The 67,831-nt window shown below is 41.4% G+C and overlaps 10 protein-coding genes and 1 non-coding gene across 17 annotated transcripts in view; 4 read left to right on the forward strand and 7 right to left on the reverse strand.

The window, feature by feature from the left end:
* LOC109470678 overlaps nucleotides 1-1,154 on the reverse strand; it is an 8,393-nt gene extending 7,239 nt beyond the window's left edge. Inside the window, exon 1 of the mRNA XM_019769708.1 lies at nucleotides 953-1,154. Within this exon, the coding sequence (XP_019625267.1) occupies nucleotides 953-1,040 (88 nt within the window). The 5' untranslated portion in view covers nucleotides 1,041-1,154. The remainder of the gene's footprint in view (nucleotides 1-952) is intronic.
* Nucleotides 1,155-4,025: 2,871 nt separating this feature from the next.
* Nucleotides 4,026-11,605, reverse strand: LOC109470674 (neuropilin-1-like). 3 transcript variants are annotated; one of them, XM_019769701.1, is made up of 5 exons: nucleotides 11,330-11,605; nucleotides 10,325-10,513; nucleotides 9,754-9,878; nucleotides 8,952-9,105; nucleotides 7,244-7,407 (listed from the first exon to the last, which is right to left on the reverse strand). In XM_019769701.1, exons 1-5 carry the CDS (start codon nucleotides 11,406-11,408, stop codon nucleotides 7,259-7,261), a joined length of 696 nt encoding a protein of 231 aa, XP_019625260.1. In that variant the 5' UTR covers nucleotides 11,409-11,605; the 3' UTR covers nucleotides 7,244-7,258. The 3 variants fall into 3 exon arrangements, with proteins under 3 accessions (XP_019625261.1, XP_019625260.1, XP_019625259.1); XM_019769700.1 differs by having other exon boundaries at nucleotides 10,325-10,519; XM_019769702.1 differs by lacking the exons at nucleotides 7,244-7,407; nucleotides 8,952-9,105; nucleotides 9,754-9,878; nucleotides 10,325-10,513 and adding exons at nucleotides 4,026-4,771; nucleotides 5,391-5,543; nucleotides 5,764-5,866.
* A 2,893-nt stretch (nucleotides 11,606-14,498) lies between these two features.
* LOC109470547 (discoidin, CUB and LCCL domain-containing protein 2-like) lies at nucleotides 14,499-20,716 on the reverse strand. The gene is made up of 9 exons (XM_019769512.1): nucleotides 20,537-20,716; nucleotides 18,623-18,942; nucleotides 18,125-18,269; nucleotides 17,397-17,585; nucleotides 16,853-16,942; nucleotides 16,440-16,530; nucleotides 15,865-16,008; nucleotides 15,369-15,452; nucleotides 14,499-15,023 (listed from the first exon to the last, which is right to left on the reverse strand). Exons 1-9 carry the CDS (start codon nucleotides 20,634-20,636, stop codon nucleotides 14,888-14,890), a joined length of 1,299 nt encoding a protein of 432 aa, XP_019625071.1. The 5' UTR covers nucleotides 20,637-20,716; the 3' UTR covers nucleotides 14,499-14,887.
* Nucleotides 20,717-21,152: 436 nt separating this feature from the next.
* On the forward strand, nucleotides 21,153-21,226 carry Trnai-gau. Its single transcript has one exon. It is a non-coding gene; the product is annotated as a tRNA-Ile (tRNA).
* Nucleotides 21,227-24,096: 2,870 nt separating this feature from the next.
* On the forward strand, nucleotides 24,097-28,922 carry LOC109470677 (fibroblast growth factor 1-like). Its single transcript, XM_019769707.1, has 3 exons — nucleotides 24,097-24,501; nucleotides 27,145-27,248; nucleotides 28,645-28,922. Exons 1-3 carry the CDS (start codon nucleotides 24,300-24,302, stop codon nucleotides 28,834-28,836), a joined length of 498 nt encoding a protein of 165 aa, XP_019625266.1. The 5' UTR covers nucleotides 24,097-24,299; the 3' UTR covers nucleotides 28,837-28,922.
* A 1,384-nt stretch (nucleotides 28,923-30,306) lies between these two features.
* On the reverse strand, nucleotides 30,307-34,150 carry LOC109470548 (sterol-4-alpha-carboxylate 3-dehydrogenase, decarboxylating-like). Its single transcript, XM_019769513.1, has 7 exons — nucleotides 34,130-34,150; nucleotides 33,578-33,736; nucleotides 33,128-33,274; nucleotides 32,668-32,796; nucleotides 31,625-31,767; nucleotides 31,115-31,217; nucleotides 30,307-30,654 (listed from the first exon to the last, which is right to left on the reverse strand). The coding sequence occupies exons 1-7, from the start codon at nucleotides 34,148-34,150 to the stop codon at nucleotides 30,322-30,324; spliced, it is 1,035 nt and encodes a 344-aa protein (XP_019625072.1). The 3' UTR covers nucleotides 30,307-30,321.
* Nucleotides 34,151-34,268: 118 nt separating this feature from the next.
* On the forward strand, nucleotides 34,269-38,252 carry LOC109470735 (caltractin). The gene is made up of 6 exons (XM_019769799.1): nucleotides 34,269-34,344; nucleotides 35,850-36,005; nucleotides 36,511-36,592; nucleotides 36,758-36,804; nucleotides 36,990-37,127; nucleotides 37,755-38,252. The coding sequence occupies exons 1-6, from the start codon at nucleotides 34,342-34,344 to the stop codon at nucleotides 37,842-37,844; spliced, it is 516 nt and encodes a 171-aa protein (XP_019625358.1). The 5' UTR covers nucleotides 34,269-34,341; the 3' UTR covers nucleotides 37,845-38,252.
* A 2,086-nt stretch (nucleotides 38,253-40,338) lies between these two features.
* LOC109470744 (metalloreductase STEAP3-like) lies at nucleotides 40,339-45,426 on the reverse strand. Of its 4 annotated transcripts, XM_019769811.1 has the most exons (7): nucleotides 45,253-45,426; nucleotides 45,057-45,140; nucleotides 44,753-44,807; nucleotides 43,022-43,202; nucleotides 42,303-42,512; nucleotides 41,738-41,857; nucleotides 40,339-41,286 (listed from the first exon to the last, which is right to left on the reverse strand). In XM_019769811.1, the coding sequence occupies exons 4-7, from the start codon at nucleotides 43,175-43,177 to the stop codon at nucleotides 40,366-40,368; spliced, it is 1,407 nt and encodes a 468-aa protein (XP_019625370.1). In that variant the 5' UTR covers nucleotides 43,178-43,202; nucleotides 44,753-44,807; nucleotides 45,057-45,140; nucleotides 45,253-45,426; the 3' UTR covers nucleotides 40,339-40,365. The 4 variants fall into 4 exon arrangements, with proteins under 4 accessions (XP_019625370.1, XP_019625372.1, XP_019625371.1 ...); XM_019769813.1 differs by lacking the exon at nucleotides 45,057-45,140; XM_019769812.1 differs by lacking the exon at nucleotides 44,753-44,807.
* Nucleotides 45,427-46,643: 1,217 nt separating this feature from the next.
* LOC109470733 (phosphoglycerate kinase 1-like) lies at nucleotides 46,644-56,502 on the reverse strand. Of its 2 annotated transcripts, XM_019769797.1 has the most exons (13): nucleotides 56,393-56,502; nucleotides 54,120-54,170; nucleotides 53,556-53,708; nucleotides 53,072-53,216; nucleotides 52,342-52,445; nucleotides 51,686-51,805; nucleotides 51,084-51,134; nucleotides 50,201-50,315; nucleotides 49,269-49,448; nucleotides 48,655-48,731; nucleotides 48,156-48,256; nucleotides 47,138-47,236; nucleotides 46,644-46,799 (listed from the first exon to the last, which is right to left on the reverse strand). In XM_019769797.1, the coding sequence occupies exons 1-13, from the start codon at nucleotides 56,452-56,454 to the stop codon at nucleotides 46,759-46,761; spliced, it is 1,299 nt and encodes a 432-aa protein (XP_019625356.1). In that variant the 5' UTR covers nucleotides 56,455-56,502; the 3' UTR covers nucleotides 46,644-46,758. The 2 variants fall into 2 exon arrangements, with proteins under 2 accessions (XP_019625356.1, XP_019625357.1); XM_019769798.1 differs by lacking the exon at nucleotides 51,084-51,134 and having other exon boundaries at nucleotides 46,648-46,799; nucleotides 56,393-56,501.
* A 1,881-nt stretch (nucleotides 56,503-58,383) lies between these two features.
* LOC109470549 lies at nucleotides 58,384-60,668 on the reverse strand. The gene is made up of 4 exons (XM_019769514.1): nucleotides 60,128-60,668; nucleotides 59,494-59,771; nucleotides 58,980-59,101; nucleotides 58,384-58,571 (listed from the first exon to the last, which is right to left on the reverse strand). The coding sequence occupies exons 1-4, from the start codon at nucleotides 60,563-60,565 to the stop codon at nucleotides 58,384-58,386; spliced, it is 1,026 nt and encodes a 341-aa protein (XP_019625073.1). The 5' UTR covers nucleotides 60,566-60,668.
* Nucleotides 60,669-64,759: 4,091 nt separating this feature from the next.
* The window catches only part of LOC109470746 (neuronal acetylcholine receptor subunit alpha-10-like), a 27,067-nt gene continuing 23,995 nt past the window's right edge, over nucleotides 64,760-67,831 (forward strand). The window contains exon 1 of the mRNA XM_019769816.1: nucleotides 64,760-64,841. Within this exon, the coding sequence (XP_019625375.1) occupies nucleotides 64,760-64,841 (82 nt within the window). The remainder of the gene's footprint in view (nucleotides 64,842-67,831) is intronic.

Genomic DNA, 67,831 nt, shown 5'->3' on the forward strand with positions numbered 1-67,831 from the left:
TTTTACAAAATACACACGATTTATTACAAGGAAACATACGAATTTTACAAAATACACACGATTTATTACAAGGAAACATACGAATTTTACAAAATACACACGATTTATTACAAGGAAACATACGAATTTTACAAAATACACACGATCCATTACTCGGAAATGTACGATCCTTACTAATTTGGGTACCTGCACCTGTATCACCAAATCAGTAAGGATCGTATGTTTCCGAGTAATGGATAGTATGCATCATCATCATCATCATGTCTCCGGGGAGGTACACTTCATAAAGTTACTCCAGTATAGTATACATTTCGTAAAATTAGTATGTTTCCTTGTAATAAATAGTGTGCATTTCGTAACATTCGTATGAATTCCGTGAATTTAAAATTCGTATGACTTCTTTGCCCCCCCCCCCTGGATATGTTGTACCTATCTCGCATGTATCCGTGCGGTTCAATGGCCTTCACTACTTTCACAGAATGTCAAGCATAGCCCAAGCTAGTCAAATAAGATTGCAGATATATGGTCTGCATGGAAAATAACTGTAACCTTGCGTTAATGCTTTCTATTGCCTACTTTCAACAAAATGTTTTAAGAATTGCTGCGATGCAATCACATTGGCGGAATATGCAACGCGTGACAACTATATTGATATACCAACGTCAAGAGACGTTAAACCCTTTGGAGGTTGTGTGGCAAATAATCTAATTAGTCTGCTCAAATAAAATCCATCGTCTACTCCTCAGCCTTCAAGCGTTTAAGATAAGATGACATCATCGTCACTTCTTCAAACTGCCATCGGCTGTTCCAATTTTGAGGCAGCCAAAATCTGCTCAAAGGCACTCTCAGGAGCAACAGAGAAACTGGTGAAATAGTGCTGTGTAATATACAGACGGTAGATAGCAAGGATTTCAAAGCTTTCTCGCAAGCGAAATTCAATAAAACGACTTACCATTTTCGACTGCAAAGCCACCCTTGTCCAATATCATCAGGAGGGAGACAACAGTGGCCGTCCAAAAACCAATGACGTTCTTAGTCATGGTCTGGGCTAATCAAGGAACTAATTCCAGCGATAGACTGTGTTATGGGTGGCGCCAGGGATATATTGAAGAACGTTTCAAACAATGAATAGTCCAGACATGTTGGCAGATGTATATTCCACAGTGGTACTGAGTTATGAGGGTGTTGTGTGGGTGCCAAGTCCTGTGTGAACGCATTGTGTAACATGCAAACTTTTTCATATAGAAAACCTATACACCCAAAGAAGTTTATCACCCCAGCTCCCAATAAGAATGGAATGAAAAAGTTATTAAAGTAATGATTTGAAAGGGAGAGAATTTAAGTTTCGTGTGAGATTTACAGATCCTTTCACAGACCTCATACATAGCCTCTTAGCTAACCACGCGCCAGGGGCTATTTTCACTCACGTTGCACAAAAGGAAACGGCATGGTTCCGGTAAACCTCACTTCGCCCTGCCGGCTGGGAAGGGTTGATAAGGTTCGTGCGAGTTCCTGTTATGAAGACCCTGGCTAGAGTGGGGGATATATTCGGCAAGTAACGCCAGCTGGGTGGCCTGGTCCTAACCCCAAACCAACTGCCAAACCAATTGCGTAAAAGTTTAAAGAAATCATAGTAAAATTTTCAACTTTATTACAACACAAGGATTACACAGAGATCAAATTTTCAACGACCACTGTCGCCTTCATAACAAAAGCTGGGTGGCCTGGTCCTAACCCCAAACCAACTGTGTAAAAGTAGTAAAATGTTGACCTTTACTTCAACACAGGAATTACACAGAGATCAAGTTTCCAACCCCCACTGTCGCCTTCATCAGGATAATGAATGACGTCATCAAACGTGCCAGTGAGTTTATATCGTCCACCGTCTCTGTTAAGTGATGGCTGGAGTGCCCTGATATGTATGGCCTCATCAATGTCTCCTTAATTTAAAGAAATCATTATGTGTAGCCTGGTGTGGTTTGTATTAATAACTTTTCCATTTTCTATATCGGAGAGTAGCATTTGTTATGGCTTGGTCACAACCGTCGTGGAGATTTGTGCGAATTTTTATCAGGCTACGACAGAACAAAATGTCGTACTCCTACTCCGTGGTAGTCCTATGTACTCATCAGTTGTCAACTCCAACATATTATCACTTACCCAGAACTTCATTACTTCAACAGAACGTTTTTAAAGGTCGTTTTTAAAGGTCAATCATTGCGTGGTGAACCGGACTTGCGCTTAATTTAATTTTGTACATATTTTATATTGTATAAGTGTATGTTAATTTTCTTTATTGTATGTATTTATTTAGTGGTGATGTCAAAATAAGTTCCTAACTTTAGTGCGCCACCACTACGCCCTGTATTTTGTTTGTGTGTACGATTAATAAAAAGATGTCGATAAGTATCTAAGACAGTATTTTCTGTTGAGTTCGTAAGACGACCCAAGAATGATCTCATGGATCATGTGAAGATCACACGACGAATGTTGCCAGGCCCTATATCTTATACAACCATACTTTAGGGAATTTATTATGAAAGTGACCACATATGAGACTAGAGAAGGGTGTAACTCAACTGCTTTCCTGTCTGAGTCACGTAGAGGAGCGGAAATGAGCGTTTTTGCCTCGGTATAGCATATTTCAATATCGGATGATGCATATCCTATGGGCCACCCACAGAAAAATAATTTCATTCATCGGTTATGAATCCAACCGACTGAAGAGTTAATTAACTACAGGGATGATTGATGAAGGGATTATTGTTGTTTCTGATCAGCCTGAGGACAAAATAATGAAGACATGAATCGATTGGTTTATTACGTGTCTATTATATTTTACTTCGGACATTGACCTATGACGAGGGGATGTCCATGAATGTCAAGAATCGGCCGGTGGCCAAGGGTTACTCTCCAAGCAGAGGTTTGGTTTTGGCTTAACTTAGGTGTGTTTTTAGGCTTTTTTTTATCAGGGTTTCTCTTTTTTTGACCGCAGTTCGCACTTACTTGAAGAACGACCGTAATGTGTTGAAGTGAGTAGGTTTATAGCGCATTTGACTGCCGGCAGAGGTTGCGTTGGGTGAAAAAGAAACCCCGATAAAAAAAAACTAAAAACACGCCAAAATAACCCAAACCTCTGCTTGGAGAGTACCAAGGGTGGGATGTAGATAAACTCCAATAAAAATAAGGAAACGTACAAATATTACAAACAAACAGCGACAAATTAAAAGATATGTCACTGCAGTATGATTGATGTAATAACAACTTTGTTGAAAGATAAATAAATGACAATTTGTGAAATCTCAAGGGAAGGTGGATTTTGTTCATAGATCAAGATCCCATATTGCTCGTAGTTACTTCCTTCCATCCTCACTTTACTTGCGAAAGTGCAAATATTACAAACAAACAGAGACAGATTCAAAGATATGTCACTGAAAAGTGATTAATGAAATAACAACTTTATTGAAAGATAAACAGATGACAAGGTGTGAAATCGCAAGGGAAGTTCAATTTTGTTTATAGATCAAGATCCCATATTGCTCGTACTTACTTCATTCCATCCTCACTTTACTTGTGAACGTGCAGATATTACAAACAAACATGAAACAGAGACCGATTCAAAGATACGTCACTGCAGTGTGATTGATGAAATTACAACTTTGTTGAAAGATAAACAAATGACAAGTTGGGAAATCTCAAGGGAAGGTGGATTTTGTTCATAGATCAAGATCCCATATCGCTCGTAATTACTTCATTCCACCCTCATTTTATTTACTTGTGAACGTGCAGATATCACAAACAAACATGAAACAGAGATAATTTCAAAGATATGTCACTGAAGAGTGATTAATGAAATAACAACTTTATTGAAAGATAAACAGATGACAAGGTGTGAAATCGCAAGGGAAAATGAATTTTGTTCATAGATCAAGATCCCATATTGCTCGTAATTACTTCATTCCACCGTCATTTTACTTGTGAACATGCACATATTACAAACAAACATGAGACACAGACAGATTCAAAGATATGTCACTGGAAAGTGATTGATGTAATAACAACTTTGTTAAAAGATAAACAAATGACAAGTTGTGAAATCTCAAAGGAAGGTGGATTTTGTTCATAGATCAAGATCCAATATTGCTCGTAATTACTTCATTCCACCCTCATTTTATTTACTTGTGAACGTACAGATATCACAAACAAGCATGAAACAGAGACAGATTCAAAGTTATGTCACTGCAGTGTGATTGATGAAATAACAACTTTGTTGAAAGATAAACAAATGACAAGTTGTGAAATCGCAATTTTGTTCATAGATCAAGATCCCATCTCGCTCGTATATGTAATTACTTCGCGCCACCCTCATTTTACTTTGATAACGCGATAGAGCGATGATGACTCTGTAGGCTTAGACTGATGATGTTTAATTAGTGTGGTTCTCTTCAGGACTGCCGGCACACGTGGAGCAGTCTGAGTTCAATTAACACCATGCGCTGTCAATCACTGTTGATAACAAGCGTCATGTAAGCAAGCAATATACATCCGAAAGTAGTTTCATCAGGTTGGTAAAGTATAGGATACAGGACTTTTCCGCAGCGGACGAAAGCTACCAAGGCTGACACTCAGGCTAGTAGTTTCGAGGATATTTGGACTTTGGACGAAATGTTTTTATATTCCGTGAGACTGATAAAGATCATTTTCCACCTCCGTCTTCTCGTTGTCCTCTGCGATGTTCTGTATATCGACACAGGCGTACTCCGCCCCGCCACTGTAACACGCACAAAAGTACGAATTGTGACAAATGTTAAGCTTTTTTTTTATATTCGTTTTTGGCAAGAACACGTGTGATCGACCATCTGACAAATATAGCTGAAGGGACATGGATGGTTCTTGGCCATCTCCAATAATTGACACAAGCTTGTTTCTCCAATATCTGGCATATTTAGTCTTGGCAACTCATCAATATTATCCCTTACACATGCATGCTACCAGAATGACATAGACCCCAACACTATCACTAGTACTTGTAAAACGCAAAGATATCTATGAGTGTAGAGTGACAGCTAGCTGCATTATTGTCGTGTCCAACTACCATATCTGCTTATGTAGGCCAATTTCTGTACACTTTCTTTCATAAGCGAGACCATATCATCAATACATGAACATTGTAACCCATATACTGTATAGACAGTAGTTTGTAGTAAGAAATGTAATAAGATAGTGTAGTTTGTAGTATTGTTGTATTACTGCCACACATTGTACTATGTACGATTGTCGATCAATAAAGTTCATTCATTCATTATCACACCAAAAACGTTAAAATATCGCCAAAAAGTGGCACGATACCTTACATGTATAGTTAGTGATGTACAAAACGTAAAACTCACCCCCTCTGGTCAGCGGACTCGTAGAAGTCGTTCCACACCAGATTGTCCTGTTCTGGTTGGTCCAAAGTCGACTCTTCCAGAACTCGGCTGTAACTGATGACGTTGTCGTACCGGGGGTCCGCCTCTGTCTCTGGTGAACCAATCATTTTCCTCCTACGTACACAGGGTAGAAGGCATATTCATCAAACTACATGTAGAAAGGTAACATTTTCAAAGCAAATATAGCATGCATAATGTTTACCTTCCCATATGGTCTGCTCTGTTCATTCTTACTCAAACACATTCTTATATATGGTCAGACAGGAGTCTAAATCCCTCTTCCTATAAAATTACAACATGATGTAACCCAACTAAAGAATGAAGTAGTGGCTACCTTCTATACAGAAGCACGCAGACAAGAATAGCGATCAGCAGGGCCACACATCCCAGAATAGCTCCAGCCACGATTGAGATGACATCGTCTTCTTCTGTCGCCCCTATCCAACAAACAGAAACAGGGGTAATGTTGTAATTTGAATAGAGTAGAGGACGAATGTCACTTTGTTATTGAATGTAGATAAGATGTATAGTAAAGGGAGAAATGATCTGTATAGGTTTGTGCAAAACCTATGTCCTTACTTCATACACTTGAGCACTGTAGAAAAGTTCATATTCCTAATGCAACTAGACAAACCTTCCATCGAAAAACATATCTGTTCTTTTATCTCTACTATAACTGAAAAGCGAGCACAAGTTTATCTAATGATAGCTAGTTTTATTTTGTATGTATCTGTTAATCGTGTTTTGTTGTGACCTGTATTTAGCCCAGTGTGGCAAAAATGTGCAATAAAGTTCGTCAGTTGTAATCTCCAAGCAGATCCAAGGGTGGCAAAAGACAGTATCCATTGGCCAGAGAGGGGGTATCGGACCTGGACTCTACCAGGCGGGATGGAAAGACTAGAAATTGGCCAAATATGCCGAGAGAGAGTTGGTCCGCTAGAGAGTATATTTTGCGGCAAAATGTACTCTCTAGCGGACCAACTCCCTCGGCATCTTATCTCTCTACATTTAGGCAATTTCTCGGCTTTCCAGCCGTCTCCCGAAGCCTGGTAGATGCTGTACTGGGCCCTCTCTGACCTATGGATACTGTCTTTTGCCACCCTACTACCTGGATCTGTTTGGAGATTAGTATTGCTGATTGTTTCGCAGGAGCTGAAGCGTTAAATGGCTGTCTTCTTTTATACAGAGAATCGATTAGACTGGACCTTTCGCTGACACATGGTCTGGCGCCTAGCTTACGATCAATTAGTCTGGAATGACGTGTTGAAGGGCCTTGAAGGAAAATGCGCTGTAAATAGGCTTCAAAATGATGGTTATGGAACGCCAACTAGCGACAGTATATTGATGTGCAGTTAGGACCATTACGCTCCAAACTGGTGCGTTTTGGCTCCAAGCAGATCTTTTGGTGGGGGTAAGACAGTATCAAATTGGCCAGTCTGTAACCATTTCCCCACCGAATTCGAAGTTAGTGCGTTTGAGTAATGACTTAATTTGTATGAATGTAGTGACATCATATATTTGTATAGCCAGCCTACAATTCATATTGTTGCCAGTATGCAAGTTCTTTGGGGCCAGGGCCAACATACGGCCCAAGGAAGTTCTGCCTCAAGCCCAACCTTATACCTCTCCCTCTCCAACCTCTACCAGACTTCGGGAGGTGGCTGGAAAGTGTAGAAATTGACCAAATAGAGAGATAACATGCCGGGGGAGTTGGTCCGTTTGCCGCTCCCGAACTGTACTTTTCTAGCGGACCAACTCCCCTGACATGTTTTCCCCCTATTCGGTCAAGTTCTACTCTTTCCAGTCGCCTTCCCGAAGCGTGGTCGAGGCTACTCCCTCTCACCCTGGAAGCCCATGGTCCATGCTGATGAGTCATGTACAGTTGTTCCTTCCGCCCTACCAGCAGCGTGAGTTGTTTTGGCGGGAAATGGCGGTACAGTTGTTGTGGCTATAGGACTGGGCGGCTCTGACGACGGCACTTCTAGCAAGTAGATATGGTGTACTATCATGAAAGCTCATCTGTGTTGGTAGTTCCATGTTTAGAGTTAAAACGTTTGGTCCAACACAAAGAAGTTCTCTCACCTAGAGCTTTCGATCAGTCACTCTGGTCTTCCTCAGTCAACTGACCCAGTGATGCTTGTCACGTGGCTTCAAAGAACTTTTTGTGAACTTTTTGTGTTGGTAAAAGTTTTAACTATAAACATAGATCTCGATATGGTGTAATCTCCAAGCAGATGTTTCGGTGGCAGCAAAATACAGTATCAAATTGGCCAGGCAGTGTGCATTGGTCAGACTGTGTACATGTGGGGGGCATCAGGGCACTTCAACCTTTCCTCAACCGGGACGGGGGGCGATATCGACTTCAGACAACCTTTGACCCTTTGCTGACGTAACACGTGGGAAAATCACGTGTCCACAGCATTTGGGTCAGATAGCTGAGGAAGACTGAGTGATTCAGTCGAAAATTCCGTTGAGTGAAATTTATGAGTTGGAGAACAGTTTAAAATTTTCATTATGTAATTTACCAACTCAGATGAACTTTCTTGCTGACGTGGGTGGCAGTCTGGCTAATGGATACTGCCTGGCCAATGTGATACTGTATTTTGAGGCCACTGAAACATCTGTTTGGAGACTGATATGGTGGAAGGATTATAAATATTTACAATTTAACATTGTAGTTTGTTGACATGTATTGCTGACTAGGAACTACATGTAAGCACTGTGGCAAGGTATGCACCATTACTATGAATGGAGCAGGGGACAATTCATGTATGTATGCTATTATGGACTGAGGTAATAACTGCATAACGTACATACATACACACATGCACACATACATACAAACTTGAGTCCCAATCTCAGGTATGTTGAGTCCCAATCTAAGTTGTGACTAGACAAACCCTGTATCACAAACATGATCTGTTCCCACATTTTCCATTGTACAAAAAAGCGAGAAGTTGACCACACTCTAATTTACTAGCTCAGTAGCTAGAACACTTTGTATTAGCCTTGTATAGTACCCTTGTATATTCCTTATGTATGTATGTCTAAGTCAAGTAGTGTATCTTTAATCTCCATTTTTCTATATACATTTGTTATGTGTCTGTTAGGCCTTGACCTGTACCTAGCCCGTCGTGGCATGAATGTACAATAAAGGTTTTCATCATCATCATCATTTTGTAGTAGAATGTAGTTTGTGTAACAGTGCGAGAATTGAACTTTATAGACGGATAACATCGATGTTTCTCCACTTTACACACCTCAGTAATACAGATGAATTCACATTTTTAATGAACTTAGACAAACCCCCGATCCTTAAACTTGTATGTTCTTATCTTTTCAACATCACAGAGAAGCGAAGAGAAGTCGAAATTATGTAACAGACTGTAGTGCTAGTACTAGGTTGATCTTGTTATATATATATTTGTGTATTCAAGTTAACCTTTGTACCTAACCCAGTGGGTATGTTTGTACAATAAAGGTCTTCATTCTGACATTCATTCATCATTAAACGACACATACCTGATAAACTGCATCCAAGTATCTCCACCCGAAGCGCAAACCCGTTACTGTGCCACCCAGCGGGATGAAACCGAAGTGCAGTGGCTAAAACAGGCTCTGGAAGGATGTTGGTCACCACTGTCCCTGTGTCGTTATTTCCATCGAATGTGATGTCCTTGGAAAGAAGGACAATTCAGGCATTTCATTCAAGAAAATATACAATACACTAGAAGGGTAACTTTTGCAAAGCAAATGCATAATGTTTGCCTTCGCATGTGGTCTGCTCTGTTAATACTTACTCAAACACATTTTATATATGGTGACAGTGAGATGTAACCCGACACCAGTTACCATGGTGAGAGACAGTCTGGTTAACCAGGTCAGAGGTCACTGTTTGGAAAGGAAGAAGAAGAAACGTAGCAAAAACAATATGTTTTCCTTCAGTAAACATGATAAGTTCAATTCAGTCTTGGCATGACATTAGATGGTTTGGATGATCTAAATAACACCGTAGACATTTATGAGGTGCAAAATGTAACCTCGCTACCATCCTCTTGAGGTTACGCGAGGCACTACAGATTGACTGAACACGTGGTGTGTTACCCCACGAGGCTTATACCGAGGCTAGTACGAATGTACAAACCAAGCAGATATAGGGTAGGTGTTTACTAGTACTTCCTTCTAGTGGTCCTCATTTTTCACTTTACTCTATATAGTATACATGTATGCTTCCATAGAAAAGCACACCATGCCAACAATACTGAGCCGAAACATGCATCTGCTAGGAAATGTAATATTACTATAGTGTGTAATGTGTTCTTACTTTGCCATCTATCTTGTAGCTAGTCCATTCCTCGTCATATTGCGTCTTGAAGTCCAACTCAAAACGTTTCAGATAATACGGTCTTCTGGGACTCTCGTAGGAGAGGTGTCCCTGTGTCATCACACCTAAAGGAATGAATGAATGAATGAATGAATGAATGAATGAATGAATGAATGAATGAATGAATGAATGAGTGAATGAGTGAGTGAGTGAGTGAGTGAGTGAGAATGAATGAATGAGTCAATGAATGAATGAATGAATGAACGAACGAGTGAGTTAGTGAATGAATGAATGAATGAATGAATGAATGAATGAATGAATGAATGAATGAATGAATGAATGAATGAATGAATGAATGAATGAATGAATGAATGAATGAATGAATGAATGAATGAATGAATGAATGAATGAATGAATGAATGAATGAATGAATGAAGCAATGAATAAATGAATAAATGAATGAAGCAATGAATGAAGCAATCTTTACCATCAAGCACAGTTGGGGCATCATCACTAGAAAGCTTTAAAAAACTCCTGCAATTAAAAATTTCCAAAGATTATAAAGTATAACCTGTGATGTTGACGGTTCTCCCCAGGTCCACGGCGAGCCACTCGTGCCTGTGCCGCTGTGCCGGGCGCCAGGCGTACCGACCGTCTACCCGCGCGTGTCGGGCCTCCCACCCGGGCCCGTAGAAGGACGAGGCCGAGATCTGCTGGTCGTGGATCGCGCCAGATCTCATCCCCAACTCTACACGGCAGTCTGAAACTATAGAAAGCTTATTGCAACAAATACATGCGCAAGGGCTAATGGAAAATACATGTACAAACAACATGTATGAAAAAAGAAGATACAATGATATGATAGACTATGTGCAAAGTTGTACTACATTCTACATACGTACGTGGTACTAGTTTTGTTGTGTTTGGCTTTTTTTTTAAGATTGATGACTGAAGATTGTGTAGGAAGATTTCTTACTGTTAAACACTCGTAACAAAGTAGTTCACTCTGTGCTTGAGTCAGACTGTACAGGAATACAAAATACAGGTCTGGAATACCTTTGTAATGATTATGTATTTAGTCTTTATGTACACGTATGTTAGTTTCAGATTTCATTTGCCAAGCGTTCGACAGACCGAAATAAAGAAATAGATAAACACTTGAAAACTTATCCTTTGATTGCAACGTTGTATATTTCCGTGATAGAAGAATATACGAGTATTTAAAAAAGGTGAAAATAGCTATAGTGACGCCGTTGTGTTAAGCTATCAAACTATTTTTGTAAGCACTTCTAAAATTACGAGTACCAGTGCAACTGCTTCTTCATATAGCAGACGTTTCGTATCACTACACAGGTAAGCCAAATAATCAGTCATATCAAAACAAATAGAAGTCGAGTACATTTGTACTACACTTGACTGGTCTTACTACAATGCATTCAGAAGAGACCATTCAGAACATTTTGTCTTGAGTGAGTCAATGTCTTTAAATGAACGAAATGTTTGTGTGAACTTCAAGTTCAGGATGCTATTCAAACTTCTGACAGTGTAAAATATACGTCTTTTTAAAAAAACTCACCCTCTTCCGCTGTAGACGGAACCGTTAAGGTCGCCACTATAGACGCCATCAGTACTCCAAACACGATCTGTAGTTCCATCTCGCTTACAAAATGCCGACTGAGCGGTAAAGTTCCTCCAAGTTCTGTTTTCAAACTTGAGAGTGATTTCGCCGGTTGTCCTCAGGAAATGATTGAGCGGAATCAGTCCTTTCTTTATAAGTGCCAGAACGGAAGATCAACATGGAATCACATGACCCTGTGTTTTTCGGCACATCCTGCAGCTGGTGTGGTGTTGGGCCAAACCTTTGGAGCTGCCACATACGTGAGGGGTCAGGTGTGTAGGGCTGGGGTTAGGGTTAGGTAGCACGTCGGCAGAACGCACTGCACCTGCGTTAAACCCGTAATGTATTGTACATAGCATTTCGGCAGAATGTCTCATATAAGGTCGTATTCGCTCATATAAGGTTAGTATTTCGACAGTAGTTTCCAAATGTTATGTCGGAAAGAATATCCTCTGCAACAGGCAAAATTCTGATGCAACGTTGACCAAAAATCCACCGAAAATCGTGAAAATACAGGGCTCTGCGCAGGCGCAGTACGTTCTGCCGACGTGCTGGGTTAGGTTTGGTATTAGGGTTTGGGTTAGGATTTGGGTTTCAGTAATCTCCAAGCAGATCTCTTTCGGTGGCAAGGCAGTATCCGTTAGCCAGAGGAGTTTTGCCAGCCACAGACTAATGGGCACTCCTCTGGCCAATGGATACTGCCTTGCCACCATATGATCTGCTTGGAGATTAGGTTAGAGTTGGGATCATTGTTCAGGGTTAGGGTTAGACTTACAATTGGAGTTGGGTTAGGTTAGTCTCCCACATCACGACCAAACCCCTCCTACCCTGTGTCTCAGGTATATTGGAAACTCCCAAGTAGTATTGTCGGAGTCATGTATTTTAGCAGGATCATGTATCTGGCTTGATGGTGGGTAGAGAATGACTTAACTGTTTATGGATAAACACACCGGCTCCTACAAGTACGGCATTCGATACAGTCATAACATTGGCCGAGACATAGAAATACACTGTCCAGTCTAGTATATTTCTGTGGAAAACGATTGGATTATTTATTGATATTGTCCAGTGACAATCTTAATAAGCTGGGTGTTTCTTTTTTTGTTATCTTGATCAACGAATTCGAAATGTATCATAAAAAGTGATAATTGCTAAGTTTTCTAAGTGAAATACGATACGTAGAACTCTATATTGTTCAGTCTATATTGAATGGTGGCACCCCCTAATAAAGCCTGAAGCTACCAAAATACTTATGACACCTTCTTTTACGATACGGAATTACAGAACTGCAAATTGTTCATTCCAGGGGTCAATGAACTGCATCCCCCTCAAAAAACTTAACCTACTGGCAATACTTGTGAAACATTCGTTCTGTACTACAAATAAATTGGTATTATTTGTGCAGTATGTATATTACTGCTGAAAACAGCAAATGCAAAATACTACTTTTAGAGAACCAATTGGTCCGATTTCTTACGGTAATACTGTACTAAAATTAAGGAGGAAAAATACCAACGTTCGTGGGCCAATCTTTCCGGTCAGAAATCCCTTTTGCCAACTTTAGGGCTTTTAAAGCTGAGGAATATATCTCAAGGGTACAGGCAACAGAATAACCACTCAACACCTCTAACATTAGTGACCGTGTAGCAATGTACACATCAACAGAGAGACTTTACAGAAATGTCAAATGAGTAACACAATCGGCTGGAGAGGTTCCATTTAGGTAGCCTCTACCAGGCCTCGGGAGGCGGCTGGAAAGAGTAGAAATTGGCTAAATAGAGAGATAATATGCTACGGGAGTTGGTCCGCTAGAGAGTACAGTTTGGGTGCGGCAAAGTGTACTCTCTAGCGGACCATCGGCATGCTATCTTATGTTTGGACGATTTCTACTTTTTCCAACCGCCTCCCGAAGCCTGGTAGGCTACCTAAACGGGACCTCTCCAGCTAGCCGCTTGTGTTAGTAACTTACTCACCTGACATTTCTGTAAAGCCTCTCTGTTGATTCGTACACTACTACACGGTCACTAATGTTAGAGGTGTTGAGTGGTGATGTTGTTGCCTGTTCTCTTGCGATATATTCCTGATGAGCTTTATAAGAGGCTACCATTTCGGCACTAGATCCTAACTAATTACTCTTTGTTATGGGGTTGTGGGGGAATATTCGTTACCTTTTATATATTGCCGTTTTTTTGTCGCTACCTCCATGCCACCACCCGTCGGTGGCTGCCAACCTTCTCTGACTAATGGATACTGCCTGGCCAATTTGATACTGTCTTTTTGCCACCGAAAGGGATCTGCTTGGAGATTGCTAACTAATCACCCCATATCCGCCTTGACCTCCGCACCTCACCACTTACCGTGTTTAGGGTTATATCAACACTCTTCAGACACGGGAGAAGGTTTTGAGTTTCGTGTTTATCGTTAGGGTACAGCTGGTGCGGTTTGCCGTCTGAGGGGCTTCCTGCAGGGACTCGAGGAACGTGTGCGAGTGTTTATTTACCGTAAGGCATATTAGTTGGTTGGTATTTGAGACGAAGGATTAAACTTAACCGTCATTTGTTTTTACTCAGTTTCTTCCTCCTCCTCTTCTGTTCCAAACACTAACCTCTGACCTGGCCAATGACATGATTTGTTGACGTCTGTCACCATGGTGACTAGTGTTAGGTTACATAATGTTGCAATTTCATGGTCTGCTCTACTCCTGTCACCATATACTCGAAGTACATGTATGTGAATGTGTTTGAGTAAAAATTAACAGGGCAGACCATGTCCGAAGGTATATACATTATGCGTTTGCTTTGCAAATGTTACTTCTCTAGTTCTATATTATATTGAACGCAACGAGTATTAAAGATGCACCAAGCTTAAGGTTTCGGCAAGTTCTCTGGTCAAGACACTAGTACTGGCTGAGGGCCTAATGACCCTGAAAACACGTCACCTGCCGGAAGTGCACGTGACGTAAGCAAAAGGTCAAAGGTGATAGGAAGTGGATACCGCCCCCCGTCCTGTTTGTTGATAGTGTTGACGCGGTGACTCACGTGTGTTGAATGCATTACACACAGACCACATACTGTAAAGCTTGGTTTATATCAAAGTCGTATTGACTAGCTTCCAAAATATAGTCCATGTTGATATCAATGTAAAATTGCACAAAATGTCATAATAATATACATACAAAATACTTCATAATTTTCACTGACAAACTACAAAAAGATTTCACTGACATAGTAATTAGTCCAAACTAACTTAATCCAAATCTTTTCCACTGAAATGATAATTTTCAAAATTTATATTAGCTATTGTGGTGCATATTTCTTTCACAGTAAAATTATACACAAAACCATTCACGTTATTATCATCCACTAGCCAAGTAAACAATGCCGCAAGTCATTTCCACAATATATGGTGTATATGGCAGCGCCTATCTCCTTTTCTCTGCCCCTTGGGCCACATAGCAGTGCAAGCGTCACAGCATATATAGCAGGGTTAAAAGACTTCAGTTATTAAACTATGATCTCAGTTACGTGTTTCGTAAATGATGTTTTCCACCATGCCCGTGTCGTCAGCACCCTGACGATTCTTATTGACAGCTGTATAAAGAGCTGCAGTTCCCTCGTGGGCCGGTAGGAGCGTGACGTTCGATGACTCGTCCCTGTAGACAAAAGTCCATCAATTTACTAACGTAGCTATGCTCCGCTATCAAGGCTAGAACTGACAAGACAAGAAAGTGGCAAGTGTACAGCCAGCGACAATAACACCAGATACCCGATAAAAAGAAAAAGATATCCTAAATCATCACCTTGGAACTCAACACCAATAACAAATGATTATTTTTAAACCTTGCACTAACCTTAAAAAGAAATGGTAGTCAGTGCTGCTTCCGATATCTTTACTGGTTTACTATTTATATTTACTATCATGGTACCGTACGTATAAGTAATATGTAACTGTCCACACAGTATATATCATATATAGCAGATCTAGAGACACTACCTACCCCGTCCTGTTGACCGACTCGTACACGTCGTTGCGCACAAAGCCGACTTCCTCTGGGTGCTCCCCCTGGCGACTTCCTGTGGATCTACAGTAAGAAGAACCCATTTCAGCTGTGATTTTTCATAGACAAACATTTATGTAATGTAATAATTCCAAGTGTTGTTTTTAATCTTGCACAAATTTAGCAAAATCCCATTTATGATTGCATAGCTGTATTGTAGACAATGAATGAAGACCTTTATTGTACATTTTTGCCCCACTGGGCTAAGCACAGGTTACAAGATTACAATCATATACATATACAAGTACATATACATATGCACATTACTAATGCAAATGCGGTTTAGTAATTGTATGAGGCTGTATGAGAAGTTAGATTTGGTTTATCAAAGGCTAACAGGAACATAAATTTCTCCTTACTTGTCAAGTATCTGAAGTGGGGAAATTTACTTAAAGCATGACCGAAAAGTATATGTATTTTGTGGTAGCACACCTACCCTGTGCCGTCTTCCCACTCGTACAAGTCGTTGCGCACCATGCTGACTTCCTCTGGACGTTCCTCCGCGCCAGTTGACGTGGGAGCTCGAGGGCCCGACAGGTCCTCTAACTTCACGGTATCCGATCTGCCTTGGCGTTTCCTTCTGAGTGACAGAAACAAATTAGTTTGACCACACTTCTAGCAAACCCTTCTACTAGCCAGGCTCTTTTAAGTGCTTGACAGCGAGAGATTATGTAACACAGGCTAGATACAGCATAGCATGCCAAAAACTGGGGGTTTTGGGGGTCTTCGGGCTCTTTTATGTGCTATTTTCTGATTGCATATAGCCAACATAGCCGGCCTGGTTGAATTACCCCCGTTTTTAGAACTGGGCTTATCAGAAAACAGCCGAAGACCACCAAGCCCCCAATTCTATAAGCCTGCTACGGAGGCTAGGCTAGATATAGCCAGTTTAAACTACTAGTAACTGCCTGATAACACAATGGCCTGTGCGCCAAACCAAGGCAAATGTGTTAATTACATGAAGGAAAAGTCAGGAAAACTTAGAGTAGACCGAGTACATGCACTCCTTACCTACACACAACGACTATTATGATGATGACCACCAGAAGGACCAGACCCCCACCGACGCCTGCAGCAATGGGAATTATATTGCTGGATAAACCTGGTCAGGAAAATGACATGATTAGAAACACAAAGCAGCATTTGTTCTGAATCTTAACATCCCAGAGGAACGGAACAGTTTCACCAACTCATCATTTCAAATTAGTTATAGTGAAAATAGAAGAAACACAAGCAGAGAGAGAGAGAGATTGAGATAGAGTAAACAGGAGAATCAGACTGTACATTAGCAAACTACTGGAGTTAATACCAGGTTCCTATTCTTTTCTTTGGTACATTAGTATGTTACAACAATCATTATATTGTAGATATATGATTATAGACTTCTATAGAATCAGTTGACATGTTAACGTATACGTCCATACCTGCTGCTATGCCAGCCGTCGACTCTGTAGTGATCTTTACCAAAGGCACCGTACTTATTGGTAGTTGGGTAGATCTTGTAGTCGGGATTCCTACAAAGTAACAGAACAAAACAATAAGAGAACGAAAGTAAATAATCCTTCATAAGGTAAGCATAGGAGAAGCAGATATAGAGCAGATATACGAGCTGGATATACAAATGACTCGGCCTGTACACCATAATATCTTCTAAAAGGGATAGAAGTACGTACAATCATGATAGAAAATATCTATAGTTAATATTAAATTTGACAATGAAATTCTTAATACAGTAATACTACATGTATGCCACGTGAGGTTGAACCGGAAAATTGAAATATTTTTTTTATATTCCAACAAGTAATCACAAGACGTGGTGACGACACTTTACACGACTTTCCTCACTTCGCTCAGGTGAAAATGAGTATTGTATTGTCCCCTGTGTTGGTGGTGGCTTTAATATAAGTTGAAAAATTGAAATGTTAATATTGAAATACACTATTTTTTATTATTATTTACTTCACTTACTTGTACAGTCAGGTGCTCCATTGGTCCAGTACCAGGCACCGTTAATACCACAGATCAAATCGTAGTCTGGGGCGGGTGAAGTAAAGCCAGCAGCACATTCGTATTTTCTCCATGCTCCGAATGAATCACTAGAGCTGCTCGTCGTGATCAAAGTGTTGGTGATTGTAGGGGGTTCTCTGCAGGTAATGTCTAAGATAAGAAAAGACGGGATCAGAGATGACTGTCTTTACCCTTGTGCCCTTGGGAAAGGCACTTTACACGACTTTCCTCACTTCGCTCAGGTGAAAATGAGTATTGTATTGTCCCCTGTGTTGGTGGCGGCATTAACATAAGTTGAAAAAACTTGAGTGCGTGTGCCGTCACCACGTCTTGTGATTACATGTTGGAATATTACCCTAGTATTAGCCCTAACCCGTACAGCTTTGCAACATTTTCCAGTCTAACTACAAAGACAGCAGAACTATGGTATATTGTGTACATGTACATTAGGAATTGAACATACACAAATACACAACAGGGACAGACGAACAGACAAGCGAAAACCAATACCTCACCTCTGCAACTGGAATACATTTAAACAAAAAATGTACAGCCATATAATGAAGTTCTGATGACTTGTGAATGTTGTTCATAAATAATATATAAAGAACATAGAATTCGAAGCTATATAGTGCCTCCAAAAATTAATCTAGTAGATAGAGAACTCTATAAAGTACAACTGTCCGTACCTGACAAGTCGCATCCAAGAATCTCCACTCTCAAAGCGATTCCTTCATGCCACGTGAGTGGTAGAAATCTGATGGCTGATGCGACAACGGGCGTCGTAAAGTTGTTGTGTTTTATTCTGTTCGCACCGTTGTTTCCTTCAAATTCCTATAACGAAAGAAAAACGTTTAACGAAAAACGTTACTGAGAAGGAAACGTCGGGAGACCACAAAAAACTTAGTCTAGCTTAGTCTCCCACCTGATATTTGATTGGATATTACTTTTACATACCCGCCTTCATGATCACTACTAGGGAAATTAGCAATGTGGACTGCATGTAAACTACATGACATGTTCTTCTTTTTGCCATACACACACACATACACATACACACACACACACACACACACACACACACACACACACACACACACACACACACACACACACACACACACACACACCACAGACACACACACAGACACACGCGCACACACGCACGAACACTGGTGTACACTCACCTTCCCATCAAAAGCGTCCAGCCAGCTACTAGAAGTTTCATCAGTTTTGAATTGCAGCTTGAATGTTTCCACATAATAGGAACCAAATGCCCTCGTATAGTGCCCCTGTGTTTGTACTCCGGTGATCACCATCTGCTTCCTGAGGTCGACTTGAAGCCATTGATTCTTATTGTCTACAGAAGGATACCAGGCGTATCTATTCCCTATTCTTGCATAAAATGCGCTCCATGGGTCCTGGCCAGCCAACTGGTACGTTGATGAAGCAGTTATCTGGTCGTTTCTTATGTCATTATTTTTCATTCCAAGTTCTCTTCCGCACGCTGAAACAAAACACATGCATGAGATAATGGTGTCTATCGAATACGTTACAAGTATAAAATCAGGCCGATGGTAGTACTCTTAAGTCATGATCACAAGATCATGAGTGTATGTGAGGTCATGTGAGGTCATGTGAATGTGCTACCAGGCGACCAAACTGAAAGTTTCAAGCACGGTCTATAATGTTAAATAAGGACATCGGAGAGTGAGATCCGTTTTTAATTCATCAAACTGATATTCGGTCTCAGGTCTACGGAGGTACGGCTAACAAAGATTTCCATCATATCTTAGACTGTCAAACATGTACATTAATATTGTACCACGATGGTCAAATTTGGGCCCAAATATTCCAGCCTTTTCATCGAACAGAATCATGTTCGATATGACGTCATTCGAATCGAATCATGTTCGATATGACGTCAATCGAACCGAACGTTCGTTCGATCCGGGGTTACCCGCGGTCATGTACAGTAAACCCGCGGCTTCAAGCCCGTTTTTACACGGTACCGCCTAACAGTAAAAAAATCACCTTTTCACAAATATAAACCAATTTCGGTACCGTATATCTATGCCCTGTTTTATGGTGGATATGTAACATTTAACGAAGCTACTGCCGTTATCGTGTGTGATCTTGAAGATCGTAATTGTTGTTTACGGGGATATAAGTTACCCCCTGTACTTACTCACACGACCTGACATGAGTGCAAACATGGTATTTAAACCGCAAGAAAAACAAATTCAATTTACCTCAAAAACGTTTTAAATTGTAGGTAAGACAAAAATCTCGATCTGTGTCGGACGGATTTTTTAAAGATGGCGGCGTTCTGGAATTATCCGTCTTGAAAGTTGAAAAAGTGCATTTTTGGGCGAATTTTTCTATCTTACCAACACTTTAACTTTGAAATGAAGAAAACTGTCCGACTCAAATCTTAATTTTGTTATACTGTTCTCTAAAATGCAAAAATATGGAATTTTCGGAGAGATTTGGGGTCGGTTTAAATCAGTTGTTTGGTTATTGACGTCGATTGTTCTAGAATAAGCATTCGACGCGTCGAGAGTGATTTCACGCACATTTAAGCATTGTAATAAAAACACCAACATTTGAGCTATATGCAGTGCGGATTTTATCACATTTGAACAAGAGAGTCCCCGTGAAACTGTTTATAACTGATGAAAATAATGTTTACCGTTGAGACTGGCACCACGGAACCCGCGCGTGGAACCCCGGTAACCTGATACCCCTCCGTAGAATTGGAAACTTTACCCTAGAAATTGACCGCCGTGTACATTTGCGTTGCTTTGAAAGAAATCGGCGGAAACAATTGTGACAATTCAACACGGTAACGTTACACTGTGACCTCTGTGTCGATATCGACACTCAATTTCAAGCACGGTATAGTGTTAAATAAGGAGATAGGAGAGAGCTTTTGAATTTACCAAACTGATATTGGATCTGGAATACGGCAGCACGACTGAAATAGATGTAAATCATATCTTAGAGTCTCAAACATTCGATTTACTTTCGAAAACGGGTGGAAACTTAGGGACAATTCAACATGTAACGTTACACATCTCTGTGTAGATATCGATACTCACTCGCCGGAATGCTTGCTGTGGCCACATCCATAGCCACGGCGAAAATCACCAGGTAGCCTAGAAGGTCTGTGTAAGCTCGTGAGTGACTTGTAGACGCCATTGATAGTGTTGTGTCTTGCCCAACATGCGACAATGTGAGCCCTCGCACTAGAGAAACAAACCCGGAAGTAACTAGCGGTGGTTTCGAGAAGGGAAAAGAAGGAAGTGGCTCGCCCACGCTTTCTGAGTAACCTGTTACCACGTGAGGAATGACGGGTAAACTATACAAATCCACTATCTCCTACAACAAAGAAGCCCTTTCCTTTCAGGTAAGACTATTCTGAATCGCACTTTGAACAGTAGAAAATTACTCAAATCGGCAATTTTTTTATCCCAAACTGCAGTTTGTATTAAATTCGTAAGGTGGCGTACTTAGTAATATAGTACTAGTAGTATTGTGTAGCGCTTAGAATTCTCACATAGAATCCTTTCTGAAGTAAATCTATTTCTATATAGGCAAATATGTCGAAGTAACAAAACTTACTGTCAGATTTTCACAATATTCGGTCAAATCATTGTTATACAATTGTTCGAATTACTGTATAACTATGTAAGATTACGCCGTCTGGCATCCACTGGCCGGTTAGCTCAGTTGGTTAGAGCGTCGTGCTGATAACGCGAAGGTCGCGGGTTCGACCCCCGTGCTGGCCAATTCAATTTTTCTTTCTTTCATTTTTCCTTGGTTTAACTTCATTTTATCTTTTGAGAAATATATTTGACTTTTAGCAAACACCATTTTTTCACTCAATTTTTTTGCCTATGATATTTTATGTGACCTACTAATAATACACGTATAACGTATGACTGTAGCAGTAATGTATTACTTAACCTCTTATGGACTAATAGCAATCTTAGATGGTCATGATGTACATATGTGGTGAGGAGTAATGTGAGAAAATTACCAACTATCTACTATTAATATCTTAATATATGCAACATTTAGGCGGTAAGATATTAACAATGATGTTTTAAAAAAGTGTCCTTTACGTCCTACTACTAGTTCAGGGTTCTCTCCAAGCAATGAAGCAAGGGTGCTTCCCCCCTCCCCAAAATCCTAGCACCTCTCCCCAAATTATACCTCTTAGGTTTTCGACCTCTTAGTATTTTCATACGGAGTATTTTCATGAAACTTTTTTGTTTTGTTTTGTCGGAGTGGCGTCAACACATTAGGGAGCACTTCCCCTCTGAAAAATTCCGGGGAGACCCCTGTATGTAGTTCTTACATCACGGGAAATGGTTACAGATGAGCGGGTTAGAATTATTTATATGTAGAACCTATACGTCATAACAAAGTGTTGGCCCTTGTAGTGACGAATGAAAGGAAAGTCTGTATGTGTTGAACAGCACACCAGGCACTCGGCTCAACTTGACAACGGGATGTTAACTCTCCAAAGCGATCTTAAACATAACCGCACTCCCCTAGAACAACGAATATGTCGGTACTGTGATCTAGGAAGAATCGAAGATGAGAAACATTTTGTAATACTTATAGAATGTAAGCTGTACTACAAAGAGAGAGTAGATCTTTATAATCTGATACAATCCATGTTCCCCTTCTTTATACATCTAAGCTGTACAGATATATTTGTATTTCTAATGAGCTTAGACAAACCTTCTGTATTGAAACATATCTGTTCTTACCTTTTTGCCATTACTAAGAAACGAGAAGAAATCGAATTTACTTGATTGTAGCTACTTAACGATGTATATATGTAACGTTATCTGTATTCCTTTTTTGTAAGGATTAAGCATTAAGCATTCCTTTTTTGTGACCTACACTTAACCCAGTGGGTATGTGTGTACAATAAAGGTCGGTCTTCATTCATTCTTAAGTGCTTCCCCAATGGGGCTTCCCAAGGGGTTTCCGAATTGTAACCGAAAACTTCCCCCTCGAGCTTACTTCACACTTGTGCGTAAATGTTTACAAGGGGAGTTTCGTTTGAAGTTCAAGGCTAGAATGCCGCACATACATGTACGAAGGCAAGGAGGAAGCTAAACATCCTGAGGACAAAAAGATTTAGAATAACTGTGACAAAATATAGCAGAGCGTTTGAACTTCAAGACATAATCTCTGTCGTAGTACACGATAATGATAACCATATGAAGTGATCAAAGGACGCTGTCTTTAGTATCAGAATGAAATAATTGATATTACATGATGTCATCTGTAGAATTGGTTTTCTATAGCAATTAAGATTCTTCCTAACGTAACATCTTAAGCTGTATCAAGCGCAGCTCGTCATCTATATAGAAGAACTAGTAGAAGCTAATTTGAAGACGAAGCGAAGTTCAAACGTAACGTTACCAATAATACTGGTCTTACAAACAAACAAAATTAATGTCCGTAAACCATCCGATTTGATCTACATCCTTATTCTCTAGATAACACTTTCCCATGATCAAGTTGGTTTTCCAACGCTAGAGTAAGTCACATTATGTCGTACGATCGAAAACCGAACGGTTTTGAAGACAGACTAGCCGTACACATGTCGTAGACATTCGTACACAGTCGTACACATGTCGTACGCATTCGTACTCAGTCGTACACATGTCGTACACAGTCGTATACATGTCGTACGCATTCGCACACAGTCGTACACATTCGTACATAGTCGTTCACATGTCGTGCACATTCGTACACAGTCGTACACATGTCGTACACATGTCGTACATTTGTCGTACGATCGAAAACTAAGGGCGGTTTTGAGGGCAGACTGGCCACACACATGCCTTACACTTGAACTTCATCTCTGTTGTTACCGAGAAAGCTGTCTTATAGCTTTGTCTGTGGTTGGTTCTGTCACGGCTTCAAAATCCCGCCCACTGCTACATCAACATTGTACGGCGCCCTTGACGCATGTGACACTTTTTGGCTGTATACGTAGTCGGCGTTCCAACATGTATTATCGTCTTAGCCTCTACCAGGCTTCTGGAGGCGGATAGAAAGAGTAGACTTGGCCAAATAGAGAGAGATAACATGCCAGGGGGAGTCGGTCCGCTGGAAGGTACATTTTGCCGCACCCGATGTACTCTCTAGTGGTCAAACTCCCCCGGCATGTCATCTCTCTTTTGGGCCAATTTCTACTGTTTCCAGCTGCCTCCTGAAGCCTGTTAGAGGCTATCCCCAGCGGAAGAGCGCACCCAGCCGCGATCACAGCAGACTCTCCCCTCTGTGATTTATATAGAGCGACAACTCGGAAACCGCAGTGGGCGGACTGCTATGTTTGTGAGGACTCACAACAAAACCATCCACGGAGTTAATCGCCCACTGTTTCCGATAAGCCCGTGTGTTGGTGGGTTTGCCTGATGTGTGACCTGTCTGCCTGTCCTGTTTTCGCTGTATTCGGGAAGTGTTCTATATTCGTAGAATGCACTAGAGGCCAGTTGGTGCTACTGACGCGCATCCGCATTGTTGTTGCAGAGGCGACGGGGACTCTTATATAAGATAAGAAGTCAACCTGCTTGAGAGTATTCACGTTATTCGTTAAGTAGGCCGCGGACGAAGGAAGTATTTATATATCCGCCAAGGACGAGCCTGTCGCGAAGTTGTGAGTTCAAACCTCGGTCTTGAATTGAAAGGATTTTAGCGCTGGTATATTTGGTTGGTTCTAGTGTTGGAACGTGGCCGTTGTACCGTCGTTGTAACTGAAACGCTGTAGCGTCAATCAACGCATTATCAGTATCTTTGCCGAACGTAACGTCAACATTCCCTGCCCGTGCCACGATGACCGGCGAAGCGCCCGCCGCTGTTATAGACGAGATGGGGAACGTGTATGATGTTCTGTTGGGGAAGGACCCCGAGTCTAACCTGGGCTTCGGCAAGTACAAGGACAAGAAACAACTGTACTGCAGAAACAAGGGCTACCACGTCCAGATCCTGCCTGATGGGAGAATAACAGGCACCAAGGAGAACAACGATCCGTACGGTTAGTGTGCATATCCTTATGAATCCTGTATGCCTTTAATCGTATGCACAACTAGGATGGATGCTACTCTCCAAACAGAGCTCTCGAGGTTGATGGTGGAAGATCGTTTGCTTTTTATGTATGGCCCCTTTTTTTTGTCGCTACCACCACCTTGGGTGGGGAAATGGTTACAGTCTGGCCAATTTGATACTGTCTTACCCCCACCAAAAGATTCAGTGTGGCCAATTTGATACTGTCTTACCCCCACCAAAAGAATTCTGCTTGGAGATTAGATGGATGCCATACTGTTCAAATGTGTGTCAAATGCATGGCTATCGTTTCTCGGCCGGCTAAAGCGATAGGTTGACATCGAGTGAGTGAAGGCTCTATTCCTGACTAGACCACCATTTATCATATTATGTTTTGATGTAGCGGATGGATTGTATTGTCATAGGTCAACCCCGCTACAACAGATACGGTAACTCGTATATCTAGGAGCGTGACTGCTTCTGGATTGTTTGCATACCTCGGATATGCCCTACTAGGTACTCTATGGAGATCTGACCAGCAAATTGGTCAGCAAGGGCATAATTAACTCTAAAATAACAATCATTAGCTGTCCTGTAGAGCTGTTACTAGGCGTCCTCTGAAACATCATAATCATGCCACTGTTACTGTGTGACAAACTGACAAGCCTTGTGTGCACCCCCTTCTAATTTCCAAGCAGACGCAAGGTGTGGCTCTGTCCCAGTATTTTACGCGTGTGGCAATATTACTTCGTCTTTTAGTAGTGGTCCTTTTTAGGGAAGGTAAAAAGTAAACAAAAGGGGTGCACAACTAAAAGCACTAGATGCCACAAAACACTTGTAAAGCACAGAGTCTGGACTCAATCCTTGCATATGAAAATAGTGTCATCAGGTTGGTAGGATATATAGGATATAGGAGTTCTCTTTTACACAACCAAACTTATCTTACCTAGCTTACATTTCGGTGCCCTTCAGACACCTTCTTCAAAAAGACACCGTGAAAGACACAGTGCCTGAAAGACACAAAACGTAAGATAGGTAAGATAATTTTGGTTGTGTAAAAGAGAACGTAAGGTGGATATCTGCTTGGAGATCCCCTACCCTCCCCCTAACAAGGCTTGCGTGCTATGCGTAGTCTCCACCAGACTCCTTTGCAGGCTGAATAAATAGTAGAAACCGGCCTAAAAAGGGGATCTAATTGGCCAGAGGAATTGGCCGACCGGAGAGGGTCTACTGAAGTTCCGTGCAGGCAAACGGACCCTCCGGCCGGCCAACTTCTCTGGCTAATAAAATCCCCTTTTTAGACCGATTTCTACTATTTATTCAGCCTGCAAAGGAGTCTTGTAGAGACTAGCTATGCGGGTGAAGAGGCTCCCATTCCTCCCCTGTCCAATTCGGTCACACCAGGGGCACGCTGGGCTATATTTAATCAAGCGCGGCCGCCTGTGAGTGCCGAGGTGTTGACCTGACGAGCAAACTCATTTGTCAGTACAGGCTCCAAATTGGCCGGCGTATGCTCTAAAGCTTGCGGAAAATTAAATCTACATGCTGCATCATGTTTGGTTTCTTTTGGTTTATTTTGATCTCCATTAGTGAATACATCCACTAATCTTCCTGGAGTCCATTCAAAATACAATGTAATACAAAATAAAAGAAAGGAATATGATAAAATTATATTAAAGGCATCCAATGCAATTTTTGGGCAGCAAAACTGGAAATATTAGGAATAAGGCAATCTTTATGATACTGACCCCTACTGCCCCACATTTGCATCAGTTTTCCATCCTTTAGGCATTTAGAACAGCCCAGAAGCAAGCCCCAAGATGAGTCCTTTATTTTCTGGGTGGTACCCCAAAATCAGTCCAGTATCCGTTTTCTGTCACAGTTTTCAGTATTTTTGCTCCATGAATGTCTATATACACTGGGACAGTGTTGTTTCAACTCAGTATGTAGATAAGTGGCTAGAATATTGACTTTTAAAAAATCTGGTTTTCAAGCCCTAAAACTGCATGGGCACGTTTAAAGCATGCGGAAAATTGAATCTACATGCTGCATCGTGTAACAATTCTACAGATGATACGCATCAGTAATGCTGCACAATTTGAGCACACAAAATATTTTATGAGGTTCCAGTATGTCTACATCATTGTGCTAATGGGAATTATATTTAGCAGTCGCTCAGTCAACAGTCACATGAAGGGCTGTACGATTTTACAGGTTTGTTTATGAAGTCACCAAGTGCTTCAGACCACCAAGGCATCACCGAAATAACTTTATCGTGTTTATTGCAAAGCTACGTGTACACGCATCTCTTACACTTTGTTTATACACACAGCCAGTACCTTAAACTTTAGATGTCCTCCCAGTGAACTTAATGACCGAGTGATCACATGTTCTTGCGTTTTTCTCTGCTGGTGTTGTTGATTGTACAAATATAGAACTTTATTGACACAACAAAAGTACAGCGACTTTTGCAAGGTCCTTAACTAGACATACAGACAGACACGTGGGTGCAACAGAAATGACCTACGTACAAGACTATAAATGAATTAAATTATACTAATTGTACTACTGTTTATACAATCAATGCGTATATTTCCATCATTTCTCTCTATTGACGTACGTTTCTACTCCCCAGCAATGCTAGAGATCTTCTCCCCTGAGCCGGGAGTGGTGACTATCCGGGGTGTGGAGGCAGACAGGTTCCTGGCGATCAACGAATCAGGCCGCCTGTACTCAACGGTGTGTACTTTCCTAATGTTTCCTCTGCTCGTTACCGTTAAATTAGTTGTCAACCGCCTCCTTCAGGAGTGGCGCTTGTACTGAGACGAGTTTGTGAACACATCATTTGGTGTCATTATTTTGACGGTAGAGCATACTTGTATATATAGAAGCGAAAGAAGGCAACAAGCCATACAGGAATTCGAAAGTCAAAGTGTGTACTTTCCACATGTTTCCTTTGCTCGTTACCGTTAAATTAGTTGCCAGTAATTAAGGAGTGGCTTTTGTGATCTCTTGTGTCACATTTGAAATATATACAGCAATTCGCATTGTCTGAGCATGCGGAGTGGTAATGGATAATACTAACTAAAACGTCTTTGTGAACACATGTTTTGGTGCCATGTGTAGAACCTGGAAGCAAGAAACAGACGGCAACAAGCCATATAGAAATGCCTTGTTGCCAAATCCTACTCCATCACCCTAGTTTGTATATAGGAGATATGGAATCGTTGCATCTATTTCGTACGATATAGGTACGTAGTGCTAGTGTTCTGAAAATGCAGGATATGAGGACCCTCCAACCCCTTCCTCTCTCCGTCTATCCACCTACACATTACATGATGGTACGTAACAGCCAGACGTCCGAAAAACACCCGACGCGTCTGCTGTGACCGTGCCAGTGTACACAGAGCCAGAATACCAGTCTCTGTGTGCGGATGGTACAAATAGCCGCTGATGAATGGTGGGGAGAGTTCTCGGTCTTTACTTTGGCCCACTCAGAACTTGCGGAGGGTCTCCCACTATATATTTTCTCAACAGTAGCTGTAACAAACGGAATCAAACCCTGCGTCCATATGGTCTTTTCTGGCAAGTTTCCAAGTCACAGAGAAAAATTTACAAAAGTTTCCCATTGCACTACGGTGTTAAAGCCTGGTTACACACACGAAGGACCCTGTTACCTCGTGTGATCTTTGTCCGACGTCTTACCCGCCCACGCAGAGTCGGAAACTGGGTCAGAGACGTGCGTCAAAAGGCGCCGTCACTTTAGAACCGCGCACATTCCTCTTATACGAACTGAGGGAATGATTCTTGAGATAGTCGTATATAGCCTCCTTCGCAGACTTCTGAGATGGCGACGTTAATTTGGGGAGCGACGCGAGTTATGCCGCCGAGGGACTTTGCCGGGGAGAGACGGTTTCGTCGCCCAAGAAACCGTCTCTCCCCGGCATAACTCGCGTCTCTCCCCGAAGAAATTATTGCCGCCACCTCAAAAGTCTGCGAAGGAGGCTAGTCGTGTTTCAGAACTTCTAGGTTATATTTTATTTTATTTGTGAGTGCAAAACAATAAATAAACAAAACAGTAAGGCTGCAAAGCTATGTGTATTGCAACTAAACCAGTCTACTATCTTTCCCCCAGGATGTTCTGAACGACGAATGTTACTTCCTTGAGACGCTGGAGGCGAACAGGTACAACACGTACAGATCACAGAAGTACGCCCAGCAGAACTGGTACATGGGCATCACCAAGCGGGGCGAACCCAAGCTGGCCACCAGGACCAGGAGAGGACAGAAGGCAGTCCAGTTTCTGCCAAGAGAAATTACGTCTTAAATCTTCATTAACTTCTTAAGTCTTCATTAGGCCATGTTGATTTGATTCTATGGATCACATCCTCTGGGAACCCCCAAACTGACGCGAGCGTGCAAAAAAAAAAGTTTGGCAAAGAAAGTTTCCTTCAATATGAAATGTACGTACATTGTAGTCTTAAGGTTTAACAAATGACTAAACACAGAGTATGGTATCGCAAATAATAAGACTCTTCCTTTTCATTTCTTCACATTTTCTTCTTTTCCTGAATTGATTTCGGAATTCAATGACATTAGTATCGTTTTCCAATACTTTTTTTTTCAACATACGACTTATATTGCCTCATTTTGTACGATTTACAATATGGTCGCAAACTCTTTTTTTTTGGGGGGGGGGGGAACGGACAAAAATTCATGCGCACGCGGACGTCATCCATATAATCAAATCAACATGGCCTTATGGCCATAAAGATACAAAAGATTATTATATAGATTTCTGTAGAGTTCTTTTGTGTTATACTTGCATATTATATTAATATATGAATAAGCTACTCAAGCGTATATACTATATGGAGTTGGTCATCTGTATAAAAAACTATAATAATAATCAGATAGTGCATTGGAAAATTGGCAGATAGAAAGTACCCAATACTTCATCCACAAGGCAAAATGTATTAGTTATGTATATAGTATATAGAATGACAGTTGATGTACATTGTACAATTTATTAGAGCCATGTATACCTAAGTACTGTCAAACATATGACATTGCCATATAACCCATAGTGTAAATATGCACTTAATCAGAATCCTAAAGAATCACCCATCTTTACTGTAACTTATTCAATGTACAGACAAGATTGCAGAATAAAGTACAAATGAAATAGTCATATATCAGATGTGTGTATTTATGATAGTTTAAATCTGAACATTTTCTGAAGCTAGTCATGGCATTGCTTAGTACTTTGCACATTTATGAATTTTAAGTATTAACATCATGCATGATTATGCATCAACATTTTTCATAATAATTACTATTGATAAATAATAGCATAATTTTAGTATTTAAATATCTAAATGTAGTTATTGATGATTCTCTCATTGTTTGAACTGATAACTGTGATGGATATTCAAAATCGGTCTATCACCTCTAATATCACAAGTGTTAGTCCAAATTAATAATCTCCCAAGGTATATAAAAAATCAACAGGCCATAATCAATCTCCTACAAGACTCCCAGAAATAATACCAGACTAAATCACTGCCACTAAGTTTGTAACTGATCACTATAGTGTTCAGTTGTTGTTTAAAGTTAAAACTTTTGGTCCAACACAAAAAAATTTCTCTCACTTAGAGCTTTCGACCAGTCACTCTGGTCTTCCTCAGTAGGTACTGACCCAGTGAAGCTTGTCACATGGCTTCTTTGAAGTGTGACGTCAAAAGTTGTTGGACCAAAAGTTTTAACTTTAAACATGTAACTCACAAACACAGATGAACCTTCATGATGGTGTTCAGTTGTTGTTTTGTAAATGAGCATAACCTTTTACAGTAAGCTTAATGCCTTCATCCAGGGGCACCACAGGTTTGTACCCCATTAACTGCTTGGCCCTCTGGCAGCTGTAATAATGGTAGGTCCCAGCCAGAGCCACCCTCATAGGTGTGAAGGTGGGTTTGATCTCCTTGATAGGCTTCAGGAGCAGACAAAGAAGCTGCAGGAAGGCAGCTAAGTAGTATATGAGGAGGTAAGGAAGCCCCATCTTTGGGGAGGGGTAGTTGAGACCTTCTAGAATGCGAGACATGAAAGTCCAGAAGGGGATGGGCTCATCGTTGGTGATGTGGAATGCCTGGAAATATATGCAGAAAGGAGAGATATAGATTACTATCAGACATGTATGGCATTCATAATAACAAGTTAAAGTCATGGTAAGGATGAGACAAGAGATACATATTCATGCATTTGGGCACAATCTGCACATCATTCATATAAGCAAGAATCTAGAGATCAAGAAGGTTGAAAAAGAAAAAAAGCTTGAAAATAAACCTACCGGTAACTGTAAATCTAATATCCATAAATCTAAATGAAATGCAAAATAACAATTGCAATTATGCTATTTAGCAGTGTAAAAATTTGATATTGATATCAATAAGCAACCAACATAGATAGGTAACATGGAACAGCACAAGTAGATCAAGCCAATACAGCTACTGATCAGTGATTAAGCATTACTGACTTCAACTGGTAAGGCTGGCAAAGATGCCAACAGTTACACTGTATGCTCAGTTCTTGCTTTATCCTGATCCTACCTTGCCACAGACAGGTGAGTCCTTGTGCAGGTGTTCAGCAGCCAGCAGGTGTCCATGTGCAACATTCACCACGTACGTGAAGTCAACAAGATTCTCCCCATTTCTGTAACAGAAATGATCAACTTTGCAATGTGGGCCACAGTGTTTTACATGGACTACTATGTGCTCTACTTCAGATGAAATTTTGACTTTTGATTTCTGCAAAAACAATGGTGACAATAGCAAGATAACACCAGAAATTTAACATTTGCATAGCAAATGCACAATGATTACCTTCGCATATGGTCTGCTCTGTTAATTCTTACTCAAACACACTCATATATATGGCGACAGGAGTCTAAATACCTCCTGCTATAAAATTTGTGTGATGTAAACCAACACCAGTTACCATGGTGACTGATGTCTGGTTCAGGTCATTGACCTTATTTGTTTGGTTGGAGAAGAAGAAACTGAGTAAAAACAATATCTTTTCCTTAGGTAAACATAATACATTTTGTAACAACGACTTACCCTATCATGAACTTGGTCTTCCCTGCCCGTGCAGTGTCCACTAGTATAGGAACGAGCTGTCTGTCCCTTGGGCCGAATATTCCATGGGGACGGATGGCAACAGTAAAGAAGTTCTCTTCTGGGCTGTTAGCTGCTAGCACCTCCTGTAGAGAGCATACATTTGTACAATGTACTTAGCCAAAAATTAACATGCTTCTGTAGCAGTTCAAGTGGACATGTTCTTGTTAGTGTATAGTACAAAGGAACATTTGCAAAGTAAAATGCATTATGTTTACCCTCACATGGCCCAGCTTAACAAGCTTCTTTATTCTTACACAAACACATTCATACATGTACATATTCATTCACATTCATTCATTATTATGTGGTGGCCATGCAGCCCCTCTTGAACTCAGTTCTACATGGCACTTGCAACATGATGTAACCCAACACCAGTTACCACCATGAGAGATGTCTGGTTCAGGTCATTGACCTTATTTGTTTGGAGAAGAATTGGAAGAAACTGAGGAAAAACAACATGCTTTCCTTTGGTAAACATAATGAAAGAAGACATACACAGGCCTCGAAATTAACTTTTTTCACTATTGTCCCAGAATTGTCCCGAACATAGATTTCAATTGTCCCGAACTGAAGATGGACTGTCCCAGCCTGCTTTTCAGGAAATAAGTTGATGACAAAAATAAGAAAACAACAACTGAATTTGTACAACTTGAAGTCCACTTTATTAGTAAATGTAGGGAAATACATGATAATATCATGGGCATGGCACCGTCCCTGATATTTGGAATCCCTGATTGGTCAAATTTAAATGTTTGTCAGAGTATTCTATATTTATAGGCTGCCAGCAGTCTGCAGCAGGATGGATGGATCGCGTTCCCAAATGACGTGGATGGTCTTAGAATTTTCCAATTGCCCCAAAATTGTCCTGAAACGTAATTTGAATTGTCCCAAGCTGAAAATTTAGTGTCATTTGACACTGGGACAATGTTAATTTCGAGCCCTGCATACAAACAGATTTTAAGACACATACAAAGAGACATCACCTTTTCTTGTAAGACCTTTGTCTCAGTGTAGTAGTCCATGGGCTTCTTAGCATAGGGCAAGTCCTCTGTTCCATTCTTGATATCTGTTCCTTCATACACTACGCTGGCTGAACTGGTAAGTACAAGTTTCTAGAAAAAAATTCAACATTTCATCAATACTTGTTAATATAGCATACTGATAGCTCACTGATGGAGGACAGGAACGAGTGAAGAAGAACCCATTGTCTCCCACATTGACATGCCTAATGTCCCCATTCAAGGTTCATAGCATACTGAAGACCTCGAGCATCCATAAATTCAACTTTGAGAAATTATGCTGACTTACAACATATCACTGCATGTCCTCTAGTACATATGATATAAAGTCAACCACAAAGAGCACTAAACATACAAAATAGTAAACTAGTCAAGAATCCTGGGTTTAACCATTTATGTTATTTGTTATTAGCATTTTACTGACCTGCACTCCAGCTTTCTTGCAAGCACTGATGATATTCTTGGTACCCACAAAGTTAACCCTGTAGAATAAGTCCCTGTCATCAGAACTTGGTGGGGGAGAGGCACAATGGAACACAGTCTGCACATCACTGATAGCAGGGGCAAGATCCTGTAAGAAGCATTATACTTGACGTAATTACACATAGGAAGTATGGCTGTAGTACTAGTAGTACATTATTCAATATCACATGCTTGATGTACATTCTGTCAATTATGATTCTTAACCATGCTTTAGTTTACGTGTTTTGATGTGTTCCAAAATTTTGTTTTTTCCTAGAACTACCAAACTATCATATTGGAAATTTTGTATGTGTAGTTGTGTGTGTAATGTGTAATGAGCCCTGGAAGATTTAAGTTACAAACACACAAATAATATACATGTACATAACAACAACAATATATACGGTATTACCTTTTCCTGACAGAGGTCTCCAACAAAGAATTTCACTCTGTCATCTTCAAACGTCTTTGCGATGTCAAACACACTGACAGTGTATCCCTCCTCCAACAGTCTCTCCACTATGTACCGGCCAAGGAAGCCACAACCTCCTATCACTGTGCACTTCTTACCCTGCAAAAATTATATGATAAATGCAATTTCACGTCTTCAAAACTACAACATAATTTCATGGCAATTATGGCAAAAATTGATACTCAGGAACTAATACATCAATGGACACGGTGAAACTCTTCAACTATTTATACTACAGAGTATATACTAGTACATGTAACGTTACAATGTTTAATTGTTATAACTTATAGCAAGGACATTTATCTACATAGACATGAGGTGTCTATAGCTACAGCAAGTTCTGACAAAAATATTACTTTTAAACATCACCGGCTGGTGAAATTTTGCACACAAATAACAAACAAAACTTAATCGTGTTCACCAGATATATTTTATCCGTTTTCGCACACGATAATACATAAAACAGAGAATTTTTCATTCAAAGTGTCCTACCTTCCTACTTCGAGTAGCCATTTTGAATGTGGTGTGATGAAATGTTATTGACCCTCATAATGTTAAACGGCCTGCTATTGGTCTATTTTCGATCATGCTTTAAACTCTTGGCCAATCCGAGCGCGTGTACTGTGGGGCTTAGGCGGCTAGACAAATTACCCACAGTTCACCGCGCGTGGCGGTCTCTTCGTTTCAGAGCAACCGCAAACAAAATGGTGGGTAGATTTTAGATTTCCATTTCTTGTCGAATTTTTCACGATTTTTACAGCTTTCTGAGTGTCGAAGTATAATTTTGTGACTGAAAATGATCACTGCGTACAGTGGACACCGTTTAAGCTATAGAAACAAGTCCAGGAATGGATAGTATCGCCGGAAAACTGTGAACAAATTCGACCGTATGTTTTGGTGTTTCAGTTTCTTGTTTACCAAAATTTTCAAACCTCACTTGGCAAATTGTGCTTCTGTGTTATGAACGAAACGTTACATTTTGTGTTGAATCTGATAACTAATGATTTTTCTGTGGTCTAGAAAAGGATGTATTTGCGATAAACTGAAGACAAATCGAAATTTCAATTCTCAGGCGATTTGTGTAGAGGGGAGGGGGGCACTTGACAGCTTTGTTTTTTGCTTTCAATCAAAGTTTCATGATACGTGGTTTGATTTGAGCAAAATTGTGTACCACTTTAATAGACAGAAATCTTATTCTCTGTAACTTATATGTGATGGAATTAGAAAAGTGTAATATCAAATTATAGGAGCTATTTATAAATAACTCAAAAATGGCCATAAATTTATGGTAAGGCCATGTTGATTTGATTATATGGATGACATCCTCTGGGAACCCCAAAACTGATGCGCGCGTGCGAATAAAAAAAAAGTTTTGCAAAAAAAAAAGTTGCTTTCACTATGAAATCTACGTGTTAATGAAGGTTGAACAAATGGCACAGAATATGTTATGGCGAATAATCTACTCTTCAAATTCATTTCTTTACATTTTTGTCTTTTTTCCTTTGATTTTGGCATTCTACGACATTGGTATCGGTTCTAAATGTTTTCCTTGCAACTTATGGTATATTTTTGCTCATTTAGCAACTGTTTTGCACGATTTACAGTATGGTTGAAAACTTTTTTTTTTTTGGAAACGGCCGAAAATTCATGCGCGCGCGGATGTCATCCATATAATCAAATCAACATGGCCTAATCAGGCTTTACAATATTACAAAACAGTATAATAAAAAATAATATGGTCAAGAGGGGTGAATCCTGATTTTAAGAACAAGCTGGTTAAGCATTGGGCGAGTATGATGAACATCACTGATGTTGGATAAAGTAGAGATCAGGACCACCTAGGCTAGACATCTTCTACCCCGAAGATGGTATGCAGGTTACCTGGTATGCAAACCTGCCATCTCTGATTCCCCACTTCAAACTTTCTCAGCAAGGACGCATCTCGCCACTTCAACTGAAGCAAATCACCCTTCACCTGTTTAGGTCCTGTCAGGAGGAAGTTCCACGCTGAAAGTTTTTTTCCTAGAACAACATCACTGTGGAATAAGCTACCATTTTATTATTGTTTCCCAGTATGGGTATAACATTGAACTTTAAGGTCAACAAACATCTGTCCTCACAGAAGCCCAAAACATTGAGTGGCTCTCACGAGCCTTGTTTTGTGGTGACTCATGAAGTAAATAAAAAAAAAATTCCCATGTTAACCAACCAGGCACAGAGCTACAAAAGGTCCACGCTGGGAGGTGGTCAGAGGAAGAAGCTGGGTCCCAAACCTGAGCTGACGGAGGAACAGAAACAGGAGATCAGGGAGGCCTTCGACCTGTTTGATGCAGACGGATCCGGGACCATTGATGTCAAGGAACTTAAGGTATGTTACGATTACTGTAAAGTTTGAAATGTTCATGGTTTTTATGTTTTCATTGTGAGCTCTCCAGGTTGCCAAATCATAGTAGATAGCTTTAGCCAGGTAGGAAGTACCTTCCAGTTTAGGCCTCTCGTCTCTTCACCAGTCGGATCATCATTTTTGTCACCATGATACAGCAAATTTGTGTTTCCATCGTGTTGCTACTGTACAACAGAACATTTTCAACTGCAAATTTAAAGCACCTGAAAAACCTGTCCCCTTTTCACTGTAAAATTAAGTCTCCCCCCTCCCCCCCCCCAAAAAAAATAAATGAATTCAAATTAATTTTAAGGCAATTGATGTTTTCATTCCTTCCTGATCTTAGTTCCCAGATTTTGTCAGAAAAACTGATTTGTATGAAGGCATTCAATATCCATAATCATTTCCTGGTACATGTAGCAACTAACCAAATAGAGTGAAGATCCATGAAAGTTAGTCACATTTTGTACAATGTTTTTCCTTTCCTCAGGTTGCCATGAGAGCACTTGGATTTGAGCCAAAGAAGGAGGAAATAAAGAAGATGATTTCAGACATCGATAAGGATGGCTCAGGTTGGACTAAGTTTTATCTGACAATTAGAACCTGTTTGTGCAAAGAGACTTGTACTCAAAAATCTAAGCTTCAAGTCCATTTCCCTGAAGTTGAAATCAGTATCTTTCAAATTCATAATTGAATTTTGTATACAGTAAATGCTAACACGACTTTCCATTTTTCAGGTACCATTGACTTCAATGACTTCCTCACAATGATGACCCAGAAAATGGTATGTTTTTCTTCTATTTGTATGTTTTTCTATTATTTGTGTTGTAGCATAAGAAAATTTGACTCTGTTTAGGGAATGACTTTACTACACCATGTATTACATTTACATGTGTACTAGAAAACCCTTGGTGCACTGATACTGGTATATTGTACTGATATATGTAATTGATGTATGTTTTTTGACAGAGTGAAAAAGACTCGAAGGAGGAGATCCTGAAAGCCTTCCGTCTCTTTGACGATGACGAGACGGGCAAAATCTCCTTCAAGAACCTGAAGAGAGTGGCCAAGGAGCTAGGAGAGAACCTAACGGATGAAGAGCTTCAGGTACAGATAGTTTGAGGGCACATCATTCCACTGCTATCATGATTCTTCCTATCCTCTAATGATCAAAATTGTACAATATTCTTTCTTTTCTTTCTTTCTTGGCAATCACTCGATATCTTTATTTGCAATCAGATACAGATTCATGTACATATACATATTCATGCACAGATACAGATTCATGTACAGATATACAGATACAGATTTTCCAAGTAGGATGACCGTGTCAGTCCCTACACCTGAGTGAGGGTCACAGTTGACACGGTGGCCTTTGCGTGAATTTGTTTAAGGTACAATATACATTACTAGTATATAAAAACACAGACCTTCGTGTATCTATCAGAGTGACAGGTTCTGTTGAAACAAACTCACGTCTGATCTCGATTAAGATTTTATTACTTTAGACTTAAAATAACTGGCCGATTCTAGAGCCACTTCCCTCAACACCATGCCCTCAAACAGGTATAGATCACCTGTTCGAACATGATGCAGGCATGTGCGCTCACACATGTTCTTGCATGCAAGAGAGCTCTCTGTACTTGTTATAAAAGAATGACATAGCTGTTTGGGCATAATTTTCTTTCTGGAATTATTCTTCCAACTTAACAAATTTACTTTTTCCCCTGTCAGGAAATGATTGACGAAGCAGACAGGGATGGTGATGGGGAAATCAACGAGGAGGAATTCTTACGCATCATGAAGAAAACAAGCCTGTACTAGCCAACATGAACTTCAGATGTAATTCCAAAAACCAACAATGAACTTCCCTTCCTTTACTGATTTTGCTGTTACGGCATCTTAAGTCCATGAATAGAGTTGAGTACACAAACACTTAAGGAAGTTAGCAGTTTTTCTGTGGGTGATGTTTACTAAAAGTTATGAATCAGATTCTGAATTAATTTGTTAGTTTTGAGTTGTATATGAGAATAGCTGTTTGAGAGCTAGATCTGCTTAAATGTGTACATGAACTCCTTTTTTTTTTTCAATTTTTTTAGGTAGTGCTGGCTGACAAATATATATATATGTGTATATGCTGGTTTGCTATCATGGTGAAATATAAAACTTTTGTAAATTGCGAAATAGTTGAAAAATGTGCCATTGGTCACCATTGCAGGAATAGAGCTGTGTACCTAGTACAAGTGTTTTGGTCCAAGTCCAGACCTAAGCATCAAGTGTGTCAGGTGAACTTGTACTTGGACAAACTAAAACACTAGTGGACACGAGATGAATCCTATACGTTGATGAAGGTTTGACATCCAGATAGAATTTCAAAGACAATACAAACTCTATTACTGGATAGATAAGGGACATACTTCAGGACGTTTTGAGTGACATCTGTCACTCTTCTTCAGCGTCACTAAATGAACTGAGAGCACAACTAACAATCTTTTGCTCTCAGTTCATTTAGTGACGCAGAATAAGAGTGACGGATGTCACTCAAATCGTCCGAAAGTTATCTCCATTATTTATCCAGTAGTAGAGTTTGTATTGTCTTTGAATATTGTACCCCTGACAGTATATCAGGTACACAGCCATATGCACAAAAGACTTGCTGGGATATTGCAGCCAAGGAACAGGCACTTTTGTTTTGATGTACAACCGTCCATTGTCGCATGCCAATATTTTTTAAAGCACTTTTTTTTTAATATTGTGGGCAACAGAAGTTAGTCAGCAGTGGTCAGAGTTTGTGCATGTTATTCCATTGAACTTCTTTGTTTTTTTTTACCTATTTCTTTACCTAACAAACTGTTGGTGCCATGTGCTCAACATACACTGTAACAAAGTGACAGGGTTTCACTCAAAATGTGCTGCCCTTCTACAACTGGGGTTTTCTGAATATATAATACTGAACTGAACTCTGAATACCAAATCGTTTGAAGCATTTGGCATGGAGGTCATTATGGTTTTGTGTGAGAAGTCTCAAAGTATGCATTGAATGGGGGGCTGCATTTTTGGCAACACCTGTGTGGTAGAGGCATTGTAATACCTAGGTTCATTGCTGTACCAAAAGCAGACAGCAGATTTGAAGATCTTTTTATCATTGCTTGCTTCTCTGTTGCTAACAAGGATGAATATTATATAATTATATACTCCTGAAAATAAAATTGAAGAGATTTCGAGTTGTGGGAAATAGTTGTCTTTATGCGGCATTGTTTATGCATGCAGCATTCTCATGTCATAATCCTTCATACATTATTAGGTCCGAGTTGCAGTTCACTATATGACAGATAGATGTCTCTGCAAAGTTGTTCAGTGGGCCAAGTTGTAACATAGCTACCAGACTAGGTGAGAGCACATATGCCAGCCCCTCGAGCTCAACAACTGTTACAGTGCTGAGAATGGCAACTAAAAGTTAGCTTGCTACATAACATTGTTAACACATGGAAACAGCTAATACATGTACCATACACCAATGTTTATTATACACGTACATGTATCTACATGTATTTCATCAACTGCAGTGAGTATATAAAAGTTAAGTAAGAAGCAGATATTCAAACATGGTTACACCCAACAACCATTACTTGAAATATCCATAAGATTGTCATACCATTGACAGACACGTTCAAAACTCTTATATAGGTAATATAGATAGATCTTATAGAGAAATGTATATATATGTGGTGTAAGTACAAGTAAGTATATATAGTATGACTGCGTTATTTGATCCCAATGTGGGCGTCTATATAGCCCCATTCCCACTAGGATCGAGCCAAATTGATTCGCTCCGATCTGGCTCCAAGCAGGATCAAATAAAGCAAATCAATTCGGCTCTATCCGGACAATTTTATCCCAGTTGAAAAATGGCGACTCAGGATTCGGTCTCAAGGTCCACATGCCCCCTTTGAAAGACATGGCCCTATTATGAAAAGGAAAATATCTGGACCAATGTTATCGGTTTGGTACATTGTAAAAGGATTGATCTGTTGTCAATATTGATAACTAGAGAAGTAACATTTGCAAAGCAAATGCATAATGTTTACCTTCGGACATGGTCTGCCCTGTTAATTCTTACTCAAACACATCCACATACATGTACTACTAGTATATGGTGACAGGAGGAGAGCAGACCATGAAATTGCAACATTATGTAACCCAACACCAGTCACCATGGTGACAGACGTCAACAAATCATGTCATTGGTCAGGTCATAGGTCACTGGAGAAGAAGGTGAAGAGGAAGAAACTGAGGAAAAACAGTATGTTTTCCTTCGGTAAACACAATAATGTCGTTCTAATGATCACACAGGGTTAGCCTTGGGCTTGCTTTCCCAGCCCCTCCTGATGCGCATCAGACGAGTGTTCACACAGGGAGAGAGGAGCAAGAACTTCAGGAGGATGACAAGACACGGCAGCAGCATGGCCAGCAGGAAAGGCGGAGGTGTGTACCACACGTACAGGTAACCCTTGGTAAACCCAGTCGAGCCGTACACGATGCAGTGACCCGTGCTCACGAAGAGACAGAAGAAGCCAAGCTTGGACTGCACGAAGGCGAACTCGCGCCAGTTCATGCCGTTCTGAACGGAGGGGACAGACGTGACGCCGAGAACGCTCATCAGGGCCAGGGCGAGCCCGCCGGTAAAGATCAACAGCTCGCCTCTCCAGAACATCAGCCCGTAGAACTGCCTCCCTTCGATCACCGGGCCCAACTCGTACATGTGGTAGTAGTACTCGGGGGACATGAGGCAGGCGGAGAAACAGGCGTGCAGAGAGGCGATTAACAGAGCCAGCAAGCCAAGCTGCTTACGAGACTTGAGCCAGGTGTCCAGCCAGTCGGGGAAGCGTTGGTACTTGGTGCCGTAGGCGAGCTGTCGGAAAGCCGCGATGATGCCAGGGAAGTACACCAGCGTCAGCAGCGTCAGTGCAAGCCAGGCCAACACCCTGTTCATGCCTTTGCCAGGGAAGTGCTGGACGTCCTTGGTGATGCCTTGGGTCACGTACATGTAAAGCGGGCCCTGGAACAAGACGTAGAGCGACATGACAGCCATGAGAGCGAACAGGATTTTGATGGCGAAACGCCAGCCGGGGAGCAAGCGGAGGGGGATGGCCTCGACATCTCTGGCGGCGCGCAGACAGCCGTAGTCTAGCGGGGCGAGGCCCATGTCCTTGGCCAGTTGGATGACTTCGCTCCTCGCCTCCTTGTTGTCGCTGCAGATTGGCACCTGGGTGGCACAGAAAAAAAAGTCTCGTCAAGCTAATAACAATCACATTTCCAAACCGATGTCCCATCGGGTTGCTTACGCCAGAGCTGTTTTGCACTCTTGGGCGAGCCCGGGCCCCTGTAGACTCCCCACGGCCTAGGCCTAGGACGACAGAATTGATGTAGAAAAGGACAGAAATGCCATGTAAAGAAAACAACTAATTGTAGTTTAAAAATCGTCCCTACAACATAGAGCCATGAGGGATAATCTCCCAGCAGATCCCTTTCGGTGGCAAGACAGTATCCATTAGCCAGAGAAGGTCGCCGGTCACCGACGGGTTGGTGGGGGTACCGACAAAAAAGGGCCATATATGAGCTAACGATTATTCACCCACAACCTCTGCTTGGAGAGTAATGAGGGATTTATCGCTACTATTTCAGCATGGCAAACTTGTCGAACAGTATACTCTCACCTCTTTCGATCCTCCGACCAGTCCACTCTCCAGAGACCATGCCGACACGACGTTGAAGCCTTTGACCACAAGACTCTTGTCCAAGATCTCCTCACTCAGGTACTCAGCGTTGGACTTCTCCTGAAACAAACCAAGAATCAGTGCCGTCGTTCATTTTCTTGTTTTAAATATCTTTACAGTGCTCATTAGATCTTCCAAAAATAGTTTTATCTGGTTGGTAGAGTATAGGATATAGGATATAGGGGTTTTCTACATCGGCTACGTATAGCGGTGAGAAGCAAAACCCAAGTCAGAAGTTTTGAGGAAGGTGTCTGATAGACACCAAAACGTAAGCAAGGTAAGAGACAATATTGGTTGTGTAAAAAAACTCTTAACGTTAAAGCCCATGCATGTTCTCTGTGTTGAAAATTGCAGCTGAAAGCACAACTTAAAGATCCCATCCTCCCGAGGCAGGGTCGGTGGCGCGGTATTCTATGTTGCAGAGGTATAGAAATAATAGAATACCGCGCCACCGACTCTGCCTCGGGAGGATGAAAGATCCTTCCTCTCGATCGAATGTACTTACTTTGTCGAGTTTCTCTTTATTGCTGACGTCCACGACAATCTTTCCCGCCAGTTCGCCCCTGAGCTGGGCCAGGTCGGAGTACGCGTGACGTGGGACGGCCAGGATGACGATGTGCCCTCGGGAGATGGCGTCGGCCACTGACGTCACGAAGACGTCACCTTCGGGAACATTCGGGCGGCTCCGTTCGGGACAGCGACTCCCGATCACCACCTGTAGGAAATGATCCAGTTTTTGGTGACGTCACTTGGTTGGACACATTTGTTACAGTGATGTATTACGATCACTGAAAATATTTTGACAATAAAAAAAAACTTTTTTTTCAAAATTATTTCACCAAATTCTGGCACAGGTACCATGAGTGGATTTCTAAGAGGGTAATGGTCAACACCAACGTAGGATTCACACTAAAACATGCAAGTTTAAAACGTGACTAATTATACTATACACAGCTCAAAGAGGTGAGTCGTTTTATTATCATTTACTTCATATTCACCACAAAACAAGGCTCATGAGAGTCACTCAAATATATTTTGGGTTACTTACAGTACTAGATAGCCTCTGAAACCAAAGCTCCGGGGGGCTCCCTACATAGTCCGCTACCCAAGGGGGCCGGCGGGATGTTGGGCGGCCGGCAAAGGTGATTTAATCAGGCTACTGTGCTAGACAGTGAGGACAGATGTTTGTTGGCCTAATATAGACTTGAAAAGGCAATTACTTACCTTAAACCCGGTCTTGACCAAGCGCCCTGCAAAAGACCTCCCATAGTCGCCAGTACCAATGATGACTATGGGCCGTTGTCGTGGGTTGTCCTTTACACCGTTGGGCTGATCACCACCAAGAGTCTTTATGGCCACTAGCTCAATTCCAGTCGACATCTTACTAATTTACCAGTATGGTGAACTGAAAAAATATATACGCCAAAAACAGTTACTCGAGCAACTGAAAATGATTTATTTAAACGGTCAGACGTTTCAGGTAGCATCCACTACTTTTCGTTGGTGACACTAGAGACTACAGCCTAGGAGAATTGCAGTATCTTAGTAACTTTTAGTCTTAGAAAAATATATATCAAAGATCAAATGGCATCATGTGTCCAAAGCAGTTACATGTAAGTAGTACTAGTTTGCAAGGATAATCTCCTAGTCTAGCTTCACGACAAGCCGTTACGAAAGTGGATTTTGATAGTCTCCTTCAGACTCTTTGGGAGTAAAATAAAGTAAAGACTAGCCAAACAGGGGGAATAGTTTTCAAGACGAATTAGCTTACCATAGTGTTACAAGTTTAACCGGCTAATTCCCCTGCAAGTAAATTCTTTTCCTTGTTCTGGTAACATCTACGACGTTTTCTTCATCCCAAGAAGCCTGCAGATGGAGACTAGCTTATGCAACCGTGTTACAAAACGACCTGTCGGTCAACAGGTAATCTCCCCTGAGATATGTTAGAAACCACCATGAAACAAGACCGAAGAGCGCCATCTGGAAAACATCAGCAACCTGGCAACTTCTCAGTCTTTTCTAAACATGAACCCCTTAACGGCCCTTAAGACCTTCATTTTCGCCAATTTCAATTGGTAGAATTCCAATTCATATTCATTAAAATTCAACCTACACATAAAGCTATGATACTCCGGTTTTTCTATCCGGAATGAGAGATACAACATGTATCTACTAGAATTAACCGTTCGGACATCTGGGCTAACATAACTGGGACAAGACTTAAGTAGGTCGGCTAGGACTAGACATGTGGTCGTTATTTTCCCACAGACTGAGGCTGACACGCGCCGGGATATCTGAGCAGTATGTTCTGGATCTAGCCTGGGTGCCAGACGCTGGCGTTCATAAAGCGATAGATTTTTGTGTGGAAAGAAGCCAGAAAACAGCCAACCAGATGGCCAGACTGGCGGAGGACCGCCAGCAGTGGAAGAACTTGGCCAAACATGCTGCCCCGACGGCTGACTAAGCTATGGCCAGCTATGGGAGAGAGTGAGAGTGAGTGAGTGAAAGAAGCCCTAATGCCCGCTACTGTATCCGCCGCCCAACCCCAGGCTGCCCCAAACCCAATATCTTTCACGCCAGCGAGGAGAGTGCGCAAACAGGGTCGGCGGGGCGTGTGGCTTCCCTGGCCGAGGGATTATCGCTCACTCGCGGTAGGGGATGGCACCCAGGCTATCTGGATCAAACCCAAGGACTAACCCGAGCTCTAACTCAATGAATCAAGTTGAAGTTTGAATCCCCGTGGATTGAAATAGGTATGTTGTTGCCAGCATGAATGACTCAACAATGACTCAGCAGTTACTGGAGCAATGAACATACAAACTATAGGGACCCGGATTCAGAGTGTATAGATCTGTATACTCCAACAGAAACTGAGAGGTAACAAAAATAACCAAGTTTCAAAATATAGTTTTCAAACAAGCAGGTAACATTTAAAACTTTGTTCATCTCACGGACCATTTGGTGTCTTTGGTTGGTTTCATCAGAGCCATAGCAGGTCAAGTGCAGGTTGCTAAGACATTAGAATGAATGAATGAATGAATGAAGACCTTTATTATACAAACATACCCACTGGGTTAGATACAAAGGTTAACTTGAATACACAAAATTTACACAACAAGATCAATCTAGTACTAGCACTACAGTCTGTTACATAATTTCGACTTCTCTTCGCTTCTCTGTGATGTTGAAAAGATAAGAACATACAAGTTTAAGGATCGAGGGTTTGTCTAAGTTCATTAAAAATGTGAATTTAATATACCTCTTACTGCTCCTGTTTTGCCTGTTGAGCCCTTATCGACACCCTCCATACATCCGACTTGAACCAACTTTCGCCAGATGGGCACTGATAATGAAATGACACCCGGGTTGCTTTTGTATCCTTTGCCTCACTAAGTACGGACTCATTTCGTTCTAGCAAAACTCGTGAATGACTGTTAATGTAACGCAGCACCTACCTGTTACGTGGCTCTGAAGATCAGTAGTAAGTTGAAGTTGAGCTATAGGATGATGCCCTACACATATAGCAGTCAGAGAGAGAGTGAGAGATCTAGAGGTACGCGTCCGCACGAGCTTCGACTTTGTACCGGAAGACCAAATCTCTTGTGTCCCTGCGCTGACCGACTTGGCGCGTTGGCACCACATCATCCGCACTCAAACAAACAACTTACACAACACTGGAGTCCCTTATCTGGGACACAGCTAAGCAACGCTTTTGCTCGTGTGGCATCTAAAGATGCATTAGCAGCGGGTTTAGAACGGGTAATCTGTTCCAGACTCCTTTGGCTACCGGGGAATGCTAGTAAAACACTGCAATTGGGTTGGCAACATGTTTCTCTTTGGACCGCTAATTCCTCGTGCAAATTATCTTGGCATATATCATATCATATATCATATATCATATATCATATCCAAGGATAGGAGATTTTTACCAAGCCTGTACATCAAAGCAAGAAAACTTGAATTGTCATATATTGATGTAACATGCCAGATAGCACTTCAGAGACTATTACTGACATTAATGCCACATACGTGTACTAACCTACTAGGTCTCTGGTGTTTCACACATACTTAACAACTTATTAAGTGATTATGAAATAAAGACTAAACTTTAAAACTACTAACACTGCAATGAATTTCATAATGACTTGTACCAACACATATAAACTTTGATACTAACTTAAAGTGCTGCAGTGACTCTAGATCTTGTTGTACAACAATTTTAATGTATTCATACACGTGGACAAGGAAAGATTTTCTTGTGCAAGCTTCAGTGTAACAACTAAGGCATTCCACCAAATTTAATATGCACTTGTTCTCTCAGAGCTGTAATGCATATAGCTATGCTATATAAATATCCTTTCAAGGTCTTCTTTCACAAAAATCTGTCCTCTGAACATATATGGCTAAGCCTTCATTTGCATTGATACATTTAGCATCGAAACAATCATCATATGATATCTCATAGATTTCTTCCAATCCCTTTTCAATGTTTTCTTACATTGTAACTTGCATCACCACAATTACTTTACGTGACTACAAATTCTCACACAGTTATAGGTCCAAAAAGTCTTTTGGCTATGTTACAGGACTTTGAAACACAGTAGACATACATGCATGATGTACCAGAAAAATAGCCTGGGTACCATCCTACTTGTATACCGGGGCTCCCATACTCGCTTCCCTAAGAAGTACTTCTTAGGGAAGCGAGTGTGGGAGCCCCGGTATACAAGTAGGATGGTACCCAGGCTACCACAAAAAAGTTCTGTACACAGTAACATTTTCAGGGGTTGTTCATTCAGTTACTGGTCCATTTGGCCTAAAACTCTATGAGTTGCAAATTTGCAATGCTAATGTACTTAACCCAAGTGTAGAAAATGCAGCACCAATAGAAACTACTTTCTCTACAGTAACTATTTTCAGATATCCCTCTACAGTTTGCCAGTGTTTCTCTGTGCTTCAGTTCAGGCCTCTGAGAGAGCTGCAACTCCTGGTAATGTTTTCCCTAGAAAAAAAAGAGGACATATTTTGTATCTGTATCGGTATAGCCGGTATAACCGCCCTTCGGCGTAACACACTACATGAAGTTGTCACACTGTTTTTATGGCAACCACAGCTTGCTTTAGAATCTATTGGCTTCCACAGAAGACCAAAGAAGAACATACAGCTTCACCAGATAACAACAACCAAACTAAAGCAAAAATAAAATCTCTCATAAACATATGTCCTGTGACTAAAAATCTAATACCCAAACCAAACATTTCCTAAAATCTAATCCATGGTGGCAAACAAAACAGTGACGTCACGAAAAAACACTAGGAGAACAACAATTTTTTTTCCAACCTTCCAGTAGCTCCAGACTAGCCCCTCCCCCAGTGCTGACATGGCTGACTTTGTCCTCCGTACCAAACTTGGCACAGCTAGTCGCTGTGTCACCTCCACCTGAAAGAAGAATATACTTTAATAAAGTATGTTCTTGGTAATCTCCAAGCAGATCATACGGTGGCCAGAGGAGCATCTATTAGCCACCAAAGATCCCAGGTGGCCAATTTGATACTGTCAGTCTTTTGCAGCCACCGAAAGATCGACTTGGAGGTTAGTTCTTGGCTCAATTCAAAGTTCTTGGTGTTAGGGCTGTGTACCTGAACATTTTCAGGCAGAAGTGCAGTGGTTTTGCTACAGGTCCAGACAAGGACAATGGTTAATGTACATGTTGTATTGGTGAAGACCAGTACAGGCTAGGTAAAATCTGATGTATATACAGTGGTTTTGAACTGTGGTACAGTGTAATGTTAAATAGCACTATTTGTTGCATAAAGTCGCAATCATTGCAATTTTAGGGTTACAAAATAAAGACAAGGTGTCAAGAAATCAAAATCTCATTTCACAATAAGGCCATGTTGATTTGATTATATGGATGACATCCGCGCGCGCATGAATTTTCCGCCGTTTCCAAAAAAAAAAAGTTTTCAACCATACTGTAAATCGTGCAAAACAGTTGCTAAATGAGCAAAAATATACCATATGTTGCAAGGAAAACATTTAGAAACGATACCAATGTCGTAGAATGCCAAAATACAAAGGAAAAAAGACAAAAATGTAAAGAAATGAATTCGAAGAGTACATTATTCGCTATAACATATTCTGTGCCATTTGTTCAACCTTCATGACCACGTAGATTTCATAGTGAAAGCAACTTTTTTTTTTGCAAAACTTTTTTTTTATTCGCACGCGCGCATCAATTTTGGGGTTCCCAGAGGATGTCATCCATATAATCAAATCAACATGGCCTAACTAAAATAACAATGATATGTTCTAACATAACATTTTCAAACATGTAATATACTGATATGACATGTACCGATGATAGTGACAGCACCCTTCTGTGTGACAGCCACCACATCGTCCATCATTCCCCTGGTCCCTGCAGCAAACTTCTCAAACTCAAACACACCCACCGGCCTGGAAAAATACCACATAGATAAACATGACGGGCAAAAGTTACCTTTAAGATGATACAAAAAAATGTATGTCTTACATCATGAAAATGTGTAATAAAACAGTTACTCAAGCAACTGGATATTATTTTTTAATATCAAGTTGCTTGAGTAATTGCTTTTTGGCATATCTTAATACCTGGATGTTTAACCTTCACTGATGTAATATTTTCGTTACTTGTCCAAGATAATACTTTTATGTAAATTGAGAGGTCCATAGGATACGATAAACTGATTTTATCTTTCCAAATGCTATCTATTAGTAAATACAGTTGAAAGAAAAAAGAAAACCTATTTACAGTAATGTACAATTCAACAAGTACTGGCATTGGTGCAAGACGATAGCAATATGACAATTCGTACCCGTTCCAAACAATGGTGTTGGACCTGGAGATCACCTCCTTGAACTTTCTCCCACTTTCTGGGCCACAGTCAAGTCCCTGTGAAAATACACATAGTAAAAATCACCCCTTATAATTATTATTTTGTCACCCCAAAATACAGTGGTGTCTTTGCTGCCCATCCATGATCAGTGTTAGAAATACCTAGCTGCATTCTGCATTTTGCAGAGAGATTTACAATAAAGAAAAATCCTACAATCTGCAATTTTGCATTATTACTAGTAAATTGAGAGGGTTGTAGTTTCAGTGTCAGTTTATTCATTTCATTTCACTGAAACTGAAACTACTAAAAAGGTAACATTTGCAAAGCAAATGCATAATGTCTACCTTCGCATATGGTTAGCTCTGTTAATTCTTTCTCGAACACATATGCATATAGTTGGTCAGACAGGAGTCTAAATCCCTCCTGCTATGAAATTGCAACATGATGTAACCCAACACTAGTTACCATGGTGACGGACGTCAGGTTCAGGTCATTGACCTTATTGGTTTGAAGAAGAAGAAGAAGAGGAAACAGAGCAAAAACAACTATATCATGTTGTCCTTCGGTAAAGATGACAATTTAAGCCCCCTTACCATCCACCCATCCGGAATACCAGACTCCACAGTGGCTGTGCCTGTAGCTGCATTCTCTGAGAAGGCATCAGCCGTGACAAAGTCCACAGGAAAGTGGATCGCTACCCCATTCTTTTTCGCCTTCTCCATCAAGTGTTCAACAATCTTGGCTCCTTCCTCATCGAAGAGTGACGACCCAATCTGGGAAAGAATACATTCTCTTTATACACTACTACTTCACCAAAATGTAGTATGTGAATGTAGTATGGAACATAAATATAATGTTGCCTATTTCCTAGCAAATTATAACACTACAAGACTATGTAGTATGAAGTGATAAGACTATATACTAATACAGTTTTTGGTGGAGTTTCTTTAGACTACAGCTAGTTCACTGATATTGTTGTATGTTCAGCTTCCATACCCTTTCCCATAAATACTTGGAGTTCTAAGCAGAGAAAGCCTTTTTTTTTCAAGTCTTTGGTATGATGTGGCTGGAGTTTGAACCTCCTACAAATGTACCTCTTGAAATCAAAGCTAGTACTCTACCCACTAGAAGGGCTCGAAATACTGGGTGCATGTGCACCTTAGTGCACCCAAAATTGGACCTGTGCATCCAAAAAATTTTGTAGGTATTTTTGTACATATCAAATGTATGATAGTATACAGTATTTTCTTGACATCTAAGTGTCAGAAAATAATAAAATCTTGATAAATGAGATTTTAAAGTTAGCTCCCATTTCAGATTCAATCTTAGAAGAGGAGCAGTAAGATCTGTAATTATTATATATAATATATAGGTTTTGTTTTGTATGGTGCACCCAAAAATATTTTAAGTGCACCCAAGTTTTTAGGTGCACCTATTCCCAAAAATGAATTTCAAGCCCTGCCCACTATAGGCTGTAAAGATTAAGACTGAATCCAGGGAAAGTACTAGTAATAGTGTACTCTACCTTCATGCCATTCAGAACCTTGAGGAAGGTAAAGGCCATGCCTCCCACGATGATCAGGTCGTTGACCTTATCCAGCATGTTCTCGATCAGTGGGATCTTGTCCTTGATTTTAGCACTGTGTGTGTGGTATGATGAAATATGCATAATGTTAGAAGAGTTTTCACATTTACCTGCACCAAACAAGTCTTAACTGCATCATATTCTGATGTATATTTTATACAGAATAGATCATACAGGTAACTATCAACTTTCTCTCTATTGTAGCAGCCTTTTGGCACTAAATTTATATTGAGTACTAGTACAGGGTTAGGTAGCAGGGAGGAGGTCAAGAAACAGTTTCAATTCTTTATGTTGCATTTCACAGGTGGTAACAACCAACACAGAGCTGGTGCAGGTTAGGTACAGGTACAAGTACCAATCCAACTTTACCTGCACTAATCCCACAAATGCAGCTAGGATTTTGTGCCCTGTGATGCAGTCAATCATGACCAAAAGGACAGACATAACTTACAGTACATGGAAAGCTTCATTACAACTCAAAGCCTTATGGCATTGGAGTAGAAACAGTAGCAGTAAAGCCAGCATGATCAACCACCACCACATTATTGGTCAGTTGTCTGACAGAGAAATTTTGGAAATTGTACTGTGCAAAGCAACTGACACTGTACAAATTTATCTTGAATCATTTATATTGAAAAGTCCATATCCAATATTAATAGAATTTATTATTAGAAGCCAGAATATAACAGTTCCTTGGTTGATTGTATACTAGTACTTTAATCCTTCAAAGCAGCTGCATGCGTAACACAGACCAAGAATATGAAAAGTCTTTTGAAGCGATAGAAACACATATAATATGTTGTGATGGTGGTCAGTCATTTACCTGGCTGTACTGCACACTGGGCCAAAAATAGCCTTGCCTTCAGGAAATGACCTGAAAATGATGCTAACTATGTCAAACGTATCATATTACATTGGTAATTAATACTTAATGTTTAGTGATATATGATGCACTCATGAACATGTGAAATTACTATTTTCACTTCAGTTGGCAAAACACTTCACCATCTTACTCACACTGCTTTGCAAGCCTTCCTGTCCCACAGACAATAAAATATAATGAGCATGTATGCCAATATTGCATTGTGTATATTGCAGAAATTCCCATCCCCAAGTATTGTTTTTAGCTGTGTGTACATCTGTTTTTGCGTCAGCTTCCCTCCCTTGTATGTAATGTATTAACTAATTAACTATTATTAATTCATTATTGTTTGTGGGGTCGTGTGGCATAACAGCAGAGCATTCTGCTCAAAACCAAGAGGTCCCAGGTTCAAATCCTGCCATGTCACTAGCCTTGTGCCCTTGGGAAAGGCACTTTACACAACTTTCCTCAAATCGCTCATTAGACATGTATTATTGAGTATGCCAAAATGATAATTATCATGATTGTGGGCATTAAAAGAAAAACAAACAAACAACCCTTACCCTCCAAGAATAGCCAGGAATGGCCTGTTGGGATTCTGCAGGGCCTTGTTGAAGTAGTCCAGCTCTTTCTTCAGTAGGAAGCCTGAAGCCCTCTGGGAATGGTTCACACCAACCATGGAACTGTGGACAGGCAAACATATCAGATCTTTTGACAAAATATTCATACATAAACACACAACAAAAGTTCAGCTATGCTGGAGAGCTTTCGAGACATACTCTGTCTCTTCATCAACCCGATTCAGATCTCGTCTTGGAGTTCTCTTGTCACGTGACTTGATGTGATAATCATGTGACAAGAGACAGTCATACACAGGTTTCAGGTAGTGACGCCCCTATCAGATCTTTGTGAACTTGTGTCATTTAGCCTCTGTACACTTGAAGAAGCCACACAAGTGAAATGACAGGCTGAATAAAATTGTTCTAAAGGGGAACTATGCGGCTCCAGATGTCTTACTGAGGGTCGACTGTGTGTGCAAGATGTCTGTTAACTTGAGGAATGAATCACCTCTACTACATAAGGCAAGAATATCAGTCATCAGTCATCATACGGAATAAGAAAGCAGTACAGAGAACTCTTAACACCAAACTGGTCTGTTACACCTAAAGAATTAAGGCTGTTTGCCAATTGTTGTGTGAAACAAACAAAATGGCCCTACCTGTGGGCTCTGTGAGCCGTTCCAAAAGCATCGTTGACGTAAACATCACCCAAGTTGGTCAGAGATGCCCGGAAGGCAGTCACGTCATCTGGCTTTGCTTTTACCTGGGGGAATGTAGTACAGAGAACATCATTATAAAGTCATGTACTACAAGAGCCAAGTACTAGAAGAGCCACCTTCTGATGTTTCCAAAAAGTGCAGCAGAGTTACATCTAGGTTCTATGTTTCCTAAACCTCATCTGTACAAAAGTCAGAAGGTTTGCTTGGTATAAAAATGTAGTATTATTATAACGTAAATGAGCAATATTAAACTTCCTTGATATGAGGGATGTATATATCACCTATTTTGTCAGTTGTAATTTGTGTACGCAAACTTTCTGAAATTCAGGTAGTTTTATCCCTGCTGTTAATAGTGTTATGTTTGCTTTTTGGTGTCAAATATAAATAAATAAAACACTAGAAAGGTAACATTTGCAAAGCAAATGTTTACCTTCGCATATGGTCTGCTCTGTTGATTCTTACTTTAATACATTCATATATATGGTGAGACAGGAGTCTAAACCATTTCTACTATAAAATTGCAACATGATGTAACCCAACACCAGTTACCATGGTGACAGACATCAACAAATCAGGTCATTGGCCAGGGCCAGCAGAATTGGTTTGGAGAAGAAGAGGAAGAGGAAACTGAGCAAAAACAATATGTTTTCCGGTAAACATAATAAATTACCTTGTTTCCTCCTTCATCTACACCTTTCCCCTCCTCTTCGATATGGAAGCGCAGGTTCTCCAGTAGGAAGACTGACCCAGGTGCAGGGTCTGCACAGGCTGCCTCCACCTCCCCTCCTACACAGTCAGTCAGGAACGTCACGTCCCTGAAAACAACAGGGGCTTTGTAAGTAGAATATTCCTCAATCAGTGACATTTTTATAAAGGTAAAAACATGTACAGGTCTCCAAATTATCAATGTCTACTGTACATCTTGATCATGGAGTGACCTAGTCTTGCGAGAACACAAGACTAGGTCGAGACTTGTGCAGGTCTACACTAGTACGACCTTTTAGCCAAATGTTTTAGAGCGTCGGGATGTCAACTGGTGCCTGGGTTTGGCGTGGGTTCGATCCCCGGCCCGGGACGAGGAGTGCCTTTCTGTTTCTGCTCTCCTAATTCTTACAGATTATAAATTTTTATGGCGATGTGTATGTCTGACTAACCTCCCCAGGAGTTTCTTGAGTTCATCAGCGACAGGAGCGAGGGAGAACTTGTCCTGTCGTCTGCCGTCAGGTCGGCCCAGGTGACTCATCAGGATGACGGACTTCGCTCCTTGGTCAAGGGCGTACTTAATACTGGGGATAGCAGCCACGATTCTGACATAGGAAAAAAGGGGAATGTTTTATTAATCGAATCAAATATTCTTACTGCTGACAACAAAATAACCAAAGCTGATACATTTACTAGTACACAACTCTTACCATTACCGCATTCGGGCAAAAATATCATTAGGGTGAGCAAAATTAATGTTATTATTATTAATGTACATGTCCTCTAAAAAACAAGGTCCGTACATAGGGGTTTTTTTTTTCTACAGCTATGCATCTACATACACCCCAGACCCCCCCCCCCCCCAACTTACATCCTCTCACACACAAAAAATGTTAGGGCAAAAAGGATTTGCTAGGGTCTGTCAAATAATTTTTTAAAGCTTGGCCTTATTATTTAAGTTACACTGCACATTTATGCGATTGTCTTGCCTGTTGCATGTTAAAATGTGGCCTTACCTCTGGGTGTTGGTGATTTCCTTTCCCTTCATTGGAACATTGAAGTCCACCCTGGAATGGAAAGATAGAAATTTCACCACTTAAGAGAGACATTTAGGGGGGCCTGAATGCCCATTTTTGTAAGGCGTAATCAGGCCTTTTTAGTCTTCGTAATCCGTAGGTAGCCTCCCCGAAAATCAACATAATTCATAATAGTACATTAGTCGCAAAGCTAGCTCTGATACTTTACGTAATTTGTAATTGGCGGCGAAAATTTTGCGTACTTTGTTTGTTTATTATTTGTTTATTGTCAATTTGCACATAAAAAAGTAACAGTATCAAAAGAAATTATATACAAGCAAAGATATGCTGGAGAGCCCAAGAAACCTGAAGGTTTGTCTAGTGGACTCTCCCAAATCCTATTAATTTTACGATCTCTTACTTTGTAATCACTACTCCCCCATGCAGGCCCTCATTTACAGCAATACAGACAGAAACACAGACAGACCAACACACAGGCTGATAAGCAATAAAATACTTTATTATCATACCATTGAGTTGAAGTAAGTAACCATATCTATTGACAAATCTATTGCTATCCCATTTCCTAATATATACGAGTATACATGTACTTGTAACCGGTATATACGTGGTGTACGTGCAAGCATGGCTAATCCATAGGTCAGTGACCCCTTTATAGTACTTGTAACGTGTGAAGTGTAAAAAGAAGCTATTTAATCCAAAATTATGGCAGACATGTCATGCATATTCTGAACCCCAACGTCACAATATCCTCAGTTTGATTTGTGCAAATTAACAACAGGAATGTCTGAGTTAGCTATAGTAGGGGGCCCCCAAGCCCTTTTCCGTAGAGCGTAATCGGCCGTTTTAATTCTACGTAGAGCGTAGACGGACCCTCTAATTCAACGTAGAGCGTAATTGGCGCATTTGGCGAAGAGCGTAATTCGCTGTTTTAATTCTACGTAATGCGTTGTAGCTATCGGGAATTAACCGTAAAGCGTAATCGATTAATTGTGCGTAGAGCGTAATCCAAGCCGCAAACAGGAACTCGAGGCCTTGCAAGTGCCGGGTTGTCGTGGCACTCGGGGTCTTTCTTGCTCTACCCCCTTCTATACAATCGAACAATCCACTAGACTTGTTCCCAGAGCCATACACAAGAACAAGGCAACACATGGGAATGATCCCACAGTGTGCTGGGTACGAGATTGACCTTACCATCGGTGACATACAGGAGGACCATTGGCCAAACGCCACAGATGGCCACAGATGAAGAGGGTAGAAGGCCTTAGAACTACATGACTTGCAAGGCCCAATAGGGGCCCTCAAGACGTTTCTTAGCGGGAACATCATTGCTGATCAATGGCCAGGGTAATGGAGGACACTCCCGAAAAGAGCAATGTCATCCCCGTCATTGTGCGGGTGATGGGTAACGCGGGACCGTCAGCAATCGGCAGCTGAGTCGTTTTGACAAATTACGCTGTATTGTTTGCGGCCTTTTCTACCTTCGGACGACAACCCCACAAGGCTCAAAGGTCCACTTTTTGGTCCACTTTTTATCTAAAGGTCCAAGACTTTTCTTTAAAAAGACGGACTGATTCATGTCACCAGCAAGGCTGGAATCCGTCGTAGGAAAATTGCTCACTTTGTCATTGAAAAAGTTATCTCTGATTTTTTCTTTGAAACCCTCTAAAAACGCAGGAAATGCCATTTCAGAAGGTTCATTTTTCAAAATTTCCCGGGGGAGCATGCCCCGGACCCCCCTAGGAACCTTGCGCCTACGGCGCTCGTTGGTCCCCCCCTTCAAAATCCTGGCTACGGCCATGTTACCTCCATTCACGGATCGCCCTCCGATCTTCGGGCGATCGACTCGCGGTCAAGTTGGTACCTGTGGTAATACCCCATTTTGTATTCTATACTTTCGATGTATAAAGAAGTGACCGCCGGTTAGCATTACTACTTTTAATTCAAGTTATGTCACCTCTACCTCTACTGATAAATCAAAAGGTTTTCACGCAAACATGCAGTTGCTAGGTGATTGAGTTCTGCATAGTGCGTTCGGAATCTTTCGAATTTAGCGTAGAGCGTAGAGAGGTGTCCGGAATTCAGCGTAATACGTAGCCGGCTCTCAAAATTTAGCGTAGAGCGTTGTCGGGACCCCCCCTTGGAGGCCCCCATAGTAGTGGTGTATACCGGTTGTAAGATGGGCGGGGCTAGTATTAAAAGGGGGAGGGGGGCACACGTACGGTAGATTCAGACAGACGGGACGACCTTACCTCATGAGGACTCTCTTCCCCTTGACGTCCACCTTGTCGATGCTGAGCTTGGTGAGCGACATGTTGAGACAGAAGTTAGTACAGGGTACGGACTGACAGGACTCAGGGATAGCAGAAAGTCTGCCTGACGTTAGCAGCTGCAGCTGTGCACGAGAGAGGGGTCACCTGCGCAGAGGGGATGCGCAGTGCGGGACAGGCAGGTGTATTGGGACAGACCATTGCGAAACGGGGATGGAGGGATTGTGTGGCGTAACGACTGAGCATTCGCTCAGAACCAAGAGGTCCCGGGTTTGAATTCTGCCATGTCACCGACCTTGTGCCCTTGAGAAAGGCACTTTACATGACTTTCCTCACTTCGCCCAGGTGTTAATGAGTATGCCAGAATGATAATTATCATGATCGTGGGCAAGGAAAAACCAAGGAGGTTAAATACAAGTTAACCTCCTTGGAAAAACCAAACCAAAACTCATCCTCAAAACTCTGGATTGTTGAAAGAATTTACTAGTATTCGAAATTTGCCAAATACAGTGTCAGAAGAGATACTCGGCCATTAGCCAAATCGCACCATTTCATGAGCAACGGAAACTAGGATGGAACCATCAGGACCCCCATATACCCCATTGAAATATGGGGGTGGAAAATTTGGGATACACCATTGAACTACTGGGGGTGGAAAATTGGAATACACCATTCAAATACTGGGGGTGGAAACTGGACTACGCTACCCCAAATCAGACTAGTGTAACGTTAGTATATCATAACGTTATGAGACACCGGCAACACGTTTTGCTTAGAATGTAATAGTCGTTCTTGATAGCAACGTTGTTAAAATTTACGGAAAACCTTCTCATGATCTAATCGTGCTTTCTATTATCTAAATCATGGTTTGATCTAGGGTCTCACTTGAACTAATTCGAAATTACTGACTCCACAAAAGCAACATGTTGCATACAACTGTAACCTTTATTTGGAAACATATCTCAAAACCAATCTTAATTTGTAATTGGAAACTGGCATATCTCAAAACCGATGCGAACATTTTTTTTACAACGTGTCGCAAGATGTCTACTTTTCAGGATAGATTCTCAGCAGAGAAAAAAAATGTAGTATATACAACTGCTGTTATAATACAGTCAACAATCCAAACATAGTTCTTAGAGCCAAGAAGATGAAACTTTTTCGAACATTTTTATTGTGCTTCTTTTTTTTAAATTTTCAGTCTGATATATACAATCGTCCCAAAAGGTGTCATTCCCGAAAAGGTTTGACGTCCCTTTATTGTACGGACATTTCATTACTTACAAAACAACTTAAGGAATTGCTTTAATATTGCGATTATCCGCAATATTTTTCTTTACTCATAATTCAACTATAAAGCTTATTTGATAAGCAAAATCAGTCATGTTCTATTGGTCTCAGCCGACAACACACTGCGCTGAGTCCACTGACTGGCTGTCCGCCTTCTGGCTCTCTGTCTGTCCTGTATTAAAACAGAAACATAACTGTTTAAATTATTTATATCACATAGCATGAATCCTAAACTCCCTATGTTTAAACTATCTAAATAATCTGAAAATGCAATGTACCATTTGTCAAGTATTGGTACTCTCTTAGCAGAGGTTTGTGTTTTGGCTTATTCTTGGCGTACACGGGTACCGCGTAAAAAAGGATACCAGTGCAAAAAAGAAAGCCCGATAAAAAAAAACCTAAAACGCACCCAAAGTAAGGCAAAACCCAAACCTCTGCTTGGAGAAGTATTGAGAGATTGTCTCATGAATGTGCAAGCCTTTGGTTACGTTACGTTTCTTTTCCTTACTTAGACGTGTTATGTGGTACCAATTTTTTTTTTTGGGGGGGGGACCTTATGTTGCTAGCTACCAATATTCAGTACAAACCCAGTTCTCTCCTTTACCAGTAAAACAGTGCAAATTTAAATCACCAAATTAGCCAGTGCAGAAACCTTAAGGTTTAATTTCTACCAATCTTGTGTGTCACAAAATCCACGCCGTCTGTATCTGACCTTTTGACCCCTCGTCGCCTTGGTGATGATCCAAGTCCACAACCTGACATCTGTCGTCCTTCTCGGTGACGTCATCACTCACTGCGCTTGACCGGGACTCATTAGACTCGTCCTTTGTAACCGGGATAGACCTCGGGTCGGCTGTATCGTCTGTCATGCCTAGATCATGACAAATTTGTTTGTTTGTTTGTTTGTTTGTTGTTTTGCATAACCGGTTAACTGCCTTTTCATGCGTAAACACACCAGTTCTGTACAGTAAGTACAAGCTGCGTAAGACCGGACTGTAAGGTTTGAACCACTCACACCGGGAAGGTCCCCTACTCTTTTCGATAAGTACAGTGGGTTCTTTAACGTTAGTGGAGTGTGGCTCTCCCCGAACACTGTTTGTCATGAAGGTGCTATCTATTCATACGCATGTACACCACCTTCTATGTACGTTGTAAAATGGTCGTACCACATTACATTCCGACAAACATGTTCATTTCTTGCACAACAATTGTACAATGTACAACGCCCTCTACTGGTACAAATGTCAACAGTCCCCGACAACTTAACGTAAAATCTCACCTGGTAGAGACGCTTTGGGGATCAGAGCCACGGAGGCGTTAGAGGGCTTTCTCAGCTCAGCAGTAGTCACCGACTTTCTTACTCTTTCCGCGTAGCTTGTCTTCACAAAAAGGTGGGCTTCCCTTTAATAAAAAAGATGCAGAATGAATGGAAAAAATTAGCGATTAGCCTTTTATGTTTTCTTTGTGGAACGCGGCAGAAATTAATCATATCACAGAGGCTGTATTGGTGTTCTAGAACGTCCAGTCGCTAGGCCGCTGTTCCTCTACAGTGTAATGCATTCCTTGAATCATTTTACAAACACCACTATAAGGTACTGCGAACGTTGATAAAAAAACTCAATTGCTACATTCAGTATCATATTTTCTAAAAACATCAGTCATATACGTCAATCAAGAATGACACAGTGCGAATGAAGTTATCGCTGGCAAAAGAAGAGTATGTACATGTGTGTTATACTTATACCCCCATTGTTTTGATTCTTTAAAGACAGACACGATGACTTGTGGCTTACCTATTTCTCTTGATATTTGTGGACAGTTCCGGTCCGACCACGCCGGTCTTGGACAGTTTGAACTTCTGATAGCGGAATCCTATCAGGATCTTGTCTTCCGTGACGAACGTGCCCTGCCGACCGTCCACGGTCACCTCTACTTTCAGACCGCTGGCGTAGAAGGCCTCCGTGACGATATACACAGCCTTGGCTTTCCTCAAGTCGTCCGTGTCGTTTCGAAGTCTCAGGTCCCCCTTCTTGAGAGTCAGATGGACCACCTCCTTGGCGACGCTTCCCACCTGTTTTTTATTTATTCACATAAATTTATTGAGTATTGGGCAAAAAGCAAAAGTTGCTTATACTCAAAAACATACAACGAGTATACAACACATTGACAAGATACATGCATAGGTACAAGGTGGATAAAACCAAGATAAATACAAACAAGACAAGTTGGTGAACTTCCTAATCTCCAAGCAGATATTTCGGTTGGGTGGCAAAAGACCGTATCCGTTGGCCATCCTGTATCCATTGGCCGTCCTGTATCCATTTCCCAACCGATGGCGGTGGCTAATGGACACTCCTCTGGCCAATGGATATTGTCTTGCCACCGAAAGATCTGCTTGGAGATTATGAACTTCCCACCGCTTCCCACCTTGACGTAGAACCTCTTCCTCTCGCCGTCGTGCTCGTTACCGATTGTGTGACTCCAGGGAAAGCCGGAGGACGGAGCCTCCTCCCAGTTCTCGTCGGCCTTGGGTGCGAGGATGGTCCGCAGGTTCGCCGGCGCGGACACGCTCATGTCCTGGACGGTGCCGATCGCGCGGAGAGTCGTGTGGCGGTGGGCTGCCCTGGCCGTCAGAGACTGGTGATCTTTCACCAGGACCGTGCCGAGGTCGAAACACGCAGCGTCTTCTGGACATGACACGGGGACTATGTCCGAACCCAGCAGCTTTTTCATCACCAGATCCCCCAATAACCTCCAGCCGAGATTCGGGTCTGCACCGATAAGCTTCTTACACATCTTTTTAGGCATCTCCTTGCGAGAACTGGCCCACGAGGACGTCGACGTCTTCTTGGCAGATTTCGTCATGTTTTGTGAGTGTTTTCTTTGTCACAAGACAGTTTTGAAACACAAGAAATTTCCCAGTCGCAGATTACGTCCGTACGCAAGCCGTACTGAGAACACAGTGACACTGCACCCGCGGTCGCTATGCTCTAGAATAATTATGACGTCGGACGCGCGTCACAGTAACCATATGGGTGGAACATCTCTCCCGTGAAATTGCTTGGCGGGACTAACATCATCGATTTTGGGAACGAATTACTATGAAACGAGCAACCATGTGTGTGGAACGTGTAATGACTTGCATACATAAGGAATTACGGAACGAGAAGGATCGAAGGATAATTTACTTCAAAGCGGGCGATTTGTGCTGAAATGACACAGATTGACATCTGCTTCTGTCTGCCCTTTCATTATAACTAGACTTGCGTAATTGGATTAAAAATTGGAAATACCGAAGTTTCAATTCAATCCCTGTTATGTAATTGGAACTGTACGGGTTTGTTTTTCTATATTTTATCTACACAGCTACTAACCGTAACATCAACGAGATTGATTTCGTTGCTACTGGAGGCTACAGGATACATGTATATATGGGGTTTATAGGACCACCATAGCTAACAGAAAAGGCATGATATCATGCTTTACCTCTGACAAGGATGATTAACAACAACAACAGTATAGGACCAGCTTTGTTGGTCTTTAGCATGCCAAAATTTAGAAGGAAACACCAAGCCTTTTTTACCACGCGAGTAAACGTAAAAGGTGTTTTCACGGGGAAGCGCTCTGCGTCAAAAGCACGCCGAGAAACTATCTGAGCGCAAATAAGCGGCTCTGTTCTTGGTGCTGAACGACATCTACGTGTACATAAATGACATTATCCTTACCACAGTCTACCCACACTATCATTGGCGTCATCCACGCTTTATGAACAACACTGCGCTTATATTCTTAATACAGATCGTCATCCTCAAGTGAATGAAAGGTACTGTCCTTAGTGCTGAACGCCATCCACGCTTACAAAACGGCACTGCGGTTTTGTTTTGAGTGCTGAACTCCAGCCTCAATGAAATGATACTGTCCTTGGTGCTGAACGCCATCCACACACTGTTCTTAATGCTAAACGCCAGTCTCACTAAAACAATGCTGTCCTTGGTGCTGAACGCCATCCACCCGTAGGTACACTAAACCTATAGGCTAGACTGTGCTAAGCGCCGAGCACCATCTGTGCGTAAATAAGCAGCACTGTCATTGGTGCTGAACGACATTTGCTACTTACTTACTTAGGCCCTTTGCCCCTGCCAGGGCATAGGCCAACGATGTACTCGTCTCTGGGCCATTTACGTATACCTAAATAGGTAGCCTGCGATAGACGGCCCAATGGAGGTTCTGTCTCAGCCGTGTTGAAACCCCACCTATCAGTTGGCTCCGTACTGCAGAGTATTAATATTGATATTGTACCTATTGAAGTCGTATCATCGATCCCCTCACCTTTCTCTCTCTTTTTTTTTTTTTTGTTGATTTGATTATATGGATGACATCCGCGCGCGCATGAATTTTCGGCCGTTTCCAAAAAAAAAAAGTTTTCAACCATACTGTAAATCGTGCAAAACAGTTGCTAAATGAGCAAAAATATACCATAAGTTGCAAGGTAAAACATTTAGAAACGATACCAATGTCGTAGAATGCCAAAATCAAAGGAAAAAAGACAAAAATGTAAAGAAATGAATTCGAAGAGTAGATTATTCGCCATAACATATTCTGTGCCATTTGTTCAACCTTCAGAACCACGTAGATTTCATAGTGAAAGCAACTTTTTTTTTTGCAAAACTTTTTTTTTATTCGCACGCGCGCATCAGTTTTGGGGTTCCCAGAGGATGTCATCCATATAATCAAATCAACATGGCCTTACTTCATGTTCACCGCAAAACAAGGCGCATGGGAGCCACTCAAATGTTTTGAGTTACTGTGCACTGTACAGGACATATGTTTGTTGACCTTAGACTTGAAAAAGTCTTCTGTGCCTATCAAAGATAGAACAACGTTACGAGAGTCATGCAGTGCATTTTGTAGTCACAGAGGGACACTACAGTTACATACATCAAACACTACGGGCGTCTGGCGAATTTAGCTGAAGAAAAGAGCCCCACCTGTCAAATCTTGTAAGAACTGCAAGCCAATACCAATTACAGACTGATGGGGTGTGTATTGATTTTTGAAGTCTGAAGGACAGTAATATTAATTGGGGATTACACGCAATGGATGGGCAGATCAGGGGTTAGAAAATAGCTGGGCATGAAGCGCCATTAGTGGGTACAGCGGTCATAAACAGTCAATGAGAATTAAGACCGAAATTTGCGTCTTTATCTTGTGAAGGTCACTGATGAAATTGTCTTTCTAGTTAGTTGTGTTTTTGTCCACCCCCCCTCTTCAGAACTGCACTGTACATTTGAAATTGTATCCAGGCGAAAATAGATTAATTTATAGTGTTTGCATCCCTCCTAGAATGAACTTGCATTAAGAATCGTATTATTCTCGTTATAACGTACTAAGCTGCCTATCTTTCAGAGTAATCGGTAGAGATTACTTCTATAACACAGGTGTGTTTGTAAGGAAGATGAAACACCATGTATCACTGCTGAAGTCGGACTGATCTGTGCTTATAAGCCTTCCTAATCACCCAAGGTGCAACACTCCGGCTTTGCAGGCACGCAGGGACCGCTATGCTTATATAAAATTCGAGATAAATAAAACAATGGATCAAGTCCGTGCTATTTTTCTCCATCCCTTTGACAACAATATGAAGGTTAAAGTCATATGTTTGAATCTTATATTTTCCAAACAGGCCGTCCAGTCGAATCAATCTAACAAATCAAGCAACCATCGTAACAATCAACTCAGAAACAAACCAGCAAGCCAAGGACCAGACTAACAAGGTTTGAAATTGATCCTCCTCAGAGCAGGTGAAAAACGGACCAAGTCAGGTCCCGAAGGGCATAGCTGATACATATGGTAATCTGTATTCATCATATCTCTCCACTGCCCATAGCCAGCGGCGGTTAAATCCACAGAACGTCGACCGGCCGAGATCGCTGCTACAACATCCAAAGTACTTGTAAAGGAGCATTGATCCGTATTGCCTTTTTTTGTACTTTCCAGTGCGAGTCATTGTATACAAGCGCTGATGAGTACGATAGGCCTCCCTTTGCGCAGCGAGAAGCGCCCCCATTTAAACGTAGTCATCTGAGGCTTCATTGATTATGAATGACGTTGGCACACTCATCGCCCCTCCATGGAGCAAAGTCGGAGATTTGAGCCCTGAACAACAGACAGGACGAGGTGGTGCGACTGGTTAAGCTTCGAGCGTGGGAGAGAAAGGCCTATCGAATAAGAAACAACAGCCGATGTGTGAAAACATGAATGATCGTGGCAAGTTCGCTGAAGACCCTGAGTGAAGTACTGTAGAAGTGTTACAAACAGTCTACGGATAAGCTGTCTACCGAGCTTCCGGGCCAAGACATGCTGTATGACGTTTGCAAGCCGAGCTTTGACTACGCAAACGGAGGCTTTAAACGAATTTACGAGCCCTTGAACCTTCAAATGGATCTTCTAGACAATTGAGCTGGTACACAGGAGACGACAAGGCCATCACATCATCCACAAGCAGCCACTTGTTAAGACATTCCCGACTACAAGTTGCGGTTGTGTTTTCAAACGCCCGGTGAGAAGCGGTGATACTGCAGCGACGATTTTTCCCGTCTTTGTAGCGTCAGTGACGTCCACTTTAAACCTGCCAGCGAGCTTCTTCTAACCTACCACTCTTTTTTAAGAGGAAACCCGTTTTTAACATTTTTGGAGTCATTTTTTCCAATGTGGTGAGCTGGACGTGAATGTTTGCTTATGTAAGCTTGAACGGGGAGAAGACTGTTTCTTGCTGAGATCTGTGTGCCACAAGACAGCCTACAGGCCACTAAACATACCGCCGGACTGAGGAAGACTGTATCTGTATCTGTAGAGCCGGTATAACCGCCCTTCGGTGTAACACATCAGCTTCGCAGGCACGCGGCGCGGCGGCAGCTGGCTACATTACACCGCGTATCGATCGACTTGTTACACCTATCCCTTTAACATCTAACTGTGGGCAGAGTATTTCCATAATGGAAGAGTTGTACGTGTGTGAAGAACGACGACGTGGATAGCGGTGTCTGCTAACAGGAGACCATGAGGGGCCTTCATCTGGTTCGTGGCCTGGTTCTGTTCCTAGTGGCCCTGGGCAAGCACAGGAGCGTCCTCTCCAAACAGGGTAAGCCTAGTCTCTACCAGACTAACTACGCTGGTTATATATTTAGGGGAATTTGCCAGGGGAGTTTGGCCGCCTTGTAGGTTTGACTGGCCGCTTCGGAGGGAAAGAAACTACCTCCCCGCCGCCTGACTCCCTTGGCCAATTTTACTCTCTTTTTTGCCGAATTCTACGATCCGTATTCCCGTAGAAAGGCCTGGTGGAGGCTAGGGTAAGCCGGTAGAACGTATCTAGACAGCTGCGTGTGTACGTTTGAGCTCTTGTAACGTATGTTAGTGTAGCAAACGTACATCAAGTGGGCACGTACATAAGTGGGCACGTACATAACTAACGTTATATATAACATAAACTGGTGTGTTACGCCGAAGGGCGGTTACTAGTATACAGATACAGATACGTATGTGTCATAGCTTGCTCCGGCAATAGTCACACCTGTGCTGTGCTCCGTTCGGTCATTTCATTTTATCTCTTGTCATTCCCGAATGTTGGTAGGAACTGAATGGATGTGCTGTGTTATATGGGTAAAGGCCGATGGTTTTGGTATGCAATTAGCTTACAGACAGCTACAGAGCATAAACGTTTACATCTAGATATGTCACCAAAACTTGTACCAAAAACGTTGCAATGCTTAAGGTGTCTAGAAAAGATGGCGACAATTTTCAGGTTTTGCTAGCCTCCTGTGCAGGCAAGAATTTTGAACGCGTTCTCTTGCCTACCATCCTACAACCAGCCGCCCGGAGAAGGTTCGTACCCTCCACGGCCGTAGTTCCCACAAGCGATAGCTCACACACTACACACACTTGCCCACTGCTGTTCCCATCCGCACACAGACAGATTTGAAGAATTTGGATCGTTTACAAAACCGTTGGAAACCCGCTCCTGTCTGTAGCGTTGATGACCCTGGGGAACGATAACTCATTTTCCGTTAATTATAAAGGGATCATATAAAAGGTGCCAAGTCGTTAGTTGGCTGAGCATCGCTCAATGATGACAGGCTGATCCGGCGACGGATCTCAGAGGAATACAGCTCATCAATAGAAAGTTAGAATTCAATTGGGCCATGTAGCTGTTGCGCTGTTATTAAAAAGAAGAGAAGTCAAACCCTTCAGACATAGTGTTAGGCATAGTTATAGTTCTAGACAGCTACCTTCATCATGTAGCCTTTAGTTATATTATACTCTGTTTCATTGTTCTTTTATGTTTTGTAATTTGCAATTAGCCTCCGGGCACGAATTTGCAATAGACTTTTCTATTTAAACTGTGTGGAACTGTGTTTTCTGATAAAACCAAGTGAAACACGATGTGTTGTTTAAATATTTTGATTCTATGCGAAAAAGAGAAGAAATTTATGAGGTGTCTCTCTTGCCAATCAGCAATTCAATTGGGCCATGTAGCTGTTGCGCTGTTATTAAAACTGTGTGGAACCAAAAGAATTTGGTTTTCTGATAAAAAAAGTCAACACGACGTGCTATTTAAATCGTTTCATTCTATGCGAAAAAGAAAAGAAATTTATGAGGTGTCTCTCTTGCCAATTCAATTGGGCCATGTAGCTGTTGCGCTGTTATTAAAACTGCGTGGAACCAAAAGAAATTGGTTTTCTGATAAAACAAAAACGATGCGTATGTTGTCTAAATAGTTTCATTCTATGCGAAAAAGAAAAGAAGAAATTTATGAGGTGTTTCTCTTGGCAATCAGCAAGAAAGTGCCCTTCCAGTACATGATTTTGTCTGACTTACGGCTGGCGGCAGTGCGGATTTGCCTGTTGATTAAGGTTTTAAACAGACATGCCCCGGTCTACAGGGACTTAACCTTCGACTTCAGATGGGTGTGCAGCGATAACAATCCTACCCTCAACAGGGAGGGAGCAACGGGTAGAACTCTTGGGGACTTGTTACTTGGCGCTCCCAGCCCAAAGGACATGCAGACAACACTTATAAGCTCCAGGCCTGTCTTGTCTCCCCTCTTAATATTTATCTGCCATCTACGTTCCAGAATGGCAACAGACATTTTTATCCATTTTCGGCATATTGACTACTGTCAGAGGGCAACGGAATTTCTTGGGTTTTTTTTTCAAAATCAGGCGAAATGTGCGTGCTGATGTCATCCATAAGAACTACTTGCTGCGGCCTAAAAATGGAACTTACCAAGAAGTCTGCGCACATAACCGGGGTAGAATGCCATCGGTATAGACTGTTTCGTTCAGTTTTATTTGCAAAACCGGACTGGTACGGTCTTGTAAAACTCTGGAACTGACTTCCCAGTTTACGATGTAGAACACGCTCGTGATTATAGCCGTGGGCGAGCCGCAAGCCTTGAATTACTGAAGTCAAGAGACCTGAGATGAGTGTGATAGTGCCCTTGTGTGTCAACTTTCAACTTTCAACTTTATTTGTTTAACCAGGAATCACACTCAGGCCACTCTGGCCTGTTTTTCAGGAAATCCTGGTACAAAAGCACAGACAAATACCTAACAGTTAAACAGATTCACAATACATACAAAGTCTAAAAATAGCACATATTCAAATAACTAATCTTAAATACAATTCGATAAAAACTGTTTAAAAGTTCTGAGACTGAGCTGCTGTCGTTGTTGTAGGGGGAGTGAGTTCCAGAGGTAAGGTCCATAGTACTGTAAGCTGTTCCTGTATGAAGTGACTCTTGCTGGTGGACAGGAGAGTAGGTGGGGGTCATAGTCCCGTAGCCGTTTTAACTCTGACCGAGTAGTGCGTACACTCAGTGTTGGTGGAGCTTCCCATTTGAACAACGATGTCATGTACACAGGCGCACATCCACGGACTGCCTTAAAGACAGAGACAAGAGAAGCTACTTCTGCCCGTTTACGCACAGGGTCTATCCCTGCCTCTGCTCGCAAGATGTTAACGGGGACATGATCTTGGAGTTTGTGGCCTGTGATGAGCCTTGCAGCTCTGTTTACCAGTCTGTCCAGCTGTGATGTCAGAGTTTTGTTGCTCTGTACTAGACTCGGTTAGCCA

This window comes from Branchiostoma belcheri, unplaced genomic scaffold, assembly GCF_001625305.1.
Source record: "Branchiostoma belcheri isolate BF01 breed outbred unplaced genomic scaffold, Haploidv18h27 scaffold23, whole genome shotgun sequence".
Classification (NCBI taxonomy): Eukaryota; Metazoa; Chordata; class Leptocardii; order Amphioxiformes; family Branchiostomatidae; genus Branchiostoma; species Branchiostoma belcheri.

What these genes read in the sequence shown, in the direction of transcription:
- LOC109470674 (XM_019769700.1), bottom strand. Translation starts at nt 11,408, where the DNA reads ATGGAACTACAGATCGTGTTTGGAGTACTGATGGCGTCTATAGTGGCG. An exon ending in GCTACAAGATAGATGGCAAA is followed by an intron (nt 9,106 to 9,753) that starts GTAAGAACACAT and finishes CTTCTTTCCAAG; the next exon opens with GACATCACATTCGATGGAAA. An exon ending in ACTTGGATGCAGTTTATCAG is followed by an intron (nt 7,408 to 8,951) that starts GTATGTGTCGTT and finishes ACTTGCTAGAAG; the next exon opens with TGCCGTCGTCAGAGCCGCCC.
- LOC109470547 (XM_019769512.1), bottom strand. Translation starts at nt 20,636, where the DNA reads ATGGCGTCTACAAGTCACTCACGAGCTTACACAGACCTTCTAGGCTAC. An exon ending in TGGAGCACCTGACTGTACAA is followed by an intron (nt 16,943 to 17,396) that starts GTAAGTGAAGTA and finishes GTTACTTTGTAG; the next exon opens with GAATCCCGACTACAAGATCT. An exon ending in GACGGCTGGCATAGCAGCAG is followed by an intron (nt 16,531 to 16,852) that starts GTATGGACGTAT and finishes TTTCCTGACCAG; the next exon opens with GTTTATCCAGCAATATAATT.
- LOC109470677 (XM_019769707.1), top strand. Translation starts at nt 24,300, where the DNA reads ATGACCGGCGAAGCGCCCGCCGCTGTTATAGACGAGATGGGGAACGTG. An exon ending in GGAGAACAACGATCCGTACG is followed by an intron (nt 24,502 to 27,144) that starts GTTAGTGTGCAT and finishes TCTACTCCCCAG; the next exon opens with CAATGCTAGAGATCTTCTCC. An exon ending in CAGGCCGCCTGTACTCAACG is followed by an intron (nt 27,249 to 28,644) that starts GTGTGTACTTTC and finishes TCTTTCCCCCAG; the next exon opens with GATGTTCTGAACGACGAATG.
- LOC109470548 (XM_019769513.1), bottom strand. Translation starts at nt 34,150, where the DNA reads ATGGCTACTCGAAGTAGGAAG. An exon ending in GCAAGAAAGCTGGAGTGCAG is followed by an intron (nt 32,797 to 33,127) that starts GTCAGTAAAATG and finishes ATTTTTTTCTAG; the next exon opens with AAACTTGTACTTACCAGTTC. An exon ending in CAAAGGTCTTACAAGAAAAG is followed by an intron (nt 31,768 to 32,667) that starts GTGATGTCTCTT and finishes TGCTCTCTACAG; the next exon opens with GAGGTGCTAGCAGCTAACAG.
- LOC109470735 (XM_019769799.1), top strand. An exon ending in TTGATGTCAAGGAACTTAAG is followed by an intron (nt 36,006 to 36,510) that starts GTATGTTACGAT and finishes TCCTTTCCTCAG; the next exon opens with GTTGCCATGAGAGCACTTGG. An exon ending in CAATGATGACCCAGAAAATG is followed by an intron (nt 36,805 to 36,989) that starts GTATGTTTTTCT and finishes GTTTTTTGACAG; the next exon opens with AGTGAAAAAGACTCGAAGGA.
- LOC109470744 (XM_019769810.1), bottom strand. Translation starts at nt 43,177, where the DNA reads ATGTCGACTGGAATTGAGCTAGTGGCCATAAAGACTCTTGGTGGTGAT. An exon ending in ATAAAGAGAAACTCGACAAA is followed by an intron (nt 41,858 to 42,302) that starts GTAAGTACATTC and finishes GGTTTGTTTCAG; the next exon opens with GAGAAGTCCAACGCTGAGTA. An exon ending in TGGTCGGAGGATCGAAAGAG is followed by an intron (nt 41,287 to 41,737) that starts GTGAGAGTATAC and finishes TGTGCCACCCAG; the next exon opens with GTGCCAATCTGCAGCGACAA.
- LOC109470733 (XM_019769797.1), bottom strand. Translation starts at nt 56,454, where the DNA reads ATGTCGCTCACCAAGCTCAGCATCGACAAGGTGGACGTCAAGGGGAAG. An exon ending in ACGGCTCACAGAGCCCACAG is followed by an intron (nt 51,806 to 52,341) that starts GTAGGGCCATTT and finishes GCCTGTCCACAG; the next exon opens with TTCCATGGTTGGTGTGAACC. An exon ending in GTATTCCGGATGGGTGGATG is followed by an intron (nt 48,732 to 49,268) that starts GTAAGGGGGCTT and finishes GTATTTTCACAG; the next exon opens with GGACTTGACTGTGGCCCAGA.
- LOC109470549 (XM_019769514.1), bottom strand. Translation starts at nt 60,565, where the DNA reads ATGACGAAATCTGCCAAGAAGACGTCGACGTCCTCGTGGGCCAGTTCT. An exon ending in GGAAGAGGTTCTACGTCAAG is followed by an intron (nt 59,772 to 60,127) that starts GTGGGAAGCGGT and finishes AATAAAAAACAG; the next exon opens with GTGGGAAGCGTCGCCAAGGA. An exon ending in ACAAATATCAAGAGAAATAG is followed by an intron (nt 59,102 to 59,493) that starts GTAAGCCACAAG and finishes TTTTTATTAAAG; the next exon opens with GGAAGCCCACCTTTTTGTGA.